At 43.4% G+C, this 72089-nt stretch overlaps 1 protein-coding gene across 1 annotated transcript; it reads left to right on the top strand.

Moving 5' to 3' along the window:
- The first annotated feature begins 25340 nt into the window (after positions 1 to 25340).
- Positions 25341 to 51214, top strand: LOC120842047 (sarcoplasmic calcium-binding proteins I, III, and IV-like). The gene is made up of 6 exons (XM_040213070.3): positions 25341 to 25440; positions 38551 to 38603; positions 38755 to 38892; positions 44052 to 44163; positions 46870 to 46967; positions 50906 to 51214. Exons 1-6 carry the CDS (start codon positions 25341 to 25343, stop codon positions 51023 to 51025), a joined length of 621 nt encoding a protein of 206 aa, XP_040069004.1. The 3' UTR covers positions 51026 to 51214.
- Positions 51215 to 72089: the final 20875 nt, after the last annotated feature.

The following is a 72089-nucleotide window of genomic DNA, read 5'->3' as shown; positions in this document are numbered from 1 at the left end:
TAGAACGAGAATTAATGTTTTGAAGTATTTATTTTTTGTAAATACGATTAATGATTAGAATAAACTTCCCGACCACATTGTAAATCACAACGATATTTCAATGTTGGGGTATGCTGTTGGACTTCTTTATTGTGATTAAAACGTAAGCATATCGCATCAGTGTTCTTTGCTCTTGTTTAACTGTCTTTGAAGTTAAATATGTATGTATTGCGTGATTCTCTGAATATGGTATTGAAGTTGTTTTTCTATATTTTCTTTTTTGTTATTGTAAATGTGATTATCGCTTTTGCATGCATTAAGTTTCTTCCTTTTCATTGTGCTATGGGCGCGCGCGTCTTTATCAAGTTTTGTAAATACTGTATCGTTCAAAGTTTTTATTGGAGGTATGAACTGTATCGCTTTGTTATGGGTTATTCCTCCCTGCGATGGCCCATGGGCCAACAGTATGTATAAATAAATAAATAAAACAAATTTGAGCCAGATTTATGCAGAGATTTGGAGCGCGAGGATCTGGTAGCACAGATCATCAAAGAGCCATTTCTCGGGGAACCCAGACGCCAGCGCAAAGCTTTTGCAGCGGCGAGGACCCGAAACACAATTGTTCGCTCGGGAGAAGTGTGTTTCGGCGTCTCGCTGCAGCGGGGCGCCAGTCATGTGGATCTCCTCTCATGCGTTGTCTGCCGCTTCACCTTTTCCATTTCGGCGGTCGCTTCTCGTGGCTATCTGCCAGGCTTTGTCAATATATAGGAGGCTACGACTGCGCGTTTTTTGGTTAAACATGTGGCGGCAAACGCAAAAAAAAAGAGGTCGCTTTGCGCCTCTCCGCGTCTGTCGCGGCTTACGCGGACACGTGCTGTCGGCGCGGGGGCGAACAATGTAATTTGACGAAGGTCCGAATATTTCTTAAGTTTGCCTGAGTGGTATTGTGTTGAAGCCTTAGTAGATTGTTCCCTCCATCACGTGTTTGAAAGCCCGTTTACTCCACAGCACACAGTCGCGTGCTTTTGATTTCTTGGATGCGGAAGGATCACAAAACAACACTTTTATTTATTGCCTGTCTCGAATCACATTCAAAGTGACGACTTCTTAGTAACTGATAAGTGGTTTCTTTATAAGGATGTAGAACGGTAGACTGAGGGCGACAGACGAGGTGTTTGACTGCAGGGAAAACCAATGTTTCAGTCAAGTGAAAGTTTGATAGCCACTTTTCTCCTATTTTGTTGTGTTCGATTAGCTTCAAGATTGAGCAACCCATGCCAGTCGATGCGCTGGCTATTCATCTTTGCTGTTTTTTGCCGAAAAAGTCTTTGAATCATACCGAAGAAGTTGGGCTGATTTCGCAATTACTCTATTCCGGAAAGCCTACTCGCTGTATACGATTAATGAAGGAAATTGTCTGCTTTCAAAAAATGGGGGACGCGTCTCGGAAAGTTTGAAGCTGTCACAACATTATGATTTATCACGCCTACAATATTTATATTATACACCGTTGAAGCTAGCAGCAATATGCGCCTTCATCGTTCAGGTTGTCCGGCCACAGTAAAATACTCAATTTCTCCGTTCAGGATTCGAGGTCAAGTTCAATGCAGAGAGGTTCTGCGTGATTTTCCGAAGAAGACTCTCTTTAGCTTGTCCGCCTTCGTCTCCGTGATTCTGGCTAGAACCATTTGGCTGATTTTAAGTAGTATCTTTCTGTTTGTCAAATATACTTTTATTCAGCAGTTCACCTAATAGCTGGTCAGCTGGTCAACAAAGCTCATATTTCAACCCGTAGAATATACTTATATCGCTTTAGTGGGATATAGGACGTAATATAATACGTAAACCTCATATTCGTCAGCATAACTTCTCGATTGTTATTAAAAGCTGAATAGAAAAGACGACTGGAGCTGTTTCTTAAACGCGGATATGCACAAAAGTTCGACTTCGCGGACAGAGAAGTCGCATGTTCGAGGCATGCGAGTTAGCTTAAAAGTACTCTTGCTGGAACAATTTTGTAGTCATTGCCGCTTTCCTTAGATGATCAAAACTGATTAGAGACTATTACCGTCTCTCCGGAGCCCATAGCTGCGGTTTTGAACGAAATCTTCGAAACAAGTTTGACAGGAGAAGAACAAAAAGCACCGGGAAAAAAAAACTATTTTCTCCAAGTTTATGTGCACCGGCTACACTTAGCCGTCTCACTTCAAATACCGATAAAATAGGGCATTAAACAAAAGAAAATATATTAAATTGAATGCGCCACCCGTTCAGGTGGCTGGCCGAGCTGACGCCACCTGTTCCAAGCCGCCATGTTTGTTTGGTGGTGGCGTCCCCTCTACGTCGCTAGAGTTGCGAATGGTTCTTCTTCCTCCCCAGTCCAGTTTCGGTTTCGGTTTCGAGCAGTTCCGTTTATTGATTTTATTAAAAATGTACGTAACGCTGCAGCAAAATATTAATTGGGAAGATTTCTGACAGCATAACAGATCGCATGGCAAGACAAAAAACTTTGTGGATAAGTGTCAGTGTCCCTTTTTTCGGAGGCCCCACGTGTCCGCACGATTCGCGTGTTCCAGTGTGAATTCAGCTTCTTACCCTGAGACGACGATCAAAATTTTCCATATCCCAGCAGTGGCGAATTTGGTGCTTTGTAAATGAGTACAAGGACTAATTTTATAAATAACGAAAGTCGAAGCAACTGTGTCGCGTTCCTGTTTAGGAAGCTGGAAACCAGTTAGCCCCAATCGGTTTTTGGTCTCCATAGCTTCGCGAAATTCACTAATGAGTGCACTCACTCGCTTCACTCACCCTCACCGACCAGGTGTTCGGTGAGGGTGTGTAAATTCGCAAGCCTCGTGAGTTCGGTGAGTTCATGAGCGCGGTGAGATCATGAGTTTTCTGGGGGGCGCGATTTGGTGAGTTCGGAGAGCTCATAAGTTCGGTGATGGGCGTAAGTTTATGAGATCGTTGCGCTCATGAATTCCATGAGGGGCTTGGTTTGCAAGTTCTCTGATAGCTTGAGTTTATAAGTTTGGCAAGGCACCAGGTCCCGGAAGGGCCACGGGTTCGATGACGGTTTCCTGGATGACGTCGAGGAAGGGCGGCCCATGTGACTTCTCCGTACGTTTCTCGAGAAGTTGAGTTGACGCTCGCGTCGCAATGGCGCTGCTAGCTCGTACGGCCAGTTTTCTACGAGTGATGACAAAGGAAGCAAAGGCGCCGATGGATCTATCTGCGCTTTTTGGCTCCTGCTCATTTCGCTGCAGCTTGGCGTGGTCTTTTGGCGCTGGTCGTCTCTCCGTGGTGTGGTTACATGAGGGGGGTTAGGGTTCTCCCGCTCGCCTCGGTAGCTCTGCTGCAGACTACGAGGAACCGATATGCACATGACGTTTTGTTGTTTTGTGAACAAAAACGGGTGCTACGCTAGTACAACTGAAGGCAGAAGTTGATAGTTCGAGTGAGTTCGTCTTATGGAGCGTTTTCAGTCGCGGATTCGCTGGCGGATCCGCGCACTCGGAAACTGGATTTTGGAGCAGGATGGCAAAATAAACTCGTCGCTGGAAAAAAAAAAAAAACAACAAAAAAACTAGAACAGTGTAGGACCCATGTCCAGATTCTACTCCTGCGACGAGTCGACTTAGCTACCTGGCTGGAAAATCCGCTTTCCCGCTGCGCGGATCCGCCCTCGTATCCGCAATTGTAAAGGCGCAATTAGGCACGGTCGAGAATTCTTACGCTAATGTTACACCAAAAGCCGGCTGGTTACTGTCACGATACGCTTGTATACTTGCTTGCTCAAGTTGTAGCCGGGAGTGCTGTAAAGAAAAGTAGGCACACATTATACATGTCTTCGTGCCAGAGTATGCTTAAAACGCCGGACTTGATATTTCGCAATTCAGTTTAAAGGCTACTACATTTATTTGGTAGTCCATAAAAGATAATTCGACTGCTGAATGTCACAGAACTGCAGATCATAAGTTTCTAGATTGCATTTAAAGAGATATGAAATTATTTTTTTTCGCTTAACAATTGTGATAATAAATCCTTCAGGTTTCTAACCTGCTCTCCGACACCCTATTAGTCGTTCATTAAGGATAGCAGGAACACTGGCTGCACTCGTAAACGTTGCACGTGCCGGAGAAAGTGTTTTATTTTTAGGCCCAATAGTGTTTGGATATGAATTATGATTTATATAATATTATTTATCAACAGGGACAGCTTATGCCGGTGAACTTCCCGCGCATTTACGAGGAGCGTTTTTTTTCGTTTCAGTCACAATATATTCATAGGAGTAACTATACGGAGTGAAAGGGTAATATTGAAGCCTAAGTAATTAAACGGAAATATTCGATATGCACTTATGTGCGTGCGTGACCGGAAGGGACGTTTCCTGCCCGAAGAGATTCAGAGCCCCAATTTATTGTATCTAACAAAACGAATTATGAAGAATCGTACACCATTTGATTAAATTGCGTGACCGCGCCTTCGCCCCTCCTCAAGTATCACGTGGATATTCGATTAAGGCTATCAATAATTAAAAGAAATGTGATTTACCTATCGAAGGTAAGATAATTTGCACTTTTACCACTATGGCGTAGCTTATCATACAAATTAACAAGCAGAAACTAAAAGGTAACACCCATAAAAAATTATCAAATGACTTGAATAGAAAATGCAACATTGTACATGTAGTTTGTAAGTATTTGTATTCAACATATTGAAATTTTTAAACACACGCGCACATTATCCGAGCAAAATTAATAAAAAGGCATCTGAGAGCGATAAAGAATTTATATCAGGATCCATAAAGTATAGCATTTTAGGAGGCACTGTGCGTGTAATTTAGAACTACGTTCCAGCTTTAATTGATGTTTGTGGTGCTATAAAATATAAGAGACTTGATAAAAAATAATATACAATATTGTGGTACCCACAGAGATTTTCGATACATCTTTCTAAAAAAAAAAAAAGAAAAAAACCCACCAGGTATTTATTTTAGGCGAATTAACATGCAGGAACAACGAGAAATTTAGAAACGTTCCGATTTGATATGGTTCTACTCGAAAACGAATGACCGAGCTACCGTCCTACTCCGAAGAAGTTCGCAATATTCCATGCCAAAACACAATACACCCACTGCGGTGTATGTTTAGGTAATGATAATTCACACCTGAATAAACAACGGTGTAGACGCTCGCTCATTCTATAGGAAGTATTCACTGTACGCCATATTTGTGGGTGCTGTTTAGAGCGCATGCTCAGAACGAGCTCACGTCAATAGGCTGCGAAGACCGGCACTCTTGATGGTGCGAAATGCACGTTTTAAAAGAACTGTGGAAGCTCGCCATCAGCACGCGCTCAGAATTCGCGCACACAGCTATGGCCGCCAGTGAATACCCCCGGACGCGTGAACCAACGCCGTACACCGTGAAGAATGCTTCTTTACGAGACTCGCGATGACGCGCCCTTGTATCCCAAGAAAAGCGATCGTTCCTCAAGTGCTCGGCCAGCGCACGGAAGGAGACGAAGCGAAAAATTGAAAAATAAAAATACGATACAATCCTTTATTTGGCGACGTGGAATCTGGCGCCAGAGCGGCGGAAGACAGCAGCAATAGTAGCGAAGTTGTGAAAGCCACGCAAACCGTGTGCAACACGAGCGCAGCTCCGCGACTGCGGTAAGGGTGATAACTGGGTGATTTCAGATAAGATCGACCAAAGGGTGGCTGGTCAACATTTTTAAATAAACTGATGATTTCATGTACTAATGTTTAGTGTCTGGTATAAACAAATCCAAACTTAGTTTTGTCCAGAAAAAATATTTGGAGACAGGAAAAATCGTAAGGCATGAGGAGGTGAACAGTCGCATTAACGCGCACTGATGGAGGGGGCACGTTTGAGTGTGAATAACTAAAACGACAAGATGAGAATTCTGATTGTTTTTAGACGCAAACTTTGGGTACAGCTTGCTTGTAATATAAAGTAATAACATTTATTTAAGTTTTATTTATTTTTCTTAAAATTGCCGTACATGCCTCCTCGAACGACAAATGGCGAAGTTTGGAGGCCTGAATATTATGAAATAATTTAATCATTATTTTATAATTTGCAGATAGTATTGTACTTACATATTGCTTTTATAAAAAATAAGGTATATGAGTGAAACGATAGCCAGTATATATTAAGGCAAATATTGTGAAAAATCAAACAACAAAACATTTCGATGCGAATAAAAAAAAAAAAACACCTTCAATATTTTTTTTTTATTTGGGTACCCTCTTATACTCTACTTCGGCATTCATTTCTATTAAAAACATGTCGCATTATTTTATTGAGAAAGAAGAAACAACTCCCCAAAGTTGGGTCCTTTTTCAAAGCCTACACTTAGCAGCGTCCTATAGAAGAAGTGACTCTGAGTTCCAGTTTCATGAAACTAACACACATCTTTTATATATTTTTATTCAGATGAAGCCATTGATAACTATATACCGGGTGTTTTTGCGAAGACTTTCAAAAATCCCAAAAATTGGGGTGATTGAAAAAAAGAAGAAACTCTCTTCGGGAACAAACTGCCAGCCACGGCGGACGTCAGGAATTGCCAACAATCTACTAATTAGCCAGATAATTAATTAAAACTTGTTAATTAACTTTTTAATTAGGGGAAATAGACATATGGTCCAAATTAGAAAGTTGCTGAGCGTTATCGAAAACCACTAAATCAGTCATTTTTAGAAAGACTTTGAGAGCGTGAGATGAGTAGTAGCGCACTAAAGTTACCACTCGTGGAGCATGTAAAAGGCTGGGGCTAAATAAGAGGCGGGAAAATCGCGCGGGAGCCTTACCGCAACCGCTAGCCTTGTACCTGCTCCACGAGCGGTAACTTTAGTGCGCTACTACTCGTCTCACGCACTCAAAGTCTTTCTGAAAATGACTGATTTAGTAGTTTTCGATAACGCTCAGCAACTTTCTAATTGGAACCATATGTCTATTTCCCCTAATTAAAAGTTAATTAACAAGTTTTAATTAATTATTGTGCTAATTAGTAGGTTTCTGGCAATTCCTGACGTCCGCCGTGGCTGGTAGTTTGTTCCCGAAGAGAGTTTCTTCTTTTTTCAATCGCCCTAATTTTTAGGATTTTTGAGTCTTCGCAAAAACACCCGGCATATCGTTCACACAGTAAAATTGAGGAGAAACTACAGTGTAAAAAGAGCTATCTTGTTACGAATTAGTGTTCCGAGAAAAGATCCTGCAGCCATAGGCCACTGCGAACTTTGTTTACTTTACTTTCCTCTATCCTCTATCTCCATCTCTTTCTCTCTCTTATGTATATCCCTGACTTATATCTAGAATAAAATTACCGCATCTCCACGTGGTGAATGATCTTGATGGGGGCGAAGCTCTGGTGGTGCTGATGATACTGATTTTGTTCATAGGTAATGCTGATGGTGCTGATTTTTTTTTATTGCTCATATGTAGAGCTGAGTTCCGGATAGCGTTTCGACTTCATTATTACTGAATAATGTTCGGTGAAAGGTAGAGCCAGTGGTTCTTCAAGCGGATCAGCTTGGATCCGCTAGAAGCCGTGGGAACGCACCTCTACCGCTTAAGTCAACAGTCCATGTCAGAAAGAGATTCTGTGGTGTGGATCGTGGTTATATACGCAGTTGACCATTTTACCGCAGCGCCCTCTCGTTTATAAACGTTGAGCCAATGCATGGAAAGTTTAACGCAATTATATACGCATTTGACCGCAGCGCCCTCTCCTGTATCGACGTTGAGCGGCTACATGACACGTTTCATCCATGACATCCCTAGCTCTTGAGTTACTACCACATCTCATAGCCCCCTGCTCGTCCCGCAGTCGTGGCCGAGTGGTTAAGGCGATGAACTAGAAATTCATTGGGGTCTCCCCGCACAGGTTCGAATCCTTTCGACTGCGCACACATTTTTTTTTTTTTTTTTTTATGAAGACATGGGATGGCAATCGATGTGAGCATGGACGCCGGAAGGACAAGGCTAGACCCTAAGGAGCTTTGCCCCTAAAACATAATCAAGCATTCCCTTTCTGCGTGATAGTGTTCTGTGGCTAGCAACAATCATTTCCTCGCGAAGATCGCGATCATTGTGCAATAGTTGACGGAAGTAGCAGGGACACCCGTCGCTAGCTTTGGCAAAACGGCCGATCGCTGTCAAGGATGAGGGGGTTCGCTTCAACCTGAAAAATATGGCCGCCGATGCCTGTTTACTGAGTAGCCGTGCCTGTCGCCATCCCACTCGCTGGCCTCGCGGGCGTTAATATCAGGCACAAAGAGGCACAGCGACAGAGAGCATAACCCCCAAATACTCGAGCTTCACCTAAATATAATAGAGCTTAAACACTGTCGCCATGTCAACTTTGGAAAGGTTAACATGGCGACAGAGTTTATCTTTAAGGTAAGGAAAAGCATGGCGCGTGGTATGAGCCGTATCCTTACACGAGGTGCAAGGTGAGCCCTGAGAACCTGTCTGCTGCCTTAGATTACTTCACGAAAGACGAGCTACAACGTTTACGCCAGGTTCCCAACCAGAAGGACGTGATCTCTGTCATGCTCGACGGGGAGAAGACATTCGTGCCAAAGCGCTACCTGGCACGCTCAATCCGAGAGGCCTTTCGTGTATACAAAGACAAGCATCCTGATTCCGGGGTTAGGCTAACGAAACTTTATTCCTTGCGCTCTAGATGTGTCAAAGGTATCCCACATTAGGAAGTGTGAGCTTGTGTGCACTGTGCCAATGATTACATTTGTATTGCGGCTGTAGAGAGCGTTACAAGCTAAGCATTCAACACTTCTGAAATTAACTCAGCATTTCTGTGCGACCCACTAACACGTCTGCGTCTTTAAGGAGACTGCGGTCACTGCCCAAAAGGCCAGTCTCTTACATTCGAGGAACTTCATACCCCAGAGGATGACTAAATTGCGCTTAAAACATGAAAGTCCGTTGACCTTGTAAAAAAAAAGTTTATTGGATTTTTGGACTTTTCTAAAAGTCGTTCAAGTAACGGTTGAAAGTTGGATATTTCACAACTATATCCAACATACACATGATAAAGCGATCTACGATGAAAACAGCTGCCTGCAACGCGGGAGCATTGTGTTTCATTTTGACTTGGCTGAAAACAAGACCATCGTGCTTCCTGACAAAGCTAAAGCATACCATTAAAGGAAATACAAGTTACGATATTCACATGTGTAGTGACGACAAGAAAATCTACAAACAGCGTGTTTGTGAGTTACACGTTTGTTGAGTTAGTGAGGACCTGTGTGACGACGTCGCTCTCACGTGCTTGGCTCTAGAAAAAGTGAAAGAGTGGGTTGAAGACAACGTTGCGGTTTACTCGCACGTGACGTACGTAAGTGACGGGGCCGCCAGTCATTTTAAGAATCACTACCAGCTTCACCAGTTTGCACATAATGATTGCCCACAAGCCCAGTGGCTATTTTCCGCTTCTGGACATGGGAAAATGCATGCGGCGGAGTTGGCGGACTCGTGAAGCACCAGGCCACGCTGAACAGTCTGAGAGAACGTTCAAGAAACGCAATTTAGACGACCAGGACAATGGTGAGCGTTCGTTATGAGAAACTGGGCGCATCTTGCGTATCTGGACAAAAATGAGCTTGTTCGGTATTTCAATAAAGGAAAAAAAAAAGGCTGACGGTGCGCGCCTTTCCTGGCCTTCAGTCTTGGCACGGGTGACGGCTGTGCAAGTGATCAACAGAAGGGACCTGTGACGTATAAGTATCAAGGAAAATCTTAGTGTAAAGTGCCGACTTTTGTTGCCCCAAGGACTGCTCATTTTGAATGCAGGGTTATCTTATTTATTATAGTTTTCTTCGCGGGGTGTTTTACCTACTATTTTACTTGGTGATAGCTTATAATCTTTATCTGATCACCATATGAGAATCACGAAAGGTTATTCTCGCGCGGGATAAAATTTTTCGGCTTGCCACGATCCATTCGTACACCGAGAGTATCGAAGCTCTTACAGTCCGGCGTGGTGGCACCGCTCACCCGAAATGGTTTGTCGCCGGAAATACATAACTAACCTAAACAATTTTAGTATTATATCTTTATTTGTGTGTGTAGAAGTAAATTTGCTTCTTTTATTTTAAATATAAATTATACTGAAAAGTAAAACTTCACACTGCATCATTTTTTCTCGAATCACTAGTCTCTAGTATGATACCACTTTTTACGCTGTATGCTAAATGCTGTGCATAGTTTTTCCTCACTTTTAGCGCGTCAGCGATTACTCTAGTTGTCAGTGACCTCATCTGAATAAACATATATAAAAGATGTGTGCTAGTTTCCTGAAACTGGAACTGAGAGTCACCTCTCGTACAAAGCACTGCTAAGTGTAGGCTTCGAAAAATGACACTACTTTGGGGAGTTGTGTTTTTTCTCAATAAAATAATACAACGTGTTTTTAATAGAAATGAATGCCCAAATAAAGTATGACAGCGTATCCAAATAAAAAAAAAAATTGAAGTTCGTGTTTTGTTTTTATCTGCACCGGAATTTTTTTGTGTTTGTTTTCCCATGTTTGCCTAAATATATCCCAACTATGGTGCCAATCAGATACCTTATTTACTTTTAAATAATACCCATATATAAGTAAAATACTACCTGCAAATTATATGATAATGATTAAATTATTTGATGAGATACAGGCATCCAAATTGCGTCATTCGAGCATTCGAACATACCTGCTCGAACGAGCAGGCATGTTTGGCAGTTTTTAGAAAAATAGATAAAATTTTCTTAAATATCATTACCTTATATTACAAACAAGTTGTACCCATAGTTTGTGTTTAAAAACTATTAGAATTCTGTTAACTTTATCATTTTGGTTATTCACTTTCAAACGTGCCCCATTATCAGTGCAGGTTAATGCAACTGTCCACCTCTTCATGCCTTGCGAGTTTTCCTGTCCCCATTTTTTTTCTGGTCAAACCTAAGTGTGGATTTGTTTATACCAGACACTAGACAATGGCATATAAAACATCAGTTGATTTAAAAATGTCGACCAGCCACCCTTTGGTCGATCTTATCTGAATTCACCCAACTATCTCTGAGTGAGTGACTTCGGTGAGTTCATGAGTTCATGAGATCGGTTAGGGGCGTGAGTTTGTGAGATTGGTAAGGGCGTAGGTTATGTGAGAACACGAGTTCGTGAGTGAGGAATGTAGTTACGTGCGAGTGTAAATATAACAGTAAATGTATTTTTAACTTTTTTTTTAACTGTCCGTGAGTGAGTGAGTTTAACCAAAGTTGCAGACCGCTGCTGGTGTTTCTGTTGGAGATGGGACATTAGGCCACCCCACTGCAATTGACTTCCACTGGTCACCGGTGTACGTTACGTGCGCAGTAGGGACATGCTGCCGCACGCAAAAACGATGCTTATTCAAATATAAATGGGCAGGAACCCCCCTCCCTCTAATTAAAGATGAGCGTTTGGCCTCTGGCTGTAACTTCCACGTTAGACCTTCCTCTTTTGCAAGTCTTTTCTCTCTCTCTCTAGGGACGGGGAGGGAGGGGGGTTGATTGAACCCAAAATATCTGCGTTTTTCAGCGTTTGCTCCACGTGCTTCGAGCAATACTTTGTTAAAACACTCGGACACCGGTTCCCCAAAATAGCCTCAACCAATTTATAGTCTGTGAAGGAAATTTACAAAAACAGGAGGAAGAACCGCTGATTGTTTTCTTCTTTGTCCTTATCTCCTTCATTACAATTCTCTTCCATTCCTTTTCAACGGAATCCACGCAGTTTTCCGGATAGAAGAAATCCAGTGTTTTTTCCTTAACATTTTGTTTGTAGAGATCGCTTATGAATATCAACTCGTATAGCGAAAAGTTTAGCAACTTTAGCAACTGCTCCCGACTACTAGCTCTGCACTTCGGCGGACACTAACAGTTCGCGGGTTTTTTCTTTTCATTCTTTTTTGGTGGGGAGCAAGAGGCTGTGCACTCATTTTCAAAAACACCCGGTATTTAAGATGCATTCGGCTCGGAACTTACTATGTGCAGAGAAGACAAGCTGGCCTGACCGGACTGATTATTTGCGTTTTATTTGTATTTTGTGGATATATTAGGAGCTTCCCAGAAACGAGGTAAGAAGACCGGTGATGGTCAAAAGAAATCAAGAAAGTATTTCGTTATGGTCTCTATTACATTATTAGAATTTAGAGCAAGCGGTTTCAACAGACGAATGCTCTGCTTGTTTCTGTTCTCCTGTTTCTCTTCACAAACTTCTGTGCAGACTCGAATGTCGCAAATGTTACGTCGGGCCCAATATATTCAGTTCGCAGTTTCACTAACTGCATTGTTGACGCATACCGTATTGCTACAATACCGTGCAGGATATACCGGACTTATGTCTGCTGTCATCGATTAAACCGGCGGAGGATAGACCTCGTGGAGGTGTTAATAGTCTGCATTCTTCAAACTGATTCCAGAGACCCGCTCTCTTACAATGGACATACGTATATAAATATTTATGCTACAGTTACACGCTTTTACCATAGGGTAATATAGTGATACGAAAAGAGCGACCACTAAAGTCCTATCGCGGTTCCGCGGTGCCTAGCGGTGCCTGCAGCGGTGCCCAGTCGTGTCCAATTAATTACATAGTCGTAATATTTTTGCGATTAAGAAATAACTTTTCTTTAATTTATATATTTATAAAATTCTTAGTAGCTTCGAATGTTTTCAAAAATATTACAACGACTGCGAGACGCGCGGCTTTGCGGACAACATAACGGCAGTCAAAGTGGCCGGGAGCGGATGCGGCGTGATGTTCCTGTCATCGTGTGCATTTCTCGATGTTCTTCCTTTGTTGCGAAGGTAAGACGATTAAAGTGAAACCAAATACCATGTAAGCCAGTACTGGCAACTCCCGCGGAGAACGGGCGAAAGGTGATTGCAGCGCACCTGGCGAGCTCGAACTCTCAGCTGGCAGACGAAATCTCCACAACGCATTGGTTTTTCCTATCTCCATGCAAAGTGACCAATGAAAAAAAAATTGTCACAGGTATTTGCTGCTTGGATTGTTAAAAAAATAGATCCCGTCTCATGAGTGAAGGACATTTCCTTCGCGTGGGAAAGATATTAGAGCCTTCAGGTTGCGATTTTGGGGCTCTACTGAAGAGAACACTCTGTCACAATTTATTTAAGCCAGACAACACACGACTGTACTTTTGCGCTGTATTTTAAAAAAGGGCAATGTATTACCATTTCAGAGCATAGGTACGTTTTCGACTTTACTGTTCTTTTTAATCAATTTGTTTTGTTGCCATTCCCATTTCTCATGAAGGTCTTGTTTATAACCGTTTTGTCGAATAGGCGAGCTGGCTAATCCCCTTAACAACGTCTCAGGATGAGGAAGCAAACAGGCAGTTTCGAACCACATCCGTTACTGCGAGGTCAGTATGCTCTGGAAGAAGTCGATTGTGCACAGGAAAATTTGACGCTATGACTGAAATTAATAAAAGCGGAGTCACACAAAGGCCGACTTCTCGCGCGTGCAAATAAAGAGGAGAGCGATGTAGCACAAATAAAGGTGACATCGATAATTTTATATACGGTGCACAAATTCCGATTGTTAGCGCCATGACGACTAACGTCTTCTGCGTCCCTTCTGCAATAACGTTCATTTTTCATAGTTTACTTTCTGTTTATGTTTGAGGCTATGCTATACCGGCGCAGTCTCTCTTCCCACTGCTTTTAGGATTATCTTTGTTTTTGCTTTTTTCTCTCCTTTGTGTTTGCTTGACGTTGAAACCATCGCGTATTTTTCACTGCCTTTTTTAGCTTAGTCTTTACTCTCTTTCCTTCGCTTCGGCACTTACTATGCCAGGACATTTTTATTGCCGTCTGCAACTTTGTGGTTGTTGTTTTCTTTTACTGTTGTCTGCGATAACCTCCTATTTTCATTTTCGATCGAGTTTCTAATATGAAACCTTTATATGTGTTTTTTTATATTTATTAAATATGTTAAGAAGTGTAAGCTCGTTATACATTTCATTTCGCGTTTTATTTGTGAACGGGGGCACATCTGCTATTGCTCATCATCTGTTGATCAACCGGCCACTTTCGGGCATACACCAGCGCATACTTGGAGATGGCGGGCAGGCCATGCGCTGCCTACCACTGCAAAAACATGTTTCTGCGATGTGGTGGAAAATCCTTCCGTTTCTCGAAGATCGAACAAACGTGAATAATTAAGTTACTGCAGCATTCAAATTAAACTGAAAGAGCTATCCAAATGTGGCTTGAAAATCGCCACTGATACCTCAACAGACGATTATGATAAGACAACTCCAAGGAGATCGCGGAGAGCTTCACGGGCGACAGACCAGACGCACAACTGAACGCACAGTCCTATGTAACCGGGTGGGCAGCCGGTAAGAACTGTGGTCATGCTTGCCAAGTTCAACTACAATCAGAAACATGAAACACTTCGGAAGGCATTTCGTTGAAGAGCGAGAAATATTCGCCTGGGAAAATGACACCACCTTCTGACTTAGCTCGTCGCCTAGCCGGTAACATATCAGCCGTGCTTGGACACACCAGACAAGCGTTCAGCTGCAAGCGGAGTTGAGGCCTCTGATCGACGAAACAAAGTCGCGGTGTGGAAAGCTTGACCGGACACGCACGCCAACAAGGTATAGTTGAATGCACTTTTGAACTGCCGCGCCAAGCGAGCAAAAGAAGAACCTGTGAAAATCACTGGGAAAGGAAAGGCGAAAGCAAAAAAGGTCATACACTGCTTGGATGTGCGAGATTGCAGCGAGCGACTCTTATTTTGGTAGCCGGACCAAAGCTCACCGGACAAACGCTCACCGGACAAAAGCTTACCGGACTAAAGCTCACCCATTTTTTTACAGACCCGGACGAAAGCTTACTTCACTTTTTTTTGCTACTTTGGACGAAACACGGGCTGGGATAAAGTGCGGACGCGATGGACATTGCACTATTTTTAGAAGAACTGGCATCCCATCCCATGCAAAGGTGTCGACAGATAAGCCATAACAGGCAGAGAAGCAACGATTTGGGACAAAAATTTAGGTCACTGAAACTGAGTGGAGCAGCTGGAGCTGATAAGATCAATCTTGCTTGACTCAAGGTCTGCCACAGCACCCTTGTGCCACGCCAAAAAAACTTCGTGGATCGAAGTTTTTGAACCGAAGAGTGACCGAAGAAGCGAAGGCAACCTTTGTCGACCTCGCTTTTTTATTGTGCTTATGTCACTCTAAACGCGCACATAAAGGTGAGGCACAATGTCTCTTGATTACTAATGCATGGGTTTTCTTGGAATCCAGGTTAGTATTTCAACTGAATGGCTAGGAAAATCAAATTCATTCTGTCATTGAGCGTCGTAAATGTATTTGAAATCAAGGATTATATCAGGTAGTTGTGAAAAGGAAACTGAACCAAAACTGTAATATGCAAGAAATTGAGTTGCGAAGCTTTAAAAATATTTTGAAGGAACGGCAGTGTGGCCTTTTGGACAGATGACCAAATTAAGAAAGCTGATTTTGGATAGGCTCGCGTTCCTTCCACCGCACCTTGTGCCCGAAGGACTAACCTACATCAGGGAAAAGTCTACCGGTGACATCGGCGACCTGCTGGACTACTTTGATTGCACGTATGTCAACAGCCCCTTCCGTTATGCTTCTGCTCCGTCTGCGGCGGCACCCAGAGCGAATTCTTCCCTTTGCCTGACTCTGTGCCGACGACGACCGGAGTTTCCCCCGGAACAGTGGAATATGCACGACGTCACACTTCAAGATAAAGACCGGACATGCACTTGCGAAGGATGGAATACCGGGTTGCAGAAGTTTGTCGGCCACGCCCATCCAAGCGTCTGGATGTTGATTAAATGCCCACAGAAAAATCAGGCGTTCGTTGCCTCGGCATTGACAAAAGCCCGCACACAATTCTGCAGCCACTCTGCGCCTGCAGAATCGCGTGAAAAATATTTTGAGGGATTACAGGTACACCGAAATCTACCAAGACTGCTGGAGCAAGTGGGGGACTGCATTCGCTTCTAACCAATTGATAAATAACTTGTTTCTTATCTAAGCAACAAACCAAGCGCCTGTCAGATTTAATTCAGCGTTACATTTTAGTGTCGCACGCATGCACCTAAGTTCTCTGCACTCATATTAAAACCAGCAGGACATTCTCTCCTGGTGAGCTTTTGTCCGGGCCTGTAAAAAAAATGGCACCATGACAGAACAGCACACGACATAACAGCACGCGACAAAACAGCACGGTCAAAACAGCACGCGTCAAAACAGCACAGCGTCAAAACAGCACGGCGACAAAACAGCACGCGTCAAAATAGCACGCGAGAAAACAGCACAGCGTCAAAACGGCACAGCGACAGAAGAGCACGTGCCAAAATAGCACGGCGTCAAAACAGCACAGCGACAAAATAGCACAGCGTCCAAACATGACATTGTCAATATAGCTAAAGTTCGGCGTTTTCAGTTTGTATTATTTGAAATTCCGCGCACTATTTTTCGGTTCTTAGTTCAAACAAAATTTTTAGGTTAATTGCAGTAAATATTTGTAGACTCGTAAGCTTCTGAGTAATATAAGGTTTATTAACGAAAACCAGTATACTAACGAAAATGCAATAATTAAAGGCGTTTGTGTAAAATGTATATTGAGTACCAGGTACTGGTCTTCTTATTTGTTGGCGTCTTTGGCAGCCGACGCGACCTGTTCTGTAAGACGCATTGGTGCCTCATCATGATCTGACATTTTCGTCGTGTGCTCCTATTTGTACACAGGACGAGCATGAGCTTCAGCACCACTTCGGTCAGAGAGCGGTCGGAGAGGCAAACATCAAAATGGAGAAATTAGCAAGCATTGTACTCCGTGCGCTTCCCCCCATTTTCACGACTGCGAGAGGTAATAAATTCGTGCCGACTGCAGAAATGACAATAAAGTACTCGTATTTATGCCCTCCTCTCGTAGACGGAAGCTATGGGTGTTAAACAATGCGCGGCATTCACGGACGCTCTTGATTTCCGTTGTTTGATTTCACCATTAACCTCTCTTCTTTTAGCAAAAAATTCGGTAAAAATTCCAATCAGGTGAAAAACCCAAATTTCGTCTTGAAAACCCCCGCACCCCCGGAGCTTCTGTTGAAAGCTGAACCGATCTCGCAGACAAGCTGAAAACTTCGAAAGAAAGTGGTCATAAGGTCAGTAATGTGTAGGGTTCCGTGTTTTCGGAGTTTAGTTTTCGTCAAGTTCGGAGAGTGTTTTTCTGAGTTTCTTTTTTTGCCGAAAATTCGGAGTTTATCGGAGTTTATTTTTGTTTGATTCTGAATTCTCCGAAATTCGAAGCTCTATTTCGCAGTGTGTCTTATTAAAAATAGCAAATAATATCCAAATTTAAACGTATGCTGGACAAAAAAAAAGCGATTGTATCAATTAATATTTTCTTCAGTTGGATTTGGCGTTTGTGCTATTGTTACTGGCAACACTAATTTGGCCGAGAACAAAAGTGGCATACAAGTGTTATTTTGATTAATGTCGATACCTTAAAATCAATACCCTACTGGAGGTAGTTGCTGGGAAGCCTGTATTCATTCCATGTTATTCCATCAACCCACCGCGCGGCCGCAAGAGGCAGAGTGGAAAAGAATGAAATAGAGACGTTTCAACTGTCCTCTTCCCCACTTTATGTCATTTCTATGGTCCATAGCTTTCACAGTTACAAAAACACAACCTCTCTTACCTATCAGGCACAAATAGTATGACCCGAACCGGAAACATAAACAGTGACTTTTGTCATGACCCGATAGTACAATGACCTTTTGTCCTCACCGGAATTTGAAAGATACGTGTGGTGGCATTTTCTCAGGACCATTTACTCTACGCGCTGATTAAACTATTAATTGTAAAATATATGTGTGTGTGTGTGTGGGGGGGGGGGGGGGGATTGGCTCGTCGAAGTTCAGAGTTTATCAAATAAATCCGATTACACGAAACTTTTACCGGCGGGTAGCACGAAACCCTAGTTATGACTCACATTCTCCCCCCCCCCCCCCCCCCCCACACACACACACACCACTCCAAACGCCCTCGAAAATACCGAACTTTTTCAGTTAAGGCCGAATGGGCACCGCAGAATCGGTGCCCATGGTACACCTTGATACGCTCCACATTAAAGTCACATTATCTTAGCGGTTCTATCAGTGCATCTGTAATCGGCGCATCTCCCGCTTTCTTTTTTTTTTTTCTTTTTTTTTTTTTGGGGGGGGGGGGGGGGAGGGGGGGGACGTTCTACGCTTAGGTGGTAATAACGAACCGAGGAGTACTACGGAACATCACCGGACCGCCACAAACCAGGCAGTTCATAACTTGAACTTATGGATATCTTTTTCCCAATGACTTTTCCTCTTTCCCTGACACTTCAAAAAAGGCCAGACAACGCAGCCAACATCGACGCGAAGGTATCCCCTCTAACTAGCCAATCTCTTCAGAAAGTAGCGTAGTTAAGTAGTAGAAACTATCGCTAACTTTATTTGTTTTTAGCAATCACACAGCAGCAGCACTCGGGACACTGACTTGAGTGCGATCCCGTCGCCACCAGCGTACTTTTTTTTTATTGTTTCTCCACTATCTGTTAAACAATGCCATGCAATGTCCAACCCCTTTTCTTTACGTTCTGTTTGTTTTCATAAAACGCTACCTATTACAGCCTCTTTACATGCGTGCTGTTTTGTCGTTGTGCTGTTTTGACGCCGTGCTGTTTCGGCACGTGCTATTCTGTCGCTGTGCCGTTTTGACGCTGTGCCGTTTTGACGCTGTGCCGTTTTGACGCTGTGCCGTTTTGACGCTGTGCCGTTTTGACGCTGTGCTGTTTTCTCGCGTGCTATTTTGACGCGTGCTGTTTTGTCGCCGTGCTGTTTGGACGCCGTGCTGTTTTGACGCGTGCTGTTTTGACCGTGCTGTTTTGTCGAGTGCTGTTTTGTCGTGTGCTGTTTTGTCGCGTTCCCAAAAAAAAATGAGTGAGCTTTTGTCCGGTGAGCTTTTGTCCGGTCAGCTTCTGTCCGATGAGCTTTTGTCCGGGATTCTCTTATTTAACGGGCAGCGTGAGCTGGACTTCGGGATTCCTTTCCCCTGTTTTGTTTTTAGTTCCTATGAACGCCGCGAAAGCAAATAACAAACGTGCTAAAAGCCGCTAAAAAAAAAAAAGAAAAAAAAAGTTAAGCTCTTTTTTTTTTTCCTCTGTTCCGTCGTGTTGATTCCGCTTTGTTGTGGACTCCGACAACCACCTGTGCAACAATCGTCGTCGTTGAAGGCGTTTCTTTTGCTGGGTGATTTGTATCTTTTATCGTCTAACTTCTTTGCCGTTGTTCGCGATCGTACCCCATTCCTTCTTACTTTCGTCTGGGATAGCGACCCCATCATTCCTGCAAGGTTCGGAAAGTGTTTGCACGGTCATTTTTATCCTTACTTTTTTGCTTAGTTTTTATTCTACACCGGCTGTTGCGCTTGCTTTGGTAATATTAAAATAATATGTGAGCACGTTTTAAGGATCACTTATTGAGGTAAGAAATTGTGACAAGGCCGTTTTGTAACGGATCAATAGCAACCTCTTACGACGTAGTTGGAGTAGCTAAACACCTTTTTTCCACTTCCCAATCGTGTTTAAAACGCGTGTGATCCTATGAGAGGCGTTTGAGAGTGCTAAGTAGACTGCTCTATTTTTGTTTATGCGCGCGTTGTTATTTGTTTGTCGTTGTAGTTGTGATCAGTGAATTCTGCTTGCAAGCGGACTGACCGTAATGAATTGTTTCAGTTGCTGGAGTGACAAAACGGTGCTCGCAAAGCTCTAGGTCTAGAACGTCGCAGAGCTTATACTTTTCTATTGCGTCGTCTGCTTCCGTAAACTCAGAGTCCGCTAGAGGCGCCACTGTCACGAATTTGGTGAAACCATACACGTAGAGCGTTTTTCGAGAATCGAACGTCTCTTGAGGGTCAGCTGCGTCGGCAAAAAGCAGTTTTTTTTCGCTTCCCATAAATTTAAGTGAGCTCTCGCTACAAATAAAACCTGTTGTTTGGAACGACACTTGTACCTCAGGAGCGTACATGCATTACAGATATGTTTCGAGCGTCGAGCTTGTTCTCGTAGCTCCTCCTTTGCACATCCTCACGTTGAAATGAAGTACACATTTCTACAAACGCTTGCAGTTGAAATATTTTTGTTAGAGTTGTCTTTGTGGTCATTGCCTTTTTGTGGATTACACAATTCTCTCGTTCGGTGGTCCCCTTTTTTTCTCTGTGAGGTGAAACGGTTATAATTTGATATCGCACATTGTGCATGGTCTTCTCTCGAATTTAAAATTCACGCGGCAATTTAAGCAATCGATTCCTTCCTAAATTCAAAATTCTAGTTAGTCACGGCTGACCAGGTGGCGCACGCTACCACCTAGTACGAACGGAATTGACGATATTAGTTTTGCCCAATCGAATGGCAGCCACATATGTCTCTAGCCATGTTGGGAACGGAATCACCGAAGCAGGAAGCCGAGACCACCTCCACAACAGTCGTTAGGTGCGCTGATAGCCAAGTGAGCCGCTGGGGCGGCCTATGGGAGTGGCCACACATGACGTCACACAACATTATTCTATGGCTTTACTGCGGAACAGCATGGTCTCAAACGGAAAGGTTGGTTTCGAATTCCCCCATACAATGCAGGGGTACCAGCGTCCTTCTCTGTTGGTTTGCATTTCTCACTTTCACTACAGCCTCCATTAACCGCATTCGACCCGCACCCAGTAGCGCGAGCGAGCGAAGTCACCTGATTCTCCGCTTTACTTTAAGTCCGAGCGTATCCGACTTTACCATTCGATGGAGCCAGTCAAGCAGCAGCTAAAGTGCGTCGTCACGGCACTACCTTTTCTTCCTAGGTTAGCCATCACCAACCAGAAAGCTATGAGCGCCGTGACCATGCGCTTTTTCCGGTGCTTGATTTGTTCCATCGTATCAAAACGTCAGCTGCGGTCGGATTTTAGGTGAAACGAATCATAGAGTAAGCGTGATTTTTTAATTTTTATTTGTTTTCTGTAGCCTGTAATTACTTTCGGAGGTGTTTATTTATTAGAAAAGCATCTAAGAATATCAGACATAGCCGGACTACAAGAAATGTGGCAAGGTTGAATTTTCACCACATAGTTAACAAGTTAACATTTGGGAGTTATTATTAAATGAATATTTATCACTCCGTAATTATTATCGGTCACCACTGATACAAACTATTTATTATAGGAGGTGCCAGCTACGTTACTCTTATTCCGGCTGTAAAATTCATGCACAAAATAAACAAAAAAATACATCTCAATGAGGCTAGTACAGGCGAAGTTGAGTAGTCTAACATTCCCAAAGAAACTATAATAGCTAAATAACTACTTCAGGTCGACACAATTAAAGACACAACATAATGTTAAAAACACTGCTGCCTCCATTTCTTCGTCTTTGAGCTGGCTGAATAATGAACACCCTGGGCTTGCTTTGAAATATTGATCAGTCCATTAGTTAAAGAAAGTCGATAGAAAATTGGGCTTCATATATACACTATGTCATTGTAAGGTAATATTGTCTTGAGAACAACTTTAGTACGAAAAGAGACAGAATAAAAACAAACATTATTTTGTGCACATGATGATATCCTATGCCGCCAAGGTAAATACGCGCTTCTAGATAAACATAAGGGACCCTTCTTCTCAGCTTGCTGGTTCGAGGCTTGCCCAATTTCGGGGAAGTTTAATAAAGACATCAAATATGACAGCAGAAAGTTTTTTTTTAATGACTGTTAACGATTACGTTGTGGAGAGTCGCAACAGAACACGTGTTTTGATACCAATAAAAGACACATTTAAAACAAAACATTTAAACTGTCACACTTGCGTTTGAGATGTTCAAATTAAACTGACACGACTAGGCAGTTAGAGCCAGTTGATATGATTATACAGCAACGTGTTCCTATGGTTCCTTTCACCATAAGTTGGAACGCAGGGAAAGGCTCGAACACACATAAACACCGACAGACATCTCAAAAGCGAAGGTCATCGTGTATTTACCGCGCTAAATTTGTTCAGCAGATGATAGAACACCTAGAGAAATCTGAGGAGCACGATGGCGTTCCGTTTTGCCGCTTTTCTTATTTATCTAACGGATAGCATCCTCGCGGGAGAGGGGAGAGGAGGAAAACAGGTGATGCCCGAAAGAGCGTCGGCCACACTTGGTACAACAACACAACAGAAGTAAAGCTATTCGTAACGCCAGCAAACTAAACGGCACCATGGGGAAAAATAAAAGCACTGAATTGATCGAAACAGGTTCTTTCGCGATATCTGCTCGTACCTTGTGGCTTTCTTGATTACATGTTTTCGGCGGCCGGCGCGATGGAGGAGCTGTCTCGGTGACTATGTCATTACTGTCTTGCCAGTTTGTTGTCCAGGTCGCTTTAAACCATACTTGGGTAGTAATTCAATTATTTTAATTGAATTACTCTAATTTAATTACTTTTCGTGGTAATTTGTAATTGTAATTAATTACTTTTAGCTAAAAGGAATTGTAATTGTAATTTAATTACTTTCTAGCATCAGTAATTGCAAAATTTCAGGCACAATTACAATTATTTTGCAACATGTCACGGCGCCGGCGCTTTTCCTCCCCTGACCACGGAAACGGCAGTACAGCCAAAGAGACAGGTGAGAGGAGCGCATTCTAGCCTGCTCAAAAAAAGGGAAAGGAGGAATGAGAAAGAGAGGCTGGGATAGAACGGAATGAACGGTTTTGTAAACTGTAAAACGATTTAATGAAAAATTTGAGAATTAATTTGATAAATGAGGGCTACATTCACGTCGGGTTTCGTTCGGATCGCAGTCGAAATCTGTCTCTTCGTCTCGTTCGCTTCCTGTTGCTCGAGTTCCTAGGGGTCTCTTTTACTTCTCATTCCCCTCAGGGGGCATCGGGGTTCGAAGTCGAGCATGTTGGGCTCCGATAACATCATCCGGTCGAGGTGGGGAGATTCGAGGTTCTCCTGACGCGTCTTCGTCACTAGCACATTCGCTTACATATTTCAGTCAAGGTTGGGGATTTTATTGTCCATGAAATTATTCTTTTTTCTTTATGAGTTCTTCATGTCCCTCTACTCTTGCTTGCCTTTTGGTACCACTTACAGTAAGTTGTGCTACTCTAGCATCGAGGCGAAGAAGCAGCAGGTCTCATTAACACGACTCACCGCACCTCACTTTCAGCCATTGTTGCTACACTGCTCTTCCCTCTCCTAATCCTCGTCTACCTTTCTGCATTAATTTTCATGATTTACTGTTTGCTCCAAGCCCTAATCCTTTCAAATGTTTCTCAACCTGATTGGACGAGATTCAAAAGGTCTACAAACCGCGGTTTTAGACCATCAAGAGCTCGTTTTTAAAATAAAATAAAATATGATACAAAATAATTTAATAAAAGAAAAGTACAATACGTGACATTTATACGGCGGCCATATAACTCGCGTAAAGTTATATGGCCCAAGGTCGGTAGCTCTCAGAAATAAGTAATTGTAAAGTAATTGCATTACTTTTTAAAAGTAATTTGTAATTGTAAGGAATTGCTTTCGCGTAGTAGTAATTGTAATTGTAGTTAAACTACTTTTGAAGCAAAATAATTGTAATTGTAATTAAATTACCTTCTGAAAGTAACTTACCCATGTATGCTTTAAACACAGCCTATACGCTGCCGCGGGGACCAGACATTGTTCGTTTATCAACGTTCATCTGTACCTCAGTCCTTCCATCGCTTCCCCGAAGAGGGTCGAGCCTCTGGAAGCTCGTTTACGGCAATACACCGCGGCACGTTTGATAGGTTGTGAATAAAAACCGCGACCAACAATTTTGAGCCCAATGCTTGCCTGCTGGAACCCGAGCGTAGTGCGTTGTGGTGGCACATGGTACGGCACGACCTGTCTGAGACCGCAATATTTGCCCGATAGTGGCAAACCCTTTAGTTCGCTGAAGTCGTGAGTTGCAAAAACAATAAAATATATAATCAAATATGAAAAAATAGCAAAATGGCAAGGAATAATGTTGGTTATCTAAAAGTCATTCAATTGTGACACATCAAAAATATACAATCGAAGCAAATTTGAACATTCTAAGTTGACCTAAACATCTAGACACAAAATAACATATGCACTGCAGTGCTTTGTATCCTTTCTTACACAATTGTTGCAACGTAATATTAACTAAACAAACCACTCATGACGCAACTGTGTGGACAATGTTGTCCATTTAATGCACGACAAGAAAAAAGAAAGCACAATGAAACGCAGTTGGTGCCATTTCGTGCCATCGGCCCGTAGCGTGGGCTACGCCGGGATCTAAGGTGAAACGGAGCATAGTGTCTGAACGTTCTTCCTCGCGTTTGTAATCACAAAGCACAAGTCATTCCTCTTCCGCATACGCCCCTTGTTCGAACAAGCTACCACGACGCTGCTTATGACGTAACAGCCTTATCCTGTTCCGCTCGAAATTCTGGGCGCAAACACCGACGGCGACGTAGCGACGCGCGAATTCTACTGCTACCAGGGAGAAAAAAAAAATAAAAAAAGGAAGAACGTAATAAAGTTCGGGAAATATGCTTCGCCGCCGCCGAGAGTGTCGTTCGCTTTGCCCGAAAGGCAAGCAACCACAGCTGCCCAGGCATAAACAGCGAGAACGGCAGCCAGGCAGTTGTCAGGAAAAGGGCGAGTGAGGTTTCCGTTCAAGCATTCGCAGCTCGCGTCCGCGCGCCACGGCCGCCGTGGCAGCTCGCCTCGAAGCGTGCCTCAGCATTGACGGCGCCCCCTTCTCTCCGCACAGGTTTTGCCCTTGCCATGCCCCGGGAATCACTACGTTATTTTGACTGTCCGTCAGATCTCGTCGCTTCAACCAGTCAGGGAAGTCCTGGAGTTGCGGACGTCGTCCACCAACGTCACAGACTGCGGTGAGGTTCGTGCAGGTGTGTGTAGAGCAAACGGTCTAAAACGCGTCTCGTAGTGTCTTTTGTATATGTGAACCGCTCTTCCCTTTCTCACACACTTATTTCCTTTCGCTTTCATATTAAGTTGCCTGCTGGATACAGAAGCGGTAATAAACCATATTGTAGAGCATAATCGCCCTTCTCTCTTTAGAATAATCATCAATATCCAGCCAGCGCATGAGGTGCTTTTTCTGTGTCACACCACGCTGCTACGAGGATAATATCCACAACAACGATCGCCGGCTTCGCGCCGGCCCCCTACAATCGCTGATCATGGGACAGGGCTTGAAGAAATTGCTGGGAGGCGATAAGGAGCCATGTGTGTCCTACTTCCGTCGGAAAAAGCTACTCTGCGAATTCAACACTTTCTACGGTAAGCACTTCGTCTTTTTTGCTTGATTGTTGAGGTGGTTGGTTCTTTCTTATGCGTGTTGCTTATGACCAAATGTGTATACGCCTCTTCAATTTTATTAGTGTTTGCTTTCGCTCAAGAGATTCCGGATGCAGAAGTCTATTACATCGGTTAGGGTTTTATCGTTTTCCTTCAATACACTTCTGGTATTTCTGGAAGAGATGTTCTCTAGTTGAACATCCAAAAATGTTGCATTTAATTTCTGAGACTTCAGTATCACATTTGAACGCACACGTATAAGATCTTATTCCTTTAGTATACCTTATTGTTTTTCTCTTTTCTTCTTTTGTTATGTTGTGTTCAGCATCTGCATGTTTACTTGGCGCTGCTTCCTAGCTTGGTTGTTCAATTTACCACGCTTATTTGAGAGCTAAGATCCGGAAACGCCTGATAAAAAGAAGCTTTGTTCGCGCTCAACTACACAGGTGTTGAACAAATATACGCAATGAAAGATAAAACCTCCGTCCGTATGCGTATTGACTTATATTTATCAAAGTCACAACCATAATGTAAAAACGTGCCTGCTAAATGCCGTTTAGCCTGCACAATTAAAGAGTCTGTTGAGAAGTTTTTTTATGAAGGTGGTAATGGTTGCTATCTGTTGTAAAACGGCAATTGGTTCGAACAATTGACGTTTTGTCGTGTCTCCGGTGTGTAGGTTTTTTTGTCTAAGAATATTTTGTAACCTTCTTTAAAAAATCCCAATTTTTCTTTTTGAACAAGTCTAGAAAGCTTTGAAACGGGTTATATCTTATTGTTTCCCACGCAATGGAGTGGGCCTTAATCTGCTATGAGCGCTTTTCCACGTTTACTGTTAAGTGTCTGCACTGAACAGATACTTCTAGAGCCCGAAACTATACCACGCATAGATTTATTTCATAAGAAAGCTAGATTGTAATGAAGCCTGTTGGTTATAAATGAGATGCAAAGAATGAAAGTCACGATTTGCTGATAATTCTTTCGCGCTGCATGAATTTACTTGACTAAAAAGGTGTCGACTGTTTGATTATCATTTGCCTTTAAATGCACCAATGAAGTACACTCGGGTGGAATAATTTCTGCTCGTTTTTACGGAGTTTTTCACTTCCAAACCTTTGTTATTCTCTTCCTGTTTTCAAGGGGAGGCTTCACTTAGACGTTTTGTTTAAATATAATATTATCTTGATGGTGTTGTGTTTGTAAACTTGGGAAAACAACACCAACAACAACATTACTCTCGAAGAAGGGAAAGGGAGCCTTGAACAACTGCCGCGAGGCGATCTTTAGTGACGAGTGTTTTGTCCTTCGACCTTATGTTTGCTACTGGGAGCTAAGTTTTGGTTTTCGAAGGGGCTAACGTTGTGTAGCAACACCATCCTTTCGAAATCCGACAGCCGAGAAGACAAGAAGAGACTTCTGTCCTTTGTGGTTATTGGAGCAGAAAACTGGGCAGTTTTTGATAACGTAACCGAAAATGGCAACATCCTTTTTGAAAAGTGCAACATCAGATGACCTACCGGAGCCCACGTTTCAACCACAAAGGGAGCTGCGAAATTGTTTTTGTTATTTCAGGTGATGTTTTATTTTTTTTTTCAAACTGTGCGATTTTCGCATTTAAAAAAATGATGCGCAGATTGCGTTTTTTGCAAAAATGCACCTTGCTAATTTATCAAAGACATCACATGTCTTTTGTCATGCCAAAGAAACAGACGCTTTGTCTTCTGTGTTCAATATCTTAGGCTACTTCATGTGTATAAAATAAATGTTACAAAAAAGTTGAGTGAAAATGCCGTGTTTTCGCCTGCAATCATAAATGGCGGTACTGCAGCGCACGCGCATCACTGAGTTATTATCTTCTACCGGTAGACCAGCTATTAGTGTTTACCGTTTTGAAATATTGCTAATAACTACGCCGTTTGGGAGCCGGTTTCGAAAATTCAGAAATCAATCGATGCACCTATTTGAATAACCCTGTCGAACTATGAACTCGTAAAAAAAGCACTAAAAATCGTTTTTAAACGAATGTATTTTTTGCCAAACGATGTTATAGTGGGTTTCGCGCTTCGGGAGCAGAACCCAGGGCTACACCGTGAACAACCGACAGCGTTAGCGTCGCACTTCTAGCAGTTAGCGACAACACCAGTGAAAATGAGCCGGCTCTACCAAGCTGATTGACTAGAAGTAAGTCTGCTTTGATAGAAGTAAATCGGAGGTAAATCACCCCAAGCGTATAAAAGTATACCCCTCCCCCCCCCCCCCCCCCCCAAAGACAATAAAATTAAGAGTATAAGTCAAAAATAGTAAATTGTTTACTTTCCGACGCTAAAACGGTCTCAACAGTCAAGATATTTTCACATAACACTTGCCGGAAGTACTTAAGCAGTCGTGTTTTTTTTTTTCTAGCTTTACCTTTTATCCTTTCGAAAACCGCCGTGTTTGCATCGCACCTGTTGGCCAGCTTTACGCTAGCGTTAATTATATATATATATATATATTAACATTTGAATCACTTGTGCAGTTAGTGAAGAAATCGCACGAACCGTTCAACCGAATTTGTTAACGTTTGAATTAATTTTATTGTCACTTTGAAATACAACATGCAAATCGGTTATCAAAAAAAAAACAAAAACGACTGAGACTTAATCTGAATAAATTAAGTCGTATTACCAGATTGAAAAAAAAAAATCCTCAGCATAATTTTGGACCTGATGACTCTGGTACGAATACCATGGTTAATAATTTGCTTTTCAACTATTTGATAAGCTGTTTTTGTCTATTTGTGTGCGAACAATGTGACAACTTATTTTTGTGTAAATTTATTCCCGGAAGGCATTGCTGCTCAGTACAGGTTAGTGTAACTAATTTATTTTGCCACGCGACACATTTGTGGAATAAATTAGCATATAACTGAGTTGATAACCTTTCACTCGCGCACGATTGAAAACGTTCATTTATCCTGTCAACTATGTTCTCTTTAAAATTATCTTCTTTATTAACACTTCTGTTTTCTCGTCTTATATCCTCTCGCATTTATTTAATGCCCACATGATCACTCCCCACTTTAAATTGTTCACTATCTTGATTTGTGAGAAAATAAAGTGTTTAATTGGCCGAATCTCTCCTAGGGATCACTGACTTAAACCGACCACAAAGATGCATGTTTGTAACCAAGCCGCCTGAAATGCAGCTTTTTTATGTATATGTGTTTGTAAAGAGGGGGTGTGTTGACTGACAGGTGGTGCATAGCGACCCTTTTGGCTGCGCACGTCGCCCCTACTCAATTTTGCCTTGCGCTTCACCGCAGGGGACCCTACTAGCCATATCATTCAATCCAGCTCTGTGAACGCAGCACGGGATGTTCTTTAGACCCGTCACTGCACGCACTCTCTGAGGTCACGTAGCACCCATACTGTCTTGGATTGGCTAACACGGCTCGTAACATCTACTGCGGTATAAATAGGTATAAATTTGAGCTATAATCAGCTTTGATTATAGCTCAAAGAGTGCGCACCTACATGGGGACTGTGTTTTGGGTCCACGTGACCGACGCCAGAGTTCAATGGCTTCTTGTGTCATCCAAAGATATAGACTTTGATTAGTCCTAAGTGAGACCAAGAACGTGTAAAAAATAATTATTGCGTATTGGCAAATTGCATAACTAGTGATCTTGTACACGTCATGTATATTAAAACGAAGCACAAATTTTAACCTGATACCTTTACTTATTTCTTATTTTGAAGATGTCCTTGTCACCCCACCTAAAAGCTATTAATTTGGTGTTGTGTGATAATCAGAGCCATTCATACAATTGTTTTATTTGCGCCGTATTCAAATACGAAAATATATCGCTCTCACGATTGCTTATATCAAATAGCACAAGCTCCCTTTTATGCAAAAATGCATTTGACACAAAGGGTTAATTTTAAAAACATTAAAAAAAAAACCCACTCAAAATGCAAAAAAAAAAAAAGCCACAAAATTAGCATTTCGTCCTCATAAGTGTACTAACCCTGACTGGGGTCTAAAATGTTTATTCCGGCTACTGGGTGGGGGAACAGCGAGAACCCAGAGCACGTCCAGGACCAACACAAGTGGCGCCATCTCTGGAACCAGTTGAGAAACCTGCGTGGTTGACCCTTTCTCTTTTTTTTTTCGGCTACCTCGCGGGGTTTTTGCTCTTCAAAAAGTATGCGCTAGGTGAAAAGCTTTTTCCTTTTAAGGTGAAATTACTTTTCCCTTTACGCGAAAAAGCGGCGGCGTAGTACCCGAAAAATGGTCACATCAATACGTCATTAAGCACTTGCCTCAGAAATAAGACACAACAAAGAAGCACAGCAACGGAAATGCCTCGTCACGAAAGCCTGAGAGGGCGCTCAAGGTCAAAGCGGACGAGCGCCAGATATAAAGCACAAAGAAAAACACGGTAACGCGGATGTTTCGTCATGGAGGCCGTCTGGAAGCAGGCGGTGTTCGCAGCACATGCGCAGTGGGGGAGCATGATGTCACCGCCAGAGCGCCGTCGAAAAAAAAGATGACCAAGAAAGTAATGGCGGTCACTGCTTCATGGACGTTATTCCTTCTGAGAAAGAATAACAGATCAACAATGCTTTTATGTTTCCTTGGGTTGAAAATACGAACACCGATTAAACTAAAAATTACCAAAGCAATTAATGGTTCGATAAGTAACGCTCTGGACTTGGAACGCAAGAGAGTTTGTTTCTCCTTTGCCGCACTGTTCAGCGCATATGACGCCACAAACCAAATTTCATAGTGGCCTTTAAAATTAAAAAAAAAAAAAAAAAAAACTTTGACACTGTTAGACCTGAAGCCCTCTTCAACAGCCTAGGCGACGCTTAGCAAGGTAAACTCACGTTGAAGTTTGTTAGGACCTTCGTTCTTGACCGCACATACGAAGTCCGCAAAGGGGCTTCGCCGCCAACCATCTGCACCAACAGTACGGGAATCTCCCAAGGATCCATTACTTCCCCCCCTCTTTCCGTTTAACGTGGTCATGCGCCCAGTGGTCATGGCCCTGGACAATGATTTATTGATCCGTTTTAATCCACACGCACTCGATGTTATGCTTTCAACTGAGAATTATCACTTCCCCACCACAGATCGCGCTTGTAAGAAATTTCAGAATGCCCTACTGACAATCGAGCACTCGCTTGCCTTCACATTCATAAACGGGTCATTAGACAAGAGACAAGATTTTCTTAGTTGCTCTCTAGCGGATCGACTACTCTACGCGCCAAGTCGTCCTTGGGGCTGCAAGGCCAGCCCCCCACTCAGCCGGAGGAAGGATGCACTCAAACCCTTGAATCCATAAGCATCGAAAGTGGGGCCCATGAATAGATAAAACAACTCGTCCCTACGGGGGAGATATTCGTGCAAATTATCAAACGGATCTTTCACAAGTTTGGAGGGTCGACCAGATACATCGCTCACACGATTGTCCAAGCGGTCCTCACCTCAAGGGCATAGTACGGGGCTATCCCCTTTCACTTCACGCGCGCCTAACTCCGTAGACTCGAGACACTTCTTAGAACGGCACTCCGAGTTGCTACTGGCATCCCATCCCACACCCACGTCGCGGAACTCGATCGACACAGTGGTCTTTCACTACCCGAAGATGTCAGCCATTACCGAATGGAGAAGAGACTCTTAGGTTCCTCTACACGTGTTAGGGCCAGCAATCCCTTCACTGTGACGACCAGACGCAGAACTGCGTCCACATACTGAGTCGCATTTCCCCAAGGAGAGGACACCAGCGTTTTAGCTTAGAGCCCCTTTCCCACGAAAGCTACGACGGCTGCTCGTCAACCCCGACGAGCCGCACGTGCTCAGGCATCCAACGAACCGGATCCCTCCAAAACCTATACGCCTCAACGCGGCACAATGTAAGTACTCTGCACCGCCAACCTTGAGGACATTAAAAAAAAATTCCGCCTCCCGCCGGAACGGCATTCCCGCACACGCCATCAAGCGGCTTTGTACTGGGATGCAATGCGACCGAGGCATCCAAGTGCGCGTTCAGTAGGTCCCCAACCATTGTGGTAGAAACGGGAATGAGATAGCCCACGGACGTGCGAGGGAGACACTTGTTACGCACACCCTGCATTCGGCATCCCCCCACTCCTGAAAGTAAAAAGCTCGCTGAAGCCACTCATGCCAAAGCGGCCATTCGTGCTACCTTATCCACCCTCGACAACCCCCTACCCCGCAATCACCCGAGGGGAGCGCAGGTCCTGGCTGCCAGGGCGTTTACAGGAATCGCCGTAACCGATGGCCTGTCCCTCAAATTAAAATTTTACCGAACCAAGGATAGTACTTTCGACCAAACCCGCTCTTCCTGCCAGAAACCAATCCGAACGACCATACACCTTATACACCACGAGCAAGGGTTCCAAAATGCGTTTTTGGCACATCGGACCGCAAGGATGGACACCACAAATCAGAATGCAACATAAAGAATCCGCAGGGCACTCGCTTTCACGAGTCATCCTAGCGGGCGCCGTCATTAGTTGAGGTCGGGGGGAAGTGCAAGCACACGGGCATATTTGGGAGGTAAAAAAAAAACGCACGAGGTGCTCAAAGAGCAGAAGAACTTGCACGCCGCATAAGACTGTGCTGTACTGCAGCCAAAGCAGGACAAGCGCCGATCCGCACAGACCCGCTTCTACGAGTGGATTCCTCCCATAGCTGAGCAAGAATGAACTTTCTCTGGGAGTATGCAATGAATGCCAACATAGTGACAATAACTTAACCCCCTAATCCCCTCCATCTTCCCTTCCTTCTCCAATAAATTAGGGTGTCGTTTCTCTTAAAATAAAGTTCTTAATATATATTAGAGTTTATTAGCACTTTTGCTTCGCAGTAGTTTAGGATTGAGTAGTGGTAACTTTTCAGGCACGTAAGTGATGGGCTCGTTATTTAGAAATATATAACACCATACTAGACATCGGCTGTTAAATATTAGGCCACGCAATCATTTGTATTTTTATACGTTTCTAATGCCAGCATTCTGTATAAACGCCAAGGCAGGAACTACATAAACATAAGCGTAAATGAAAAGCGAAGCATGGCGGTGCAGTAAACCGCTTGGTGAAAGAGTGCTTTAGTAGTGCGTCGTTAAAATAGTCAGTGGTACCGTACTCGCAACTCTTTTAGGGAATTACGTTGGTGTGCCCCAGGAGAAAGAAGGGGTGGCAGCATATACCCAAAAGCAGCCCGTCAAGACTGTGACAAAGTGGCTGTGGCTTCCGGTTAACATAGTTAGAACATTTTTGGGATAAAGAAACCTAAACTCAAACACGCCTGTTACATCTGAAACTGTGAGCTCGTCTTTTCAAGGCTTACCCAAGTAACCTTACTAGTAAATCTCGGTAGCAGTAAGAGTGTAAGTAATCAGGAATCAGCCGCAGTAAAAATATCGCAAAAGGAAAGACTGGCCAAAAGTGGTGCGACGTGGACAGCGAACATTCACGTGCAGCCCTCAGATGCTTTGGCGATGTTTCGTGCGCCTGACTTCGTTTATCCTCGAAAGAATGCCTGCGTAGCGAGCCTTCGCGCAACGACAATAAAGAAGAAATTCGAGGGTTTCTTGCACTGATATTGATGACGAATGGTTGTTCGTTCATCGTGGTCCATTCATGCTTCCCGTCTCAAGGCACCGCCCGTTTCCACGGGGTTCTTTTCACTGCTCTATTGGTCTAGATTTCTCGTAGCCCAGGCACTAAAGCTTCATCCGACATGTGTTTGGCTTCCACAGATGTCACGCACAGAAAAACATGTCGGTCCTTATTTTCTCTCGTTGGTATTTTAAAATATGGGTGTTTACGACAGTTGGCGGATTTATTATATTTAACTTTCTTGTTTTTGTTTGCTCTGAGTTCGAGTGTTATGAATTGGTCTATTTATTTAGAGCGCGCAAAACTGGTACTGGTATTTTCCCTCGTAGTTATACTGAATCAAAGCTTAATTTAAAACAAAGTAGAAATCTCAAATTAAGAAATTTGTGATTGGTTTATAAAGGAAGGATTCATAAATTAATCTAAAATTTACGTCGCAAATACCTAGGGATCTAGGTTTTGATTCCAGCCACAGGCGTGGAAAGTGTGGTTCGCCAATCAGGTTTAAGAGAGAAAAAAATCGTGAGGGTGCAGGCGAGCTGGTGAATATTAACCATGTTGAATTGAACCTGAGACTGGGATAGAGAAGAAACGTCAAAACGTAGAAGGGACAGAAAATAGAGAGGACAACCTCTCAAACTGAGCTGAGTTTGAGACGTCGTCCTGTCTATTTTCTGTCACTTATACGTTTTGATGTTTCTTCTCTACCCCAGTCTCAGGTTAATTCAACATAGTTCAAGAGAGAACGTGTGTTTCAATGGATAAGCAAGTGGATCAAAGCTCCAAAGGAAACCTTTTGTTTAAAGTGGCAAAACTATTTGATCATATCTGGAGGAAAACTAAAGACATGTAAAACGAGAGGGATGAGGTTGATATTGCCAGAGGTTCCTGAAATCCACGAGCGTCCTCTTCTTCGTAAGCGTGAGCCCCATGGAAAGCTCGTTGTGTCTGACGGCGAAGTTGCATGATTCTTCCTCCCGTTTTTGCAAACGAGAACTTTTGTGGTTGTCAGTGTCGTACGCGTTAGAACAAAAGTAACGAAATACGTTACTCGCTACTACCAAATAAACGTAATGCGTTATCGACCTACGTTACTTGAAAATAAAAAGGCGATACCATTGCCGTCACCAACAACAAAAAAACAAACGAAAAAAACAAACAACGCACGTTACTTTTCCGTTACATTTTTTAAAATGTTGAATTAACACGCTTTAACCTTTTGAGGATACAGGTGTGCATAAGCGCCATATTTTTTAAAAACATTATGTTCACCCAGAAACTGAACATAATTTCCTTATTTTTTTACGTTAAGCCTAAATATTCACAAAAAAACGTAAAAACACACACAAAAATATACCTTGGCGTCAAACATGAGAAAATATTTAAGCTTGATTTATTGCAGGGAAGAAATATGTAACGAGTAACAAAACCGCGTTACACGTTACTCGAAATCAGTGACATAAGCGCGTTACCTGTTGGTGTTTTTAAAATCTACCAAGTACGTTGCAACGTTACCGAAACAAAAGTAACCAATTACAGGTAACGCCATTATTTGGAAAGCGTTACCGCCAACACTGGTGCTTGTCTTGAGCTTTTGGTTAGAAAAAACTATAAAACTGTTCATCATAATCATCATTCATTATTTACTATCCTCGAAGGCCTCACGATATTACACAGCGAAATGGTGCATCTGTTATTTTTTATTTGTTCTGAATCGAATATTTTCTCCTTAACATATTAGAAGAAACTACTAGGATAAGGCAGAAGTTAAAGTCGTTGAAAAGGCAGGAAATTCATATTTGTCAATTATGGTAACAATGCCGTTTTCTAGTATGTTACAGTCGTTGATGGCCAACGGTGAAGTTCAAATACTGTATGAAGTAGTTAGCGAAGAGGTGGGCGGCAATTTGCTGGGATGATCAAGGGGAGTGGGGGTGGGAGGGGGATCTAACACGGGGGTAAAAGTGGCAATTCGCGCAGAGACATGTTATGTTGAAAGATACGGCTAGGAAGAGAAAGACGGTACAGTCGGCGCCTTAATGAAAGCGTGTGAATGCTAGCAGTTTCGCGCGATCCCGATGCCAACTAAATGAATAAATTAATTAAGTAATACTTGCTAGTGGTGTAAAAGGGTTGATAACTGGGCTAGTTGGTTGAACGCTAATACCTTTCAATTGTTGATGGTGAGAAATCCGAAAAAAATAAACAGCAGAGCACTGTCTTGGAAGGGTGCCAGGTTGTTAACTGTGTGACACTGCCAAGAGCACTGATTTAACTAATGTCAGGTTCTCCTATTACGCTTGAGGGTGATAAAAGGTTTTTTTGGAGGAAGGAGGGGCAAACAAATTATCTATTTCGCTGGCATGCTTTTGATGTTTTGTTTAAAAATTATTTGACATGCAATTAGGACAAACTGTAGATACTCGACCCAGTAAAGCCGCCAGTGCTGTACCCCATTCGTAGGCCTTTGCGTGCCGTGCGGCTTTGCTACCAGGCAATTTTTTTTCAAATAAAGCAGAACTATCACCAGGAAGGTCCTTTGGATAATATGAAATATTTTTAAAATACGCATTTTTATTAGTTACATTTTGAGCTGCTAATTTTTAAAACAACGAGAAGTCTGCACAGAGCAATAGCAAATGCCAAGAAAGGTGTCGTTGCAAAAAGGTGTCTATATGATTTCTGTTCTGTAAGTTTTTTTCCTATTACAAAAGAATAGAGACAAAATTGGCTTGCGGTGTTGGGTTAGAAAGAAATCATAGCCAAAATTTTAGAACAAAAATTGTGGTAATATAAGTTTAGGGCACCAGCAAGTCGCGCATCAAATCGGTTACCACTTACCGAGTCTATTTTTTAATAAAGGGAACTCTACTGGTGAGGGCCATACCTCGGCCAAACTTGACGTAGGGTCAAGGAGTTGTGTGATCGAAATAAAGAGTTTTGTATTGACATTTTCGACTAAAATTGTGGTGCATGACCCTTAACGAAGCAATGCACATTTGGTGTCATAATTTTAGGGAATGATAAAATTCAGGAATTTTGGAAAATATTAACACATAACAAATGCAAAAAAAAACTTTCTGCACAAACATGTTTATTGCCACAAGTCTTGGAATATTTTACAAATTATTATGTTTAAACCAAAACAAACTCTGCCATCTTTATGTGCTTTTCGAAATAAATTTAATCCTATACTTGGAAATGTCTGACTTACATTTAACCCTACGTAAAAGTAAAAGCGCTGTTTTGAAGCGAACGGAGGCTATCTTTAGCGGAAGTCGAATATATAAAACTAAAATAAAACTAGGCAATAATGTTCATTTGACGTAAAATTGGGGGATATAGATTCAGGAAAACATGTGCAATTCAAGTACAGTGTGAGCTTACTTCTAAAGGCTACATAAAACATCTAGGCCGATCGACCTCAACAAAGAAAAAAGCGGTTTGTATAACATGGGGGTGACAATCCTCGAAGCGCCACTAATTCAAACGTTTGCGCCTGGGCAACAACCTAGACAGGATTTGTTGTATGAAAAGCAAACATAGAAAACTCTCTATTACTTCTGCTTGCCCCTCCGTTCGAACTGTCTCCATTTTTTGGCAAAGTTATCAAACCACCGCAAGAGTCGGGCTCTTGAAATACAAAGGATATCACGATGAAGGAACAATATTGCATTTAATTAAAATGGTTTTCGAGTTTCCAGTTCCAGTATTTTAATGTTTGCAAATTGGGGCTGGGCATCGTTTAAACTCTTTAACACAATGAATCGCCACGCTTCAATCCATTCATTAATCTATTATTCGGTTTCATTCATTCCCATGCATAATAGACCAAAAAAGTGAAAAATGTATTTGCTTTTGCTGAATATGTGACGAACAGCGCAATGTAGACTTTCAAATTTTTAACCAAACTTGAAGTGTTGTTGACAACAGTCAGAAGAAACCCACACGCAAAAATATTACTTTAGTTGTAGAGGTAGAGACTCGTTTATATTATTCTGCAATAGCGAACTTCTCCGATCGTTCACAAAAGTTTTTCCTGCGCTAAACAGAAATTCGCTCGCCACTTGATTTGAGCCTTAAATGCTGATCTGTTGTTAAATTTAGATTAAATTGTCATGATAGGTTGCCTTCATACAGGAAAATTTGTCCATGTCTGCGTGGTGAATGTTTTGCATTTTAATATATTTGTTTATTGGAAATATAATGCATTTTTCGTCTAAAAATAATCGCGATTAAAGCATTACTTTATGAATCGTAGGGTTAAAATATGCAGTGCCCGGCCCTATTAAAAATGCGTTCCTTAATATGAAATGGAATCTAAGGACACAAGGTACTCGAAGAATTTAAATACGTATATCAATCATACTTTAAACACTACTAATTTCTGTCATTTGTAATGTCAGGAATTGCTTTGTCGCCAGTGATCATTTTGTGGTCTTCGTTTTTGCAGCTGTTATTCATATCATGATAAACAACGTTTCACATTGCATTAAGACTTTTTTTTTGTTCAGTCACATTACCAAATTTAGTTCAACATTAGGAATGAAGAAAAAATGAGATATGTCAATCATATATCAACGTTTAAAAATGTCGAGTTTGTGATCATGATAATGGGGGTGTCACTTCTGTAAGAGTGCAGAAGGCGTAAAACAATTCGGTTAATTTAGACCCCATGATGCATTTATTGAGTTCTTCATTTTATACACTGTCTCGACATCTCTCAATTGTGTCCAAGGAGGAGCTCGCGATATAACTATATTTCAACTTTAATGTCTCCACTGTAAGGCTGAATTTAATAGTTCTAAATAAATCACTATTTTATTTCCGAGAAAGCAAGATACATTGTTTATACAAAAATAAATATGGACCCTTTGTTTTCCATCCAAAGTTCGAACATGTAGTGCATTCTATGGGCGAAAGTTACAAAGCAAATGAGTAATCTTTCTCTTCGTGTAAATAATATACTTGCAGGAATACAATTTAGCATTTAAGATGCATTTTGCGTTCAAATATTTATAATTCAGCATATGCTTTCAATCTCACATTGAGATTGGTCTCCTTCTGTCCTCTACAAATTCCATTAACCTCTAAATTGCTTAGCGAAAAGTGTATCTTTTTTATAGTATATGTATCATAACTATATTTAATCAATACGTGCAAAACTGAATACCATCTCTACAGATACCAGTTAAGCTCCACACAACTATATTTAGCGGTGGCGTATTTTAACACATTTAATAGGCGTGAAAAGAGTGCGTAGAGTTATATACATTTTAAGGTGCGAACATATTTCCCGCGTTCATTATTGTAGTAATGGGCATATTGCTATTTTAGGCCCCTTCACGACAACAGGAATGGAAAGTGCAATTTTGTTTTTTGCAAATGCGTACCCAAGAGTTTTTTTTAAAGAAAAGTTGAGTTATTTTAGAGCCTTACTTAAGTGTTCTTTAATCGACAGATATAAACAAGGATGGCGTTATAACTGTTGAAGACTTCAATGAAGCGAGAAAAGTATGTATCTTTATTTCCTCCTGTTGCCGCTTAAAAGAGCAAAGGAGATTACATATTTATATGCGCCTTTGTAATAATAATTACATTTTTACAAAAAGGGTCTTATCTAGTTAACAGCGTTATTCGCTTTGATGTGTCCTATTACCCGCAGCACATCTGCAAGCTGAATGGGTGGGCGGAAGGTTCTCCAAAATACGTCAAGACGCAAGAACTTTTCGACGAAATGTGGAAGATGCTCAGGGCAGAGGCCGACTATGACTCGGACAATCAAATAACATCCGAAGAATGGGTAAGTTTGTAAAATTTCGCGAAAAATTGGGGTTTACTATTGGTCCTTCTACTCTTAATTAAAGATAAAGGTGGTGGTCCTGCAAATTAAAAACAGCCCGCAATGTTCAGGGCTGCAAAAGACCTACAGTCGCCAACATTTTTCAATGCGAGCGTGTTGGCGCACGTCATATATACAAAACATTAAAAAAAATCAAGAACTATTTTGAAAGTTAGGCTAGGTCGCGCAAGCTTCCGCCCGTTAGAAAGGATAAAGCCATTACGATCCATCTATCTATCCGTCCATCCAGCCTCTAAATTAAAAAAGGGTATGGTAGATAGCATAACCTTCAGAGACTATGTTTTATTGGTGGACAGATTGTTAAAAAATTATTGGCGGATTCTGAAAGAACAAAGAGCCATAAAAACGTTTGGAGATGACCCTTAATTTTGCGAACTTTGTCGGGAAGAAATGAAGTTTTTAATTGATAGAAAATAGTGTTTTTAAAGTTGAATGCCCTCAAATTGCAGCTAAAGCGGGATGAAAACATGTAAAGACCATTTAATGTAATAAGTCAGACACGATATTCCGCGTCAAAGAGGACACCTTAATTCTCACCCTCCTTGCACTACGGCCCATTAAAGTTTATGCAGCTTTAGGTAGATATCTACGAGTCCCATCAACGTCGTAGGTAATTATAAGATAATTTAACAGTTCAAAACCAGAACGAAACTCGCTTGAATTTTTTTAAACGAGGACAGTGTGCCAGCCTGAGAGTATGATCTCATGAGAGTATACGGTAGAGCCGAAACAGGGGTGTTCATAGACGCAAATTCGCATAATGAAGGGTTTCAGGAAGCACCGAAATCTTTTGATTACTAGCGAGGTAAATGTAAAAATAAAAAGAAGTACACAACGAAGCATTTATTTAATTGGCACAAGACGTTATGTATTTTGAGCTCCATCTCCTGGAAAACAGGGGCGCAGTGCTCGTTTTTTTTATGTAAAATGCGGGAGACCGATGTGGGGCACAAACTGGACAGATTGAGTGCGCCAGCATTTGGCTGGTACTTGTGTTCGCACCGAATAAAGGCGCGTCGCAACCGAACGCTGAAGCAGCTCTAGCGTCCAATCAGATTACCGCGCTGGCCCGCGGTAGGTAACGCCTCATATTCAGCCCTGCGGCATTACAATCATGAAGTTTTTTGTTTTTCTTTGTAACTTCCATCAGCAATTTCGTGTCTATCACAAGTTTCGCTTAACCTTACATTCCCCGAAGCCCACCTAGATCTCGTAGTATGGAGAAGAGAGCACAAAGAATTTGGTCGCTTGGAATTTATGTTGAAGGCTTAGGCGGCGAAAGCGCGCTTTTTTCAGGTGAGAAACCCCTTTCCCAAAAGTCCTCCTTATAAAAAAAGCGTTTGAATTTGGAATTCGTTCTAAACAGCTCGCCCCGTTCATGTCATATGGCATTATAAGATACGGGTAGCCGCTTGTTGCGGGTGCCCGTTTGATATGGGTACTCTTTTAATAAGGGTGGCCGTTTAATACAGACATTAGTTTGATACGGGCACCGGTTCGATACGTGTTCACGTTTGATACGGCACCCTTTTGAACAGACCATCCTGGTTTGGTGGAAGGTCCTTCTTTAGCCCCAAATGAGTGCCATCTGAAATGACTTGATCCAGCACACGAATATTACGAGTTTGTGGCGATTTTTTCGGCAGACAAACTTATTGGATTAACTCGTTTACATGAGCTACAGGGGTTCATCCATTTGCACTTGACAAACCCTGCATGAGGAGAAATTAACGAAAATTTGAAATAAATAAGCCAATAATCTTATATGCGCAACATTACACAAGTTGGATTCTACGAACCAGTGTGATACGGGGACGGGTGGCGTTGTTTATGTTAGAATTTAAGACGTCTGAAGGAGGTAGTCTGCTTTTTTTCGCCTCTCTCCCGTGGCGGCAAAGCAGCGGTATAACGAAACTTGAAACCATTTTGATCAAACTGCTTATCGGTTCCACTTAACCGGTGGCCAGTTTCAAGCCGTTTGCGACGTCGCTGTGCGGTGTGAACAGGTCCGCGTACCGCTCCGCTCAAGCAGTAAAACGATTTGATTTAAACTGGGAGAACTTTTACCAAACCAGTCACCAGTTTTGTGATGGCGCTATGCGAAGGTTTGAACAGGTTCCCGGTACTAAAACGTCTAAAATTCAAAAGTTTTTTTTTTTTTTTTTAGTTGGGGTTACTTCCTTTTGGGCTCAGTCCCGTTATAACACAAAAAAGCAGGTCCGGAAAACACCTACAAGGTAGCATGGCCATAAAGCTTTGATATTACATGTCACCTAAAAGCGGTCAACGCCGCTTTTAGGTGACATGTAATATCGTCTGAGTGACACGTAGTTCGTATGAGACTCTCGTGCCACATTTGCGGCACGAGAGTCTCAGACGAACTATCGTGCCACAAATGTGGCCCGAGAGTTCGTCTGAGACTCGTGGTCTAACAAAATGGCTACGACTCCGAACCGAACGCTGAAGCAGCACTTCTCCATCTTCTGTGCCCTCCCCTTCCCTCTCGGCCACTTTTGGGTAACATAAATAAATCGACTCAAGATGTCAGCATTCACTGGCGTGCGACTCCGTTCACGCTATTGTGTAATTATTTTTGTGGCTTATTGCTTTTGGCAGCTAATATTGTTTTCAGAAATAGTGGCAGCACACTGAAATGGGGCTTGGAACCATTTTCTACATTTGGTGTCTTATATTAGAGCCTACAAGTCATCAAGAAAAAAAAAAGAGAATGGTTGAGGTCATCAAGAAATTGGATTTTACACGATAAAAAAGCGCGGCTTCACCGACCAAGAAAGTACACGTCAATTTTGTTTACAGTTTCGCGGCTTGAAAGTTAACGTTTACTGTTGAGACGATAAAAATGTTTGATTTTGCGGGTGCAAGTATTCTTCAAGCAGAACATGCACGCAAGGCCAAAAATATATGAATTAATACCGAAAGCATACGAAAATAAAGACCAAATATCGTGAATCCGAATTCATGACGGCTTGAAAAAAATTCTAACCAATGAATGTATGTATGGAAAGAACATAATGATGGCTACAAAACTCCAAAATAAAAATACAAATGCTGGATGCACTTGCAGTTAGGTTTAGAAATGCCTTGATAACAAGGCTTTAAGTATGTGTAATATGAAACAAAGAAAAGCCTTGAAATTCTTAAGAACTAACAATCTAGCTCGATAAGCCTCTATGGACTATGTCGAAGTGGAGAATACCTACGTGGCACATTTAGGACATCTCGCTCAGGTGTACTAGGTTAATATTTGCTTTTGTGCGTTGTAGAAACCACAGGTTTGTAGATAAGTAGTCGTCAAGTGGAGACAAACGGGGACCTTCCCTTGGGGTAGCGTCCAGAGGTGTGATATTTATATTTTTAGCAAGAGCATTTTTCGCTGGCTCTAGGACGATAATTATGATACTGCTTCACAGCGCACAAGATCAGACACACTTAAAAGTAATTTCACGCATACACAGGAAGAACACTCACGTAGCGCTGTGAAGCGCTGAGTGTTCTTCCTGTGTATGCGTGAAATTACTTTTAAGTGTGTCTGATCTTGTGCGCTGTGAAGCAGTATCATGAATAACCAACTCGCCCAAGCTGACGTTCTGACGATAATTAATTTACTATTAAAGCGTAGAGGCCACCCTAAAAAACTAGTAGCCAATAATAATCTAAAATATTGTTTCAGCCCTAAAAGGTCTTGCCCCTGACTCCTACAAGCCCAGAGTGCTTCAGAATCCCTCAGTTCTTCGGAGCCCTCAGCCCTTCGGAAACCTGAGCCACTGAGAACCCTCAGTAGTTCTTCAAACGTTTCGTCCCTCAAACCGCTCCAGTTTTTTGATCATTTACAATCCTATCGCTTAGATGTCCGCACTTTAGCGCTTCAAATTAAATTTTGTGACCTTGGTTCCACCGTATTAAACCATTAATTTATATAATTAAAAAGAGAATGGTTGTCCGAAAGGACTGTTTGTCATATATTAGAAATGGAGTAGTTTTAAACGTCATTGGAAGTCTATTTTAAACATACATGTTTACATGCATGTAGAAAATCAGAAAGACGATTACAACGAACTTTTCACATACACAGCTCAAAGCAGCTGTAAGACAAAGCAATCAAACCGAATATCGACAACAGAGGTTTTCGTGGCCCTAAAATATTTTTGTTGGTAGTCACAACGCCTCTGGCTGAATTTCTATGATGTGTGGTGATCCACTTTTTAAAGTAGAGAGGACACGCCAAACACAAAGTTTCAGCATTATATTTTCAGAAAAGTAAAAAACAGAATACCAACACCCGCCTCTGTTGAGTGAATTGTGAACACGGCCACTGTCGCGTACCCAGTCTTGTCTTGGTGGTGTACCCGGTGTCTCTTTTGATCGCTAAACGATATTGTGATGTTATGCGAACCCAAAGACCGAGATCCTGGGCGCTTAAAGACCTGCTCACTTAATTGCATACCGGGGTAAGTGAGGTTCTTTTGGAACTGAATCGCACGCGTGGGAGAAACGGCCGACACTGGGCATCTAATCGGTGTTCCAGATCCACACAAAGTGGCCAAGCTGCTTCCCCGGCGTAGAGGTTCTGAAGTTCCTTCATGAATACGGATACATTTCTGAAAAGAAGTGGAAATATTTAGAGATGTTTAAACAATTAGAAGACTTTAATAATCTACGGTGAACATGATTATTAAGTTAGATGAGTAGGTACAGGCAATCTCGCATCGCAGCCATATTTTGTCGAATGTGTTGACAACCACAAAGCAAGACAACAAACCTAATCTTCATAATGTCGCTTGATCGTTGCTTAACACGTTAAAGTAAAAGACAAATATAGAACAATGAATGTTTCCACTATCAACCAACAGATGCGAAGCCGTCTGACCTTCAATGAAAATTGTTCAAAGCAGCGCGCTTAAGTCAATTTCTCATCCCATAAGTATTAATCGTTCTCGATTGACAATGCAGGCAAATGCAATTTTTTTTTTGTGCTGTGTTTCATTTTTATTCCTAATTTATTTGCAGCGGTTGGTCTAAAAATAAAATGCGAATTGTCAGGACCATCACCTAATGACCGCGTCTCTTTTCACTTGCAGTTGAGGCTCTGGGAGCGGCGTTCGGAGAAAGAAAGAAAAAACGAAGAATGCGACGCCCCAGAATGGCTGGCAACGTACATGTGGTTTCGATTCAACATGTACGACCGAACATGTGAGTTAGTTTTATTTAGAAATAATTCAGCATTTAAGATCATCGTTGTATGGACCACTGTGTCAACGACGAGACAAAAATTAAAAGAATTTAGCAAGTCAGATTATTTTGTTCCAATTATATTTTCTAAACTCGTTGCAGCACACAACGTATATGCTCCGGGCCTCCGAAAATGAACCTAGTATAAAACGCTCGTGTTTTTGTTATTACTATAAGATGCGGTAATATGCAAGGGTAGAGACATAACTAGCGTCTCGGGAAAACAGTTTTTCCCCAGAAAAAAGGTATTTGAGTCTCAAAGGCTTTTCGTGATGGTTGGCCATTGTAATTCCTGTTTCCCAAAAACTCTAGACATGCATATATACCTTGTCAAATGCTCTATGAGAAATTTGGTAAATTAGGAAACACTCCCTCCGCGCATACAAACACCACCAGGTACACTCGCGAAATTTTGAGCTGAAAATAGTATATTTCAAACAACACAAAAACTAGCCTCGTTGAACGTGGTGATATCATTTGCTTCAGAAATGAAGCTGTCAGCTTGGTTAACTCGGATGGCGGGTGTTTAGTTTAAAAGACTATACATTCTCACGTCCCTGCATGTTATATTTTAGGAGACAAACCCGCAGATGTATGTCTTGCGAGCTTAGTTAGTTCGGCTTGTGTTTTGCGTCCCCGCCAGTGGTCGCAAAGGTAGGCTCGTGATGCTGAGAACCTAGTTTATATCTCCCGTTTGTAGGGATCCCTAAAACGCCCGCATGGGTCTACTGTGAGGAAAATTTTGGTAGAGTGTAGCGGGAGTAGAGATGGTACCTATAGAACACTCTAAGCAACTGGCCAGATTAAGTTTGCAGATATGAAACATTTTATTCCAAACGGATAAAATGTTTCGATAATAATGTTAAATAATGTATTTTTGCTTTGTACTTTACCACCGAACAACATAAACAATATGTGTTCATATTTTTTTATTTTAACTAATTTTAATGTCCCTAACGTCTTCAGAATTAATTATTAATGTACATATACTGCTCATAATGAATTATATATATTGTGGGGGTGTTCTAGCTAAAGGATCAGCAAACAGTGTTAACGGCTTCCGAGATCACCGAGTTTAGATTTTGAATACGTACACTATTACGCCAAAACACTCGTTGCCTTCTCGCTGTCTTCAACGAAGGCTATTCGGGCCGGAAAGTAAAGTCCATTGAGTTAAAAGTTGGTGTCGCGGCAAGTGAATGGCTTGAGACGATTGACGTGCACAAAGTGGTGACATTGGGACGCCGGCCATTTGGAGGTTGTTCTCTCCACTAGGTAGCTTACATGTGAAGTTTGGCCAATCACCTGGTAGGATCTCAAGTATTTTGGGAGATGCTTTTCACAACGGGCAATTTGGTGGTTCAGGAAGTTTATTACCACGAGCTGATTGGTATTCTATTGGCTGTCTCGGAGTTGCTCACCATAAGATCGTTTGAAGGATTGTTGATAGACCAGTGTGCGTGTTCTGGCGACTTGGCGACAAGCCTCAGTTGCAGGAATGATCTGGTCTGTAGAACTTCTTGAAGTTCATTACCTTCAATTTTAGAATTGCATTTTATCTACACGTAGTATTTGACAAAAATGAATGAAAGAAGAGAAATTTCGCTCTTAAGTCGCACCACAAATTTGGGCCCACATGATCTTCCGCCGTTCGTTCGCTGCTGATGGGGCGGGGGGGAGGGGGGTAGACATACCCAGGCATTTTGAGATCTAGGCGGTTTTCACTTGTGCAGTGATTGGGCACAAGCCATGACACTATGTCAAGAAACGTGGATAGTATTCCAGCTCAAGTCAAGTACTGATGCAATGATCGTGTCCGGTTCATTCGTCGCATTCACCTACCGTTAACCAGCGGTTATTCCCGTGACTACGCCAACATCTTGGTTACACGACTACATTATCAAGCTTTGCGATATAAATTGTAAAAGAAGGAGTCCGTTTTTTTTTCCTTGAAATTACACCAAGAAAATGAGGCTTCTGGTTGCGTGGCATGGAATGCGTGAAACTTGTGCTGTAGTTCTTTCATTTTGTTTGTGCGAATCATTCAACATTTGAACTCAGTATCGTTTTATGGCCTCTTTTAAGGTGGGGATTGCGTTAGCTATGCGTGGAAGCCACGTAATTCTTGATAGATAGCATGTTTTCACAAGAGGGTTGTTTTTGGTTACGTTTAGCGCTACTGTCCTGTCCCTCTTGTATGCCTGTTTATTTCGGCCGATCTGCCCAAAACCCCATTGAGAGCTAGAGCGAAAACGATATAATCCTCTCATCTCAATCACAGTTTGAAACGAGTAAGTACATGTTTAAAACAAACGTGGTAGACTGAAGGCTGAGCCATACAAAACGGCGTAGTTTGAAGTTAGGTTCATTCTGAAATATGCTCCTTTTTGTGTGTCTAGGGATCATAATTTGGTCTACGTCATCGTTTTAAGAAATACGGTTAAACTTTGTGATGTGGAAATTAGTTTTGCTCGATTTAAAATGTTAGCTCACCTGCAGCTCGACGTTCACCTGCAGAACGACAGTGTGTATATGAATTATTATTAAACTAGGATTACTATTTTGCTCAACTACATTTCACAATTAAATCTACTCATTACGCTTCCAACCATTCTCAATACTATTTTTTACGTTTTCACCTTTCTACTTTTTAATGTACGTTTTCAGGTGATGACGTGGTGGACGTAGAAGAGTTTTGCTATGTACTCGAACACTTCGGAATTCCTGCGAGACAATCAAGACAATGCTTTCTCATTATGACTGAGGTAGGATCTTCTAATGGCAACTACCGACTCGTTTGTTTGGTCTCAAAAAGTGATTGCTAAGCTTTGAAGTTCCGCGTATGTCACTAAAATAATTTGTTTTAAAGTACATATAGCTAAACAATACGTATATATTTATTACGTCTTGAGGCTGGGTTAAGCATAATTACAGCATAATGAGATTATTCATTATGTTTTCATTACATAAACTAGGGCAAAACATGGTAGTTTCTGAGACTGAAATTAAAAAAGGGCACTTTGCGGGAGTAACAGACTCAAAATACAAACTTTAACCTGTAATTTATTCAAGGATTTTCTAACATACGCACTCATAGTTTGTAGCTTAATAATGCAGTTGGAAATGTTACCGTTTTCAAACCTTCTTTGCAAGTGTCCAGTGAAATGTCTCTCAAATTAGAGCACTGAATTTTGAATTTCTACGTACTGGAAATTCTAAATATTTTTAAAGCGTGTACCAAGGACGCACGCGCCTTCCTCAGATGAGAAATTTAAAAATAAAATATAGCAAATACTTTGATATTTTTTAGATGATTTAACATTGTGGCCATATAGGACCTATACACGATTTCTTTTGCCTTGCCAAACCACTTTTACGATCTCCTTTTTATATAGAACGAATCGTATACCACCAGCTTTTCCATGCAAATCCTGGACTGAAAAAAGAAGACAATTTATTTATAATGAAAGCTTATTTATTTAATTATTTACAAGAATTCTCAGTACCCCGACAATACTTGATGACGGAGGAGATTGGGTAGGAAATAAGAATACTCGTATTAACGTTGCACGTTCTGTCGGCAAGTCCATTCAAGTCGGTAATATATTAAACTAGCACTGCAGCTGTAAATAATGGCAGGCCCGTGGTGGCATTCTTGCTCAAGGCAATCTTGCATACCTATTTCGGCCTTGTAAAACATAAATAAGTGGGCTGAGAAAAGATAGCATTTTAAAAGAGATGGAAAATATAATCTAACTAAAGAGGTAACTATGTAGGGAAAAGCCATAGAGGGCAAACTGAGACCGATTGGGACACAAATGCTTGCGTAAACTTTCTCGGTAACATATTTTTGCAGTCTAGGTTTGTAACGCCAGCATGACACAACCAGTAGACTTGGAAATGCTCCGTAACGGAACCAATAAAGGTTTCTCCCCTTGTGATGAATAATTCTTCCAAGGCACAACTCCAGAGAGAGGCTTAAGCAGGAAACGTATCAACAACAGGAAACTAAATGTAGTAACTAGTCTTGTAGACATTTGGGCGCGTCAGATAAAGTTGATGGTGACGGAGCACTAGACTAGTAGACCAGGGGGGAATGATTCAATTGGGTTTCTACAGCCATGTCACATTTCACTGCCTGTTCAAACACGTATTGCAAAGAACTACCACGTCTAGACAAGTGCTCAGGGTAATCGGGTTCTACGAATCCCAGACAGCGGATTGCTTGGTCCGACAGACACGTAGCTATCTGCGCTTTGTCAATTCAGCGGTGGTTGGGGTATTGCTTCTAAGCGCCCCGGGCGAAATTGATGGTGGTTTATAATACAACACGAAATTTTCCACACACCAACTCTTCTTATCCTTTTGGTGGCGTCCAATTATCACTCTATTCATTGTATGTCTTTCTAGGGGTTTTCCTTGCGCTTTGGTTTCTGGAACATATTAAAAAAAGTGGTGACACGCCCAGTTTTATTTCAAAGAATAATCTTTTGCAGAGGCTCAAAAAAGCTTATGTGCCATTTTAGACTTTTGAATAGTAAAGCACAAAACGTTTGATACGTTTTTCAGAGGAAGAAATGTGGAAAACAAGCACGACTTGCAAAACTAGTGTATTTGCTAAAAAATGCTTGTTTTGAGGTGGTCGCTTTTGTTGTGACCAAACAACTTAATTCTCATCTTTCAATAATCCTGGCCCAGTAGAATAAAATTGCTGTTCCGGTTTTCTCTTTTGGAGTTTTTTTTTTCTCAGGAGAATTTTTAAATGAATACATTTTATACGATGGTACTGATAATATAAAATATAACTTGAGCAAAAAAAAAAGCAACAAACAGAAAGAAAAAAAGTATAATAAACCAAATAATGAAAACAAATCCACAAATTATAAGCAGCAAGATTAACTAATGATGTGCTCGGGTAAAAAAAAATTCAGTTGCCAGCGTCAAAGCAACGCGGTTATATTTATATGATGGCCTTTTAGAACGTACGTTGTACATCCGTTGATTTACTTCGAAGTAGCAATCGACCTTGGTAAATACTACTATAGGACAACAAACGCACATATGTTTTCATGGCTTAAGCAAAATTTAAAATGTTTAAAATTTTGAATTTAGGAAGTTTTAAGATAATGTAACCAGTGGCTTTGCGAGCTCAAATTAAGAAGTCTCGCCACTGCGTCTGCGCCGAACCCAGGCCGCTTTTTGAGTTTTATGTGCGCACAACAGTTTTTCTTATAAAACTGGATTAGGTACTTAAACTTGCCGCAAAACCTTTGGGCTAATTTCGCGATACGCCAGAATTCGAGAGAATGCTGAAGCCAAGTCAAGACAAGCTTCGGTCTAACCGGGAATCAAGTGTTTTACGGCGGCTCCCAAGACAGCGGTGTTCTGCGTCTTTGTCGCTCTTGGAGTTGCAATATTTGGTAGAGGAAGACACTGTGCTTTGGCGGGAGGTGCGCGCTACAATCCAATTTGAAGACCCATTCAAGTAAGCAACAATAGCCAAAAATTTGCAGCTGACGGCGGAAAAAAATGTACTCGGCTTAAGGAATGCGAGACCTCTCAAGCCGAGCCCTTAGGTCTGTTCACGAGACGTCGTGCTGGTGTTAGATGACACAACCACAAGCCTCTGATTACCATAATCAGCGAAGACAAATATGTTAGTCAAATCTTCTTTTCTTAGAAGACAGCATGTCGTGAGCTCAATGAAAGGTTGCAACATACCTTGATAGCTTCATAAAACTGAGATTGTTCTGTTTTTTGCGCTGGGTGTGAAGAATCTTGTTATAAACTTTGTATTGTAGTCTGTGATACTGTGAGTGCTAAACGATAATGCTAAGCCTGGCTGAAATCGGGTACGTTACTCTAGAAGGGGGGTCTTCGAACCCCGGCCGGCGGGCCAGATCCCGAAGTCTTTAGAGCGGCTCGCGCCTTACCGCGGCCTGTCCAATAAAGCCCGACCGCAGTCCACTTCCAGCAGACACGCTGGTAGAGGCGCAAAAAGAAGTGAGCGCAAAAATACGACGCCGCGACGCGCTCCAGATGCACAAATTAATATACCAGAAAGAAAGAAACTTTATAACACGGGTCCTCTCGCCATATTATTAATTGAATATTGTCATCGCTAGCATTACCATTCTTATTCCCGTGCTTGATCTGTGTGTAACTATGCTAAAATTCTACGGAGTTGTCATATGTATTGCGCTTAGTGTCTTCTGTCACAATAATCTTTGTCAGCATTAGTTTTATCATTTTTATTAGTCTTCTGCAGTGCGCGAATGTGCAAGAGTTCCCACACGCTTTGATATATGCCTGGTGAGTTTTCTTGTTGCCATGGATTCTGTAACGTCATAATTATCTGAAGATTAAATTACATTGTGAACTCTAGGTATTCATCCACCTTGGGGTTTTTAATACTTACTCTAATAATTAATTGGCGTTTCAATGCTTATCTAGGTTTTTTATTTCGCAGTTTTTTGTTTAGAATTACTGTTTTTTTTCCGGCCCCTCAACACCGCGATAAATAGCTAATCTGGCCGTTTGGCAAAAACGTTTGGAAACCCCTCATCAAGAACTTTACGATTTCCAAGTAGCGACATGAAAACAATTTTGAGGAAAGACACTGTAACTCCAAAACGTTTTAATTTTTTTTTGTAAAAGTGTTTGGGAGTTGTGCAGTTTGCCACTGGTGCTTCCTTTCATGCAGAACGAAACCAAGAAACTGGACTACGACTACTTTTGCCAACTGGCTGAAGAGTACTTTAGCTCAGACGACGAGTGCGCCCTCGGAAACTTCATCAGCGGAAGGCTCGACTTCAAGTCATAATTTCATGCGGTCTCGCAGCGTTTTCTAATCTAATGGCTCCTTGATTTTTCCTCAAAGGGAATCTCGAAACAAGCAAAGCTGTCTGTTTCATGGTACAACTTGTGCAGTTCCGGGATGTACTTTCCTATAAATGTCGTATCTGAAGTTGCGCATGTCGCAAGTGATTGCGCGTAGTATAACTGAACCGTGAGTTTAAACCTGCGTCTGAGTTAAATATGAGTAGGTTATAAAGAGTATTAGCGTTTAAACCTGCCAATACAACGAAGTCGCAGTGTTGAAATTAAGCTAATTGAAAGTGTATTCTTACCAGATTGTTATATATTTTTTTGAAGAATTATAATTTTTAGCGTTTCTGTAACTAGCTGGTGAAACCGCTTACGGCACTTCAGCGACTCTCCAAAGCTAAAAGAAAGCGAACAGTATCCTGCACTTTATCTTGTACGAAATAAATTGTGGCCTGGGTTATTTTATATATATTTTATTCCCGTTTTTAAGGTTTCAACTTGGATGTTTGACCTTTTAGTGCTCTTTGCAAGTTCGTATGTGTTGTGCCAAAACAGTGCGACTGTTGCCGGTTTTCGACACAAACAAGCCAATCATCGTTCGAACACTACTTTTCGAAGCTTAGAGGCTGTCAATTGTATATAATTTTGTTGCATTCACAGAATTCATCAATGTTTTATATAAAATATATGTTGCATTAAAACTTGGGTTTGGGCTAGTTGGTCCATTTCTGAATAAAATGTTATAAAGCACGAACAAACGGGGACAATGAAGAAACGGGGACAATGAAGAAACACAGACGACAGGAAGCGCCTGTCCTGTCGTTCGTGTTTCTCCATTGTACCCGTTTGTTCGCGCGTGTTAACCTTTTATTCAGCATAAGAGATATCTATGCGAAAGCACGTCGTAATAAAATATGTACGATTATATATTTTCTTATTGTGTCTGAAACACGTTGCCTCACAGTACTACAAATATATCAACGCGCGCACCTGCTCGAGAACGAGCTGGAGAAAGCAAGATGCAAAATAATAATACAATGAATACAATTCAATAAAAAAAATCACACTCAAGGCAGCACCAAAGCGTGATCGCTGGTTTTACGCAATGAATATGTCGATAATAAAATCTAAATGTATGTAAACCACCTAGCCGTAAGCATTTTTCTGGACGTATATAAACCCCTTACTGGTAAGCATTTCTCTATCTCGCTACCATCTATATTGGAGAGAGACAAGAAAGTGGATCTATCGTATTTTAACTTTGTTGTGTGTTTGAGCCACTGAAAGTACTATATGTTATTTAAAGCTAATATAGATACAAGTCCTACAAGAAAGCTTTGAGTTCGTATGCTTAAAAAACGACGCGAGGTTTTTTTGTTTTGTTTTTATTTAGAAGGGCAGGAGTCTTTTTCACTTTTAGCGAGCAATAAAACACTGAACCGTTGGTAGAAATTTTGTTTTCTAAGGTTTAAGAGTAAGCGATCGTTTTTTTTTCTTTTATAAATTTATATAAATGAATATAGTATAATTTAGATATTATAAATGTGTATAATTATAATGAAATTTAGTGTAATGAAGATGGATAAAATATAATTATATAATAATATTAATTTTTATTATAAAGCACTGAAATATTGATAGCGATTTTGTTCTTTGAGATTTAAGGATGGTCAATATACTATTATAAGGTATGCCTGGTGCTAAATAAGAACTGAAATTAAACGCCGTAGCGGCGTAAAACAATTATGTATGCTTTTGAGATATTCAATGTCACACAACACTTTTAATACACAGCATCGCAGTCTAAGTTGATTTGGTTGAAGGGATATACTAAGGACGTTGAGAAATAACAGTCCTTCATGTGATGCAGTTGCTCTAGGCCAATCGAACTCAAGGGCCGGTCTACGTTGTTCCCCTGAGTAGGACGCACTAATTTAAGCGATGCTTCAGGGCTGCTAAGCAAACAGAACAACAACAAAAGCAATCTTTGTTTTACTTCTCACACAACTCAATCTCGGAGCCCATGGCAGTCTCATCGCTGTGATGCCATTCCTTCAGATGTCGTCTGACAGTACCTAATCTGGAGACAATGGTGGGTGGGGCTTCCCCATTCATGACTCTCCTGCAAGAAACCGCGGACAGAGTGAAAGGGCGCATTGTGTTGGAAACGATTTATGTCGCTTTCAAGCTTCCCGAGACCTTTCTCGGATTGATGGCCAACTAATTTCTGCAAGGAGCTGCTGCCAGACGGTTTTGCTAGAAACAAGCGAAGTTTTATTTTCATGCGCCAACTCATTCCTATGTAGGCTTAATACTTTCAAATCATCAGTCGTACACATGTATCGCATTGAAGAAAGCCAACGTCAGACTTGTGTGCATAATACAGACAATCAGCCCCAAAGTATGACTTGTAAACCCCGGGATTTCAATTTTAAATTATAAATTGTGGCACATAATTTTATGATAGGACAGAATGCGTATTGGAAGATAGCTATTTGCTGTGTGCGTAGCCATCAAGCGCTTACACTACTTTCTAGAAGATAATGCTTTCTTTAATTTTTAATGAAACCTCCAACCCGCAAATGGCCAGATGTTTGTCCGTCCGTTTTTTTGTTAAATTTAGCGGGGAAATCGCCGTCACATGGTCTAACTTAACGTGACTAATACCGCAAGTGGTCAAGTTGATGTCATGTGACCTATACGGGAATGTAGTTTTCCCGCTAAATTTATCGTTACAATTTAGTCTTTTTCTAAACAGAGGGTTTCGCCGCTTAGTGTAAAATTGTCGCTTTTTGCCCGATGTAATAATTTAGCTGTTGGCGCCAGCCAGACTCCGAAAAATGCAGGGGATGACTCTAGAAGGATTTTGGATTTGGCGGTTGGAGCGCCTGGCTGACAGCTCGCCGACCATTGGAAAACAATCTACCAGGTGGGAGTTGTAATATTTGAAGGGATTTGTCGGTCTCTGAGGGGGAAGGAGGGCCCCTACGATCGTACAAAAGGACTGCCGAGAGGATTCTCGGGGATTTGGCTTCGAATCAATTTTGGGAGGCTGGGAACAAAAGTATGGGGTTTAAGTTTGGGATTTTAACTCCCTGTTGAGTTGTTTTGTTTCATAATAAAAGTGCCCACACTGACCACTGTAAAGCCAATCAAAGTCGCCTGTGTCTAGCGGGTTTGAACTACTTTTAGTTTTTTTTATCAACTTCCCGGGGGCTGCCATCGGGCGAGCACCGTAATCGGTCGTCACCATCCGAACCAGGGCGTCCACACGAGGCCGAAAGGACGTTGACTGGCGCCGTCGACAGGATACCGCTGACTTTCTGAGACGGGTTGCGAGAAGAACGCCACAACGTCAGCTGATGATGAGCCCCGCCAACATCTGAGTGAGAAGACGGAGGCAATAGCCTGTTGCGTCGTGTGAGGTGGACGGAGCGGCATCCCAGCGAGAGGCTCCGGGAGTCAAGGGACTCAGGAAGGACGCCACGACGTCGGCTGATGGTGAGCCCCGCCAATATCTGCGTGAGAAGACGGCGGCAATAGCCTGTTGCGTTTTGTGCGGCGGACGGAGCGACATCCAAGCGAGAGGCTCTGGGAGTCAAGGCCTCGAGACCGGCGGAAGGAGGCAGCAGAAGGGAGCCACAGAGACGCCCCGGGGAAATGTTACGGCACGGCATGACCCTCGTTCTTAGGTAAGACCCAGGGTTGTTTCCTCCGAGGCTCACAATGCCCAAAGGCACAATATCAGGGGCTAAGGGCGGCTCTTCGGGGGCAGAGGATGAAGTAGGTAGCACGTCGGCAGCTATAACGCTTGCAATTCTTAGACTCCAACCCGAAATTAAGAATGTAAAGCTGGCCCAGATTCAGGCGATGAGTGAAAGGGGCTCGAGGGACTCAACAAAAATAAAAGAGCTCGCGAAAGAACCCCGCGCCGTCCTCGCGCCCATGCCGGAGTTTGCAGCCCTCGCTCCGGCGTGGTTTAAGAGCGCTGAGACTGAAATGAGTCCGGAGGAAGACCGCGAAGGAGAATGCATACGGCGATGACTGCGGCGGCCGCGAAGTGGATAATGGAAGGAGTGCTGGCGCCGACAAGGCATAGGCACCCGCCGGTGATCCGGTGACGAAGGGAGGCAAGAGTGGGAGCGATGGTGATGGCACCGACTCCGGTACCGACACCGTGTCGTCACCGAAGGTCAGGCCGGCGGTACATCGTGGAGTGACCATCAGGAAAAAGGCTGCGTCGAGCGACTCCGGAAGGAGGAGTCCGGACTCAAGGAGCTGCGGGGACGGCAAGCGCCAAATGGGCACGGAGAAGAGGAAGCCACCCCGGCCAGTGACCAGAGCTCGCACGCTAGGACAGCAGACTTTCAGTTTGAGCTCGGGATCAGCGAGTGTCGTGGAAGCGACCTACTGCGCGCCGCCCCAGGCAATTCTCAGAACGTCTTCGCTGGCAACGAGCTGGACGACAAGACGGCCAAGATTACGAGGGTAGCTATACTCCGTTTCACCTTCAGTCCGAGCGCAGCGGACGCTAGGAGTAATCCCAGCCAATCCAGCGTGGAGAGAGTGTGATGTGACCTTGAGCTCCCTGTGTCCCTCTGCCCAACCGGCAGGTCACGCGATTTTCTCCCGGCGCTGGATCGGCTGGGATGGCCTGTGGCGTCCACTGCGCTCAGACTGAAGGTGGAACGGAGTATAGCAAGGCTACTCATTTTTTGTTTCGCCGTTTACTTCATTGCCATCCTGATTAACCTTCCTTTTGCTCTTTGGTCGGCCTCGGTATTTTATATTATACATAATCTTTTTTTATATAGTTTTATTCTCCGCGAGAGAAGTTTGTCAGTCCTCACGTATATTTTGAAAAGTGTGGGTCGAGGCTCGAAAGAGCATAGAGAAAGTGCTGGCGGAGGCGCTGAGAGTTATCTGCAGTTTCCTTTCTTGGAGCTTTTTGCATTTTTTTCAAGTCGTATAGTTTTTGTTTTATTTTGAATGTTTATATTGACTAGTGCGAACTTTATTAGAAATAGAGTGCATAGTGGTGTCTGCAACCATACTCTAGCGCTTTGAGATTAGCGCTTTTAAATATATCTACATGGATATTGTGGAATCTGGAATGTACAACTCTGGTTGCTGTGTGTCTCTGAAGTGACGAACAGTGGGACTGATGTTGCGCGAACAACAAGTGTACTTGCAGCATTCTTGGTGGGGAGGTGTTAAATATGTAGAAATCCTGCTTATTAAATAGGGTGATTTTTGTTAGAAAAGTTGCTCTTTCCAGAGCTGCGTCGGCATTGTTTTTTTGTTATTAACTTTCTATGTTGGGTTTGGCGTTTTGGAGGGAGCTTTGACGGGGGAATCGCGGCCGAGGTAGGAGAGTTTCCCCCGCGGTCGTTAAAAAACGTCTCCGTCTTAGAGACGCGGTGCGGGGAGAACTCCTGCTTGGAGCTGCTTGCGGCTTTTAACCGAGTGTGCCTGTATATGAAGGGTTTCGCCGCTTAGTGTAAACTTGTCTCTTTTTACCCGATCTAATAATATAGCTGTTGGCGCCAGTCAGACTGCGAAAAATACAGGGGCCGACTCTAGAAGGAATTTAGATTTCGCGGTTGGAGCGCCAGGCTGACAGCTCACCGACCACTGGAGAACAGCGTTCTCACCTGGGAGTGGTGAAATTTGAAAGGATTGGTCGGTCCCTGAGGGGAAAGGAGGTCCGTACGAGCCCACAAAAAAACTGCGGAGAGGATTCTTGGGGATTTGGCTTCGATTCGATTTTGGGAGACTGGGACCAAAAGTATGGGGTTTAATTTTTAGATTTTAACTAACTGTTGAATTGTTTTGTATCATAATAAACGCGACCGCACTGGCCACTGTAAAGCCAACCAAAGTCGCAATGTGTCTAGCGGGATCGAACAACTTTTAGTTATTTTTATCAACTTCCCGGGGGCTGTCATCGAGCGAGCACCGTAATCGGTCGTCACCATCCGGACCAGGACGCCCACCCCCAAGAAATTTGACTGGACTTTTTGAAGGTAGGTAATTAACGCCAGGTGGTCACGGACCTCACATGGACTTGCTGGGCGACGAGGATTTCACTGACTTCGATGTGCGCCAACAAAGACACTCGAGTGAGGTCCGGTTGAATCATCTGTTGTGTTGCTTTACAAACGTTTGAGTAAACCAGCTTTGTAGCGGGCTCCACGACGAAGTTACTGGATTAAACAAGAAACCTAAGAAAATAAAGTTGGCAAGCCTAAGAAAAGGTGAATATCCTAGCATGCACAGTGACCCCCGTTTTGTTCAAAATATTGAACAAGCGAGCCATTAAAGAGTGTGTTGCGAAAAACTCGAGCAATTCCTACCCTCTTCAGCGCACCTCCACCGTATGATTGGGCTTCGCCTAAACCGAGTACGCGACGTAACTCGCGTAGCCCCTGGCCTTTCTCTGTTCGGTGGCTTTGGTTCTCCCTGCTGGCCTCCCTTTCCCTCGATCGCCCCATCTCTCCTTCCTACCCCACTTACCTAAAATTCCCTCCGCTCTCTCTCCCCTTTCCCCGCTCCTCCCCCTCTCCATATCGCATCCGGTCTCCTAGGGTGCCCTCCCTTTCTCTCCCTGGTCACGTGACAGACCAATTGTTTCTCTCCTTCCATCCCTCTGCCTCCTCTCCCAATTCGTCCCTGGCCTTTTATGGCGCATTCACACTGTTAGCAAACCTGAGTTCGCGAAGCGGTTGCGGATGCGGTTCGGGAACGACCCCGTTCCGACACACCGAGTGGCGGTTAGCGGTTTTCCGGCAATCACGCGTGATCTTTTGAGACTTGCGTTTGGCAACCCTGTTTTGCAATCCGAAATTCACATTAATCCACGATCCAAAGCCAAAATTTTGCTATGTTCCAAAGCTTGCTATTTTGGCACTCTGAAGATTTTTTCGGGATGTCTACAAGCATCACGAGTTGAGAGAGCGAAAAAAAGAGGCCCGCCGAACTCGCCTGTGATTCCCTTGACTTCGCCCACAAGCAAAGTCCAGCTAGGCGCGCCTTGCTGACCCAGAACAGGATGCCCCCGACCTTTTCTTCGAGGTGGACCCTTCCGGCATGAATAGCTGACCTTGTTCTCGGGATAGAGGGTCAGTTTTCCTCCCTCGTTGTTCGCTCTTATTATTTTCGAATTTGTCAGAGGTGGGGTGGATCGTGGTGCGGGGAATGTGTTCGGTGCTAGCCGGTCGTGGCTTCGTTGGTGGCGGACTCTCCTCTCGTCACTCGCACGTCGGCCGAGTCTACTCTTTGTTTACCATTAAGCTCGAATAAAGCCCGTGTGGATTACCTCTGCATCGTCTGGTACGTGCACTTTATTTCTTGAGTATGTTCCCTTTATTTTCTTTTGTTCGCAGTAAGCGTTACAGGTCGAGCTAGCGCAGGTACCTTGCCAGTTCCGCGGTAGTGCCTTGGCTGCGCAATCAGGCTCACGACGTCTCTATTGGCCTTCGTGGTGGTCATGCACGGTGTGCTTTCAATAGCTCACTCAATTGTCTTAGTGAGTACACAACCTGACATCTCGGTCGATCAAGGGCGGGTTCCAACGTTCTACGGGCAAAAACTAACAAAACAGCGAGCTTCGGGCTGTGGCACTTGGAATAATAAACAAACTCTTTATTTATTTACTTATTTACCCTCAAGGTACATAGTACATTTCACAGGGGAGTGAACACAAAAAAATGATGGCGATTAAATCAATCAACTAAGGGTGCTGTTACCAAGTGCTTGTTTAAAAAGAGAAACGTTAGTGATGGAGGCAATTGAAGCGGGAAGGCGGTTCCAATCTGTTGAAGTACGAGGTATGAATGACATACTGAATGCGTTAGTGTTGTAACTTGGTATGCCAACCTTATGAGCATGATCAAGGCGAGCTGAGCGATAAGATGGTTCGAGCATGAGGTACTGACGTAAAAGTGAGTTGTGATGTTAGATTTTATGAAATAAAGAGAGACAAGCACATTTACGGCGGGAAGATAAGTCAGGTAATGACAGAGTTATTTTCATAGATGTTACACTGGAAGTACGATGATAGTTAGATAAGATAAATCGAGCTGCTCGATTCTGAATGCTTTCTAATGTAGTGACAAGACAATGTTGGCCGGGATCCCGCACAGATGAAGTGTACTCCAATTTAGACCGGACTACACACTTGTACATTAGAAGTTTTAGCGATGAAGGCGCTTGAGAAAAATTGCGTTTTAAGTAACCCAACATACGGTTGGCATTACCAACAACATGCTCAATATGGGTATTCCATGAAAGATTAGAGGTGATATAGACGCCGAGGTATTTGTAACTGGAAACAGGTGATAGGGGTGCATTGTTAATGTAGTATGTAGAACATGTAGTGTTAGAGCGCGATACTCTCATGGACTTGCATTTATTCGTATTTAATTCCTTTAGCCAAGCATTGCACCAGCGAGCAATGTAGTTAAGATCTGTTCGAAGATGAACAATGTCAGATTGGTCAGTGATCTTGCAATAGAGAACGCAGTCATCAGCGAACAATCAGACTGGTGAAGAAATGTTAGATACTAAATCATTAATATAAATAAGAAACAATAAAGGACCAATAACGGAACCTTGAGGCACCCCTGTATGAACAGACGCTAAAGCAGAATTGTTGTTGTTAACACGTACAAACTGTAGACGATTAGTTAAAAGGGCATTTATCCAATCGAGTATGTGAGGGTCAATATTTAAGACGCGGAGTTTCTGAAGCAGTAGAGAATGAGAAACTTTATCGAATGCCTTCGAGAAATCTAAAAAAACACAGTCAGTATAAGAGCCAGAGTCAAGAACCAACTTACCGGTGCGAAGCTCGTTAAGATTTCGAGTCCATAACTTTTCACGGTGGATTCAAGTGACAGGCGTGAACCTCACGTTTCTCCGTTGATTTGCCTGCTGTAACGCTAGGACTACAGCGCCTTGGACGCCTCACCAGCGATAAATACCATCTTGTCTCGAAAGTCACTGATCAGCGTAGCGTTGCGATTGGTTGCCGCTTTGCGGCTCGTGAAAGTAGTTGGGAGATATCAGTCCCGAAGCAGTTGGCAAAAACGCGCTCCAACCGCTCGGTCCTAGCCGCCTTGCGGACCCCGCAGGAGGCACCTGTGAAAGCAAGTGTTTGGAGAGTGGCGTTTCCACGGACCCCGAGCCATGCGGGTTTGCTCGCCCACGTCTGGCTGTGCGTGACTTTCCCGTGTCTGGGGAAAAGGGCATCCTGGTGGTTGAGCCAAGCCCGGGGTAGGTTTGGACCCTTCGGGGCGCCCCGGGCGAGAGGCAATATACCACTTCGGCCCCCGCTTTTCATAGACGAGAGTCCTGGTAAGACCCGGCCACGATGATTCAGTCTAGTCGCCACATCTTCTACTACCCCCTCCCTTCTTTCACCCTTGTCTTCGCCTTCTTTTCACTCTTCTCATTTCTCTTCTTTCCTTCTTCAACTCCTTTGGATGCAAGGGATAACCTTGGGTGGCGAAAGACCCCTTGTCCAGAACCACACTCGATTATAGTTCCTGGGCAGTGCTATTAGCATAACGTCTCCAGCAAAGGCCTTTTTGTTATGGTGCGTTATCTATTCCCATGCTGGGCTCGGTGGTGGGCGGCACACCACAGGTTCCGAACAAACTTCGCCTCTTATGGCAACTCCCCAAACCAAAACCCCCAGTTCTGAACGTGCCCCTAAAAGGCATCGTCCCGAACGAACAGTCATAGTGAAAGATAAAGGAGATGAAACTTTTTGAAGATTCATGGTGATCCACTCCGAGGTCCCTGACAAACCTCTCTCTAAGATGTCACCGTTTCTTGTAGCGAAGGCTTTCGACAGTCAGATTGGTGGGGATTACAAGGCAAAGAAACTGCATTCTGGTGCTCTGTTTGTTAAAGAGGCAAAAAAGTCCCAGAGCATTGCTCTTCTAAAATCGACATCCCTAGGTGACATACAGGTAACAGTGAGCAGTCACAGAACCCTTAACACCATTCGAGGGGTGATTTCAGATGATCTTCTTTCCAGTAGTGAAGACGAGATCTTGGAAGGCCTGCGGACATCTAGAGTAGTGGCGGTCAGACGCATTATGACGAGGCGTGACGGTGCAGAGGTGAAAACAAAACACCTTATCCTGACGTTTGAACGTCACACGCTTCCTGCACTCGTCAAAGCCGGCTACTTGAATTATCGTGTCAAACCCTCCGTCCCGAACCCACAGCGATGCCTCCGTTGCCAGCGCTTTGGTCATGGGTCGCGCAGCTGTCGGGGGAGGGAGACGTGTGCAAAGTGTGGGAGCCACGACCACGTGGCCGACGTCTGTGACGGTTCATTTTCCTGCGCGAACTGCAGGTTTCCTCACCCTGCTTACTCTCGGTCCTGCCCGTTGTGGCGATAAGAAAAGGAGATCTTTACCTCACGAGCCAAAGAGAACTTATCGTACCCTGAAGCAAAACAAAGGTTTTCCTTCCTTTCCAAAGGTACCTACTCCGAAGCGGTGGGCAGGGGCACTGCACCCCGTACGGAGTCCAGGGTCACTCAGTTCTCTCTTGAGGACTTGGCAGGCCCCTTCCAGGCCCCGAAACAACCTGCGGAGAAGCACGGTGCCCCAGGTAACGCTGGGAGCACACAGACTCCCCAGTCGATACAGGCACGACCTCCGGCTGACGGGCAGACTCGTGCCAGTGGCTCTTCTCAAGATGGAAAGCGAGGCCGTCGTTCCAATCTCTCGGAGGCGGCCCGCCTTGTTACGGAGCAACAGGGCCCACCTGCTGCTCCATCAGTGACAAACGACGTTGAAAGCGTGAATGTGGGAGAGTCCCGGCCTGGTACGTCGAAGGCTTCTTCGGCGGGGTCTGGTCGTGGCCGGAAACTCGTGGTCCAGGTCCCCGACCACGTCGGAACTGGCAAACCTGCGTCCAAGGTTCAGGACGCAGTGGGAGCTGTTGACATTGCCGACTCTTCAGCTCCTTCCTCGGATTGGGAGGACATGGAATGGCAAACTGCTAAATCAAAACAAAAAGGGAAAAAGCCGGTGGCTCCTCCTTAGTGTGTAGCACATGCAGAATTACTTTAATTCATTTATGAAATCTTTTATCCTTTAAAATGGGCTCTTTAATTATTCAGTGGAACTGCCATAAATTATTCACTAACCTTGCAGATGTTGAGTTACTTTTAAAAGAGTTTGAGGCATCTGCCTTATGCTTGCAGGAAACACACTTGAATACATCTCATTAACTTTCTGAGACGCTACAGTGTGTTTCGGAAAGACCGCCCTAGCACGCCCATTTCTCGTGGCGGCGTTGCGGTGCTTCCAAAACATATTCCGTGTGCTGAGGTTCCGCTTCAGACGCCACTCGAAGCTATCGCTGTTCGTCTCTTGTTCATAAAGCCATAGCAGTACGTTCAGTGTATTTTCCACCTTCTCGTTCTCTGAAGGGACAAGATCTCGACTTTCTTTTAAGCCAGCTTCCAGAGCCCTTTCTTTTACTCGGTGATTTTAACGCACATAGTACCCTCTAAGGAAGTGATCATACAGATACACGTGGAAAGATAATCGAATCCATATTATTTTCACAGAAACTATGCATTTTTAATACTGGCCATCCTTCATACTTTACTCCTTCATCCTTTTCATCTACATGCATCGATCTTCCTATTGGCAGTGCAAATCTGCTACCCGATTTTGCATGGACTGTTGATCAGAATCCCCATGGAAATGACCACTTCCCCATTATTTTAAGATGTAACGACACTCCGCAGTCTTCACCTACGCGCCATCCACGCTGGAAGTTTGAAAAAGCAGACTGGAGCCTTTTTAAGCAGTCGTCACTCCTGGCCTGTTCTCGCCTCGATCAGCTTTCGATTGATGAGCTCAACTATCTTTTAACATCCCATATTCTCACTGGAGCGTCACTCTCAATCCCTCGGTCATCTGGACAGCTCCCTAGACGACCGAAGCCATGGTGGAATGAAGACTGTAAAGAGTCGCAAACAGCAAAACAAAGCTTGGAGTGTTCTAAGATGATATCCAGCTCGGCATAACCTGATATCTTTCCGAAAAATGAAAGCTGGTGCATTCGTCTCAAAGCGAAACGCGAGAGCTGGCAAAAATATGCGTCCTTTATCAATAGTAGTACTTCTTCCAAGGAAGTATGGGACAGGATTCATAAAGTAAATGGCTCATATCATGCTTTCACTAATCCACTTCTTTCCAGAAGCGGAAAATGCCCAAGCAATCTTGAAGAGCAGTTGAACATCCTTGGCGAGCATTTTGAATTCATTTCCAGCTCGCAGCATTACTCGCCTGCATTTCTGCAACATAAAATAAAAGCTGAAAGTACGGTACTGAAAACATCCGGTGGTGAACGCGAAGCTTTTAATGCCCCCTTTACCTTACATGAACTGAACATAGAGCTCGAAAACTCTAAGTGATTAGCACGTGGTCCAGATGGCATTCATTACTATATATTTCAACATTTCCATCTTTCCATACTTGATATTGTCTTATACCTTTTTAATCGTATTTGGTTTGACGGCTACTTTCCATGTGAGTGCAGAATGGCAACCGTCATACACATACTCAAGCCCGGTAGGAAGCCGTCCTGTGCAGCTAGTTATAAGCCTATCGCTCTTACTAGCTGCCTTAGGAAGACTCCTGAACGAATAATTAGTGGAAGGTTGATGTGGTTCCTGGAATTAAATAAACATCTAGATGTGAACCAAACCGGGGATCGGTCGTCTCGGTCCACTCTTGACTATTTAGTACGGCTGGCGACAGTCGTTCATAGACAACTATGCCTATCTGTGTCTTTCGACCTTAAAAGAGCCTACGATACAGACTGGCGCTTTGGTACACTGAGGAACTTGTATGATATGGGTATCCGTGGTGGAATGCTTCGTACCATTGAGAGCAACCTCAGCAGGGGCACTTGTCGTGTTCAAATAGGAAGAGCTTTACCTAAAGTGTTTGTCCAGGAAAATGCCGTTCCTCAAGGAGGCGTTCTTAGTGTCACTTTGTTTATTGTCAAAATGAACTCCCTTGAATTGGCTATCCCCCCATCGGTGTAATATTCACTCTATGTAGACGACCTTCAGATCTCTGTGTCGTCTTGCAATCTGTCACAAAGTGAGGGACGAATTCAACTAACCATCAAAAGCTATCAACCTGAGCCAATCAAAATGGGTTTAAGTTTTCCTCAGATAAAACAGTTTGTGTGTGCTTTTCTCGGAAACGCGGACTACTTCCAGAACCTGTTCTTGCACTAAACAATGCCACAGTTTCTGCGAAGCCTGAGCACAAGTTTCTGGGTCTTTCATTTGACAGCAAACTAACCTTTGGTGCCCATATTAAGAATCTAAGACTAAAAGCTCAGAAATCACTTAATATTCCAATAAAAGTCCTGTCCCACCGATCCTGGGGTTTTGACCGGACGTGCCTTTTGAGGATATATCGCTCGATAGTGCGATCACGATTAGACTATGGCAGTATTGTTTATGGCTCAGCTAGGCCTTCCATTCTAAAAATGCTGGACCCTATCCATCATCTTGGGCTGCGATTGGCGACAGGTGCCTTTCGCACGTCTCCTGTGCCAAGTCTGTTTGCAGAGGCCAACGAGCTGTCTCTTGAGAAGAGATTTTCACTGGGCTTTATGTATTCCCTGAAAGTCAGGTCCATCTCTGATCACCTTGCGCGAATGGCTGTGGAAGACATGCGCTCTGAAAGGGTGTTTCAAAACAAAGCCACAATTGTGCTTCCCTTCTCTTTGAAATTGAAAAGTGGCAGTGAGAACACGGGACTCGATTGGAGGCCCTCGGCAGTGCAGTCTACTGTTGCGGGAGCACCTTGGAAGCACCCTGTCATTAAGTGTGACCTTTCACTCACGGGATACAAGAAAGCTGATACTCCTAATGGTGTGTTTCTTCAGGAATTCTTAGCACTGCAAAGTCAATATTCCGAATATGTAAGCTTCTACACAGATGGTACACAGACGGAATCTACTGTTGGGTGTTCCATGATTGGCCCGACAGTTGAACTTGTTAGGCGAATCAACTCCTCTGCTTCTATTTTTGCAGCAGAGCTCTATGGTCTGCTTCTTACCTTAGGCTTCATACTTGATAAAAAGCTCTCTTACTCCATCGTATACACCGACTCTCTCAGTGCATTGCATGCACTGTCTTCACTAACACACTTCAAGCACTTTCTGCTCCTTGAACTGCGAATTAAGGTTGTTGCTGCCTCAAGACAGGGATACGAAATTGTATTTTGTCGGATTCCCAGCCACGTGGGCATTCCGGGCAATGAAGCAGCAGATCGCGCAGCAAGTACTTGCGTAAAGCGAACAGTTGACCTCCACAGCATTCCTTATGCAGACTACAAAGGCCTTTCACGTTAAGTGCAAATGGCAGGCTGGATGGGACCAAGAAATCGGCAACAAGTTGCACATGATCAAACCTTTTTTGAGCGAATGGCAGAGCGCACGCCACCAGGAACGCTTTTTTGAGGTTGTCCTTTGCCGGCTCAGGATTGGTCACACTCATCTGGCTCATGGCTACCTCCTTCGTGGGGAAGATGCCCCCACTTGTGAGCAGTGTGACGATGCCTTAAGCATTTTTCATATTCTAGTTGAATTTCCTGCTTATCATGAAGAACGGCTTTTGTATTTTTCGCAACTGTATCCAGAACAAGTCCCACTACACCAAGCTCTGCTCTTAAGTGATGATTCTCTTGTGACACACACTAATGTTTTCAAATTTTTAGATAGTATCGGCCTTCTACACCGATTGTTGCTTTCTTAGCCTACAGATCATGCCCATCACCCTTTTACCTTTTGGAACCCCATTACCATCTTTTATCTAATCAGTGGTTACTAAAGCCTCTTTTTTCTCTCTAAACCTTTCCAGCAATAGTCTCGTTTTTGGTGCTCTATGGCCTTAGTAGCTTTTGCGCCATAAACACCAAATCAACCAACCAACCAACCAACCGCCTTGCGGTTGAGAACGCGCGAATCCGTTTCGCATTTGCGGACCCGCTTCGCGTTTGCGGATCCGTTTCCAGTGTGAAAGCGCCATTAGAGCGAATTAGGGTGGCCATGCGGTAGGTATATGAAGGGGAAGAGTTGGTGTCAGAGGAAAGGAGGGGAACACGTTTCGACCAAACGGCCTCCTTCAGGCATTCCAAATTGGAAGATGACAGATCAAAATATATATACCCCGTATATACAAAAGGCGTAGGTAACACGTAACAGATGGGGCGTCATAGAGTCAGAGAGGGAGGAGGGAAAGTCTTCGAGTAAGGTTCAGGGGGTCTGAAGTCAACAAGAGGAGGAATACGGGCGGGAGGAAGCTTAGAGCTCCCCGTGACCCCGCAAATTATAAAAAAAGAGAGAGAAAGGAGCGTTGTAAAAGGGGAATGTCTAATAACAGAAAGGAAAATTCTTGTTTAAACTGGAAGGGAATTCTGTCTTTAGTTTAAAAATTAATCTGTTTTCTTCTTTTTCTGCGTGAGATGGGTCTATGGAAGCCTCATTTGACGACGCATACTGGCATGTTGAGTTCGGAGTGATCCGTGGTGGGGAAGTGTTTAGATACGTTTCTGGAGGAGTCATATATAAGTTGGCCCGCTCTTTCTGCATGACAAGTCTGTGGTGTTCTCGAAAGCTTTCGTGGAGTCGGCGGTCAGTTTCGCCGAGATATAACGCGGTCGGACAGAGTGTAGGGAAAATAATGTATACCAGCTTTGAAGATTTACAGGTGTGATTGTCAGCGATTCTCATTAGCAGGTTGGGAGGAGGGCCGGCGTGTTTGCAGGCAAAGCCCGGTTCAAACAGACCCGGACTGCAAACCCGGGCGCCGGAACCCGTAGTGACGTCAGCGCTCCCTCCGTACGGGTGGTGACGTAAATACGGCTTCCGGCTCCCGGAGTGAAGAGTTGGAATTTTTTCAACTTTCTCCTGCCCGGGTCGTGACGTGGGTTTCCGTATTTTCTCCGCGGCAAATCAGCGCGGCACGCTTCCCTCCTCCGCCCTTCTTGCCACCAGCGTTCACGTGGTTCCGCGTGCACGGTGCGAATGCCTCAGTCTGCTTGCTTGCAAGGGAAGCTCCGGCGATGAACTTCTCGCCCGTCTCCGACGCGAGGAAAGCAACTCAGGCTGCAAAGAAGAGTGCCGTTACGTTTGACGTACCCGAGAAAGCCTATGGATTAGTTAGCTAGTTCAGCGGTACCCCTCAATCTATGACAGGTATCGTAGCGACCACAAGGACTGGGACAAGTGAAAGAACTCGATACTGCTTTTAATAATTTATTGACAGTGTTTCGGAGACACGGGAGGTGGTTGCAACCCGATGAAACGGCATCTTCAATGCAAATATGAGTGGCCTTTAGAAAGGCCGTTTGTAGAGGCAGGCAGTGGTTTGCTTGCTGGCTGCAAAGAGACCGAAAAGGCAGTGGGATGTTATTAATAAGCAAATGTGCTAAGCTTCAAGCTTTGAGCGCATGCTCGTTCACTATAATTGTAATGAAGCAATTCATTTGTTCATATTTTTTTATACACAATGTTTTACCAGCCTCGGGCGCTCTGCGACCGACAAAATCTCCTCCCCCCCCGAAACAAACTCCTGGCTACGTGCCTAGCTGCAACCATTGTGCGTGCGAGCTACATCCGACACTTAAGATGTTAAAAAGGTCAGCGACACTGGTACGCGCTGTAGACCAGTTTTTAGGCAGTACTGTACGACCGCTAGCCTAGGGTCTTTAACAAACGTGCTTTCACTGCGGGAGCGCACGCTCCAGGTGAGTATTCCTGCGAGCGACGCGCAGGCCCATGTGGAACGCCACTTGATATATAACATGAAAATAATCCAAAATAAAAAGCAGCACACCCTACCTGGCTGGTGACATTTGGAAGCACTCAAAGAATTCCCGGCCGTCGGGGTCTTCGAACATCTGTCTCACAACACTGTAGTCTCACGATGGTGGCATACTCGTCGAGCATTTTTCGAGGCTTCAGGAGCTCGCGGACAGCCTTTCGCTTCTTCTTTTTCTTCACGCTCCGTAGGTACTGCTTACACGCAGCCGCGAAAGTAGTCAGCCGACGCCAGGTGATAGTTCTTGCATTTGTGACGCACCTCACTACACAAAGGTTGATAAGTGGGGCAATTCGAGCTTCGTAGCAGGGATCCTGCCGAGACGACGCGATCAAGAAATAAAGCGAGAGACGGAGCGCGCCGCGCCAGCCGCGCCTGGCCCCGCCCCCGGGCCCCCGGGCTGCCCGGGCGACGACCCGGCTTGACGACAGGCGCTGATTGGTTGCCTGGGGAGCCGCCGTGACGTCAGTTCCCGTATACAGAGACCCGCGCCGCGCGCCGTTCAAATCAAACCGTGACGTCGCTCCCGTAAACGGGAGCCGGAAGTGATTACGTCAGTACGGGTTCCGGTTCCCGGGTTCCGTATTCCGAGCGTGTTTGAACCGCCCTTAAGGCATTTCGGGGCGCCGCACGACATGGTTCCGGGGAGCAAAGTCGGAGGTTTTGTGGACCGGTTGCTGCGTACTAGAAAGAATCGAAAGTTGGGATGTGGACAGTAAGTTAGCGCGGGTTCTTTAGACACAAATTTCGTATACGAGAGGGGAAGTGGCGTCCAGGATTAGTTATCCGAGCCCAGGTGTGGTGGGACAGAACGTTAAGATGAGAGGGTTGCACGGTACTTTAGATCTTGATTGGGGGAACAGGCCCGGGCGTCGTGCCGGGAAATGTTAGACACGCGTCTGCTCGCATTGCGCAGAAGGCCGAGTGGGTAACCAGGCTCAATAAAGAAGGTGGTCATCGTCTTAAGCTAATGACAAATATTTATATCTTCACTGACGTTCCCACAAAGGCGGAGAAATCGTGAGAAGGGAATAAAGTTGATTTGGGATCTGCGATGATTCTTGGTGTAAAAATTGTAGCTTGGGCTCTCAGTGGGTTTATAATACACAGAGGTGTGAAACTTGTGACCGTCACTATAGTTATTTCAGGTCTAGGAAGTTGACAGAGGATTTCGATATTAGTGAGGTAAAGTTGAGGGAGGCGTGGGCGTTGCAGACTGCATTGGTGAAGCGGTCAACTACGGGAGGCGGGCCAAAAAACAAAGTGGGTAATGATTAGTGAATTCGACTCAGCGCAGAAGAAACGAAAACAAGTAAGCGCTTGTTTCGTGGTGTACACGGGACAAGCGCTTACTCTCAACCGATTTTTTTTTTTGCTTTTTTTTTAAAGAGACATTGATTTACACTACAGCATTCCACACCATCACGGCCAATTCAGCTTGTGTCGAGGTACATATTTCTTTGTAATGTAGAATGACCGATGTTCGGCTTAAACACTGCCCAGTGCCTTTTTTGTTATCTTGTGGGCCTCTAAAATTTCCCTAGTCATCTGATCTCCCCCCCTTCCAGCATTAGACCATTTGCAATATCCCCCAAGAGCCCCGGCCCGCGCTAGGGGAATCATGGGAACGGTGTTCCTGTAGCCCCCTAGTGATCGGTAATTTCTACCCAATCCATGGTTACATAGCTTATGAGCGTAATTCGAAGTCACTTTGCACATGCGCCTGATATACCCCAAGGATTTATCATATCTATTTAAGAACTCCTTAATTTCAGCGTTTTCGATACTGTGCCTGCGGCCCACCCTTCAACCTGGAGGAGCTGCAGAAATCTTTTAAATCATTATCATTCTCGTACAGCTTCAAAGACGCTGATATTATGTTAGAAACGCTAAAATCCAAGCTAAATCGTCCGAGCTAAATCCTAATTTTTGTTGTTGTGAATTCTCGGCTTTTTAAGCAATTCCTGCTAAAACAACAATTCCGAAAATGACGATAATATGAGAGATTTCAGCAGCTCATCCAAGTTAAAAGGTAGATCGCATGCGCAGTATAAAAAGTGCTGACATTGACGGGACATTTTAAAAGTTATATGACACGTCCTTGGGGTATATCAGGCGCTTGTCCAGGGTGACTCCGAAATACGCTGAAAAACTGTGTAGCCATAAAGTTGGTCGAAAATTAGCGGTCACTATAGGGAGCTGAGAAACACAATTCCCATGATTTCTCGAGTACGGGCCGGGCGCTTAAGTGTATTGTGACGCAATGGAAGTCGGGCTGTATCCAAAATCTGCTCAATTAAGCGGCAAGTGCCCCAACCCCTCTTAACCGCAGACATTAAGTGCGCTCCCAAAATCTTTCATTTATACATCGGCTCGTTTTATATATCAATTTCCAGGGCGACTTCCATCACGCGACAATTTCTGGAAAGAGGGGGGGGGGGGGGGAGTTCAACTGATTAGGAAAATTTTGGAGGCCTACACAATCAAAAAAGAAGCGTCTGGGATTGCGTAAGCCAAACATTGGTCATTTTACATAGCAAAGAGATATGTTATATGTACAAGTGATGAATTGGCCATGGGGGTGTGGAATGCTGTTGTTAACTTCGGCGTTTCTTTAAAAAAAGACTTCAGTTGAGAGACCCTTTCTACCTTCGTCGCTTCCTCTCCTTCCCCCTCTATCTTTTTTCCTTACCCTACGCTCCTCCTCACCCCTACGCGCACCCTCGTACAGTGCTTCCCTCGCTGGTCGCGTGACACATACAGTCATGGTGAATTAGGTGGTCACCTATTGCAAGCGAATTTATCTTGGCGGAACGGAACGAAAGCCGATGTTTGAACAGAGTTGTGAATTGATGGCGTTTTCGACATTTATTGCGTTGCGATAGGAGTCGTGCCTACGGCAGAACGGGCAAATAGCGAAGTGACAATAAACCGCATTTTTTTAAGGCGGAATATTGTGCGTGCTTGCACAATATTCCGCCTTAAAAAATGCGGTTTATTGTCACTACACCCAGAGGGCATAGCACGTATCGCCATGTGACACAAATCATAGTTCATTATAGTCGGCTCTCCATTCATTTCAGAAGACAAACCATTGAATGCACTTTTACCGCAACTAAAAATTCATTGAAGCGCCCACAAAACCCTGTAAAACAGCGGAAAACACTACGCGCTGTTTCTTTTTTATTTTTTTTTTTATTGGTTAGGTTGCGAAATTACCGCCGGGATATGAACGATCTGATAAAAGCACTGGGAATACTTTCACATCAAGTTTCCTTGACACGGTCGCAAGCGAATGTCGTCCCATCCATTGTAATCCTCGCACCGTCGAACGCACGAGCACATTGTAGAACGAGGTATTCATCGCCGTCATGCCGGACCCCGTACACCATAGCAGATTACTACCGGCCATTGACAACAAACTCAGGTAATCCCCATCCAAGTACCATGTGAAGCCTGCACTGCTGCGCACTCTGACGGCCAGAGACGCAGTGCCAGGGAGCGCTCTGCGTGGAAGGGGCGCCCTAGGAAAGAACCAGCCAATCAGGCCACCGCACTCCCTTTCCACCACTCGATCTCGCGCTCTCTGGGAAGAGGACTCGAGAGCGCGCAAAAAGAACCCCACAAATTTTCTATCAGTTTCCCTAAAATTGGATAAAAACGGGTTCTTCCCTCCCGGAACATATGGTCAACGTATGGCCACACAATTTAAACAATCGCTGATAAACACTGCATTTCCGCGTTCCAGGACTTTGAAGTTAACGGTTTCTGCAGAATTTGTGAAGCATTAAACTCTTTTTAACAGAACTCACCAATCCCAAATTTTTACGTTCGTCCGTCCTTTTGTCCGTCCGTGTACTTCCCGTTAAGTTTAGACGGGAGTCTAGATTGGTGATTAGATCACGTGAACTGAGGTCACGTGAATTAAGCGTGAAAATGTTTCTTCAATAAAGTCGTCGTTGAAATTGATGTCACGTGAACTATAAAGTCAGTTTCTCCGTTATATTTAATGGCAAATTTGATATTCACTCGACCTGACGTCACGGGATTCATATACTGTCGGTTTCCCCTTTGGGGTACCACTTAGAAACACAGAAGGTTCCTTGGGCCCGGATAAAGACGTGTTTATTAGCTCAAATGCCATGCGCTTGCCCGAGGGCCAACAATGTTGGAGAGA

This window comes from Ixodes scapularis, unplaced genomic scaffold, assembly GCF_016920785.2.
Source record: "Ixodes scapularis isolate PalLabHiFi unplaced genomic scaffold, ASM1692078v2 PGA_scaffold0__279_contigs__length_252992795, whole genome shotgun sequence".
In the NCBI taxonomy this organism is placed as follows: Eukaryota; Metazoa; Arthropoda; class Arachnida; order Ixodida; family Ixodidae; genus Ixodes; species Ixodes scapularis.
This window is presented reverse-complemented; position numbering and strand designations above follow the sequence as displayed.

What these genes read in the sequence shown, in the direction of transcription:
- LOC120842047 (XM_040213070.3), top strand. Translation starts at nt 25,341, where the DNA reads ATGGGACAGGGCTTGAAGAAATTGCTGGGAGGCGATAAGGAGCCATGT. An exon ending in CAACATGTACGACCGAACAT is followed by an intron (nt 44,164 to 46,869) that starts GTGAGTTAGTTT and finishes GTACGTTTTCAG; the next exon opens with GTGATGACGTGGTGGACGTA. An exon ending in GCTTTCTCATTATGACTGAG is followed by an intron (nt 46,968 to 50,905) that starts GTAGGATCTTCT and finishes CCTTTCATGCAG; the next exon opens with AACGAAACCAAGAAACTGGA.